Source organism: Hippopotamus amphibius, chromosome 6 (assembly GCF_030028045.1).
Source record: "Hippopotamus amphibius kiboko isolate mHipAmp2 chromosome 6, mHipAmp2.hap2, whole genome shotgun sequence".
NCBI lineage: Eukaryota > Metazoa > Chordata > Mammalia > Artiodactyla > Hippopotamidae > Hippopotamus > Hippopotamus amphibius.
This window is the reverse complement of record NC_080191.1, coordinates 74,306,865-74,371,733: the sequence shown is the minus strand read 5'-3', so window position 1 is coordinate 74,371,733 and position 64,869 is coordinate 74,306,865. Positions and strand designations below refer to the sequence as shown.

The 64,869-nt window shown below is 41.0% G+C and overlaps 2 protein-coding genes across 3 annotated transcripts; both read right to left on the bottom strand.

Moving 5' to 3' along the window:
- Positions 1-26,320: 26,320 nt before the first annotated feature.
- Positions 26,321-45,690, bottom strand: C6H6orf163 (chromosome 6 C6orf163 homolog). Its single transcript, XM_057739104.1, has 5 exons — positions 44,029-45,690; positions 39,618-39,712; positions 38,108-38,215; positions 33,811-34,013; positions 26,321-28,259 (listed from the first exon to the last, which is right to left on the bottom strand). Exons 1-5 carry the CDS (start codon positions 44,174-44,176, stop codon positions 27,824-27,826), a joined length of 990 nt encoding a protein of 329 aa, XP_057595087.1. The 5' UTR covers positions 44,177-45,690; the 3' UTR covers positions 26,321-27,823.
- Positions 45,691-48,247: 2,557 nt separating this feature from the next.
- On the bottom strand, positions 48,248-57,991 carry SMIM8 (small integral membrane protein 8). 2 transcript variants are annotated; one of them, XM_057739103.1, is made up of 3 exons: positions 57,969-57,991; positions 50,248-50,405; positions 48,248-48,704 (listed from the first exon to the last, which is right to left on the bottom strand). In XM_057739103.1, exons 2-3 carry the CDS (start codon positions 50,380-50,382, stop codon positions 48,546-48,548), a joined length of 294 nt encoding a protein of 97 aa, XP_057595086.1. In that variant the 5' UTR covers positions 50,383-50,405; positions 57,969-57,991; the 3' UTR covers positions 48,248-48,545. The 2 variants fall into 2 exon arrangements, with proteins under 2 accessions (XP_057595086.1, XP_057595085.1); XM_057739102.1 differs by lacking the exon at positions 57,969-57,991 and adding an exon at positions 53,867-53,912.
- Between the last annotated feature and the right edge of the window lie 6,878 nt (positions 57,992-64,869).

Below are 64,869 nucleotides of genomic sequence, written 5' to 3'. Positions count from 1 at the left end.
ATTCTCGAATGCACCTGGACAGTGGTTATGTGGATGTTCGCTTTATACTTATTTATTCAATGGTGCGTATGTTACATTAACCTTTCCTGTATATGTTTTATTTCATAATAAAAAGTAAAGAAAAGGCACAATAATGTAGAACTATACTTTGGGTTATGCTTTTTGGCTATAGATCATTAAAACTGAGCTGCATCCTGGTTTCCAAAAAAATCTCAAAAGTTAAAAAAAATCGAGATCTTGTTCTTTTCACCCATCTCACTCTTCTTCTCTGTTATTATCCAAAAGCTATGCAACAGTTGGCTATTTTTTTTAAAAAACACAGCTATCGTATGTAGCTGTGTAATATATGTGGTTTACCAGTTTTGAAATGGAGGAAGTCATAGTCTTAGAATTAGCTGATAATTTCCTCTTCCAGTTTAACCTTCCTTCTCCACAAAAATGTTTGCTAATGAATTTTCAGGGTAATGATGAAAAAGAAACTGTGGCACAAGCAAGACAATGTAAGTCACTCTTATTGCAGTTTTCCTTAGGAAAAACGTGAATTATTTTCAGTCTACTTTCCCGCATCAGTCAAGAAGATCACAAGATCATTTCTTAATCCTCTTCCTTAGAGAGATTCCTCTTTAGAGATTAGTTACACGGGCACAGATATGAAGAGGCAGAATGAAAGCAAATTTTGAGGGACTTCCCTGGTGGCGCAGTGGTAACAGGTTTGAGCCCTGATCTGGGAGGATCTCACATGCCTCGGAGCAACTAAGCCTGTGCACCACAACTACTGAACCTGTGCTCTAGAGTCCGTGAGCCACAACTACTGAAGCCCATGTGCCTAGAGCCCATGCCCCGCAATAAGAGAAGCCACCGCAATGAGAAGCCCGTGCACCACAATGAAGAGTAGCCCCGCCCCCCCGCTCTCTGCAACTACAGAAAGCCCGTGCACAGCAACAAAGACCTAACACAGCCAAAATAAATAAATAAATAAATTTAAAAAAGAAAAAGCAAATTTTGAGTTTCCTGACACAAAAATAGCAAGCTTCATTAGGCTGACCCTTAAAAATTGACTTTTCTTTGTGATTGTCAATTACCTTTAAAGGTAAGATGAATGGTGAGCAAAAGCATTAATTATTTGTTTCCCATCTTTTTCTCCATCACATGAATCAGCCAGTGAGGAAACAACAAGCCTTCAGATCAGACTTTCACAACCCAGATGGTGTTGGAGCGAGGAACCTGAAACACTTACTACAGATGCCCAAGCATGGGGTCCTGTTCTTTCACATGTTGCAAGAGAATTGAAATTACAAGGATACAAAATAAAAAATTAAATCAGTGAATTATATTACAATCAAAATCAAGACTCTAAGAAAATAGTGGCGGTCATAGTGGTTCTTTCTTAAAAGTATTTTCTGCTCAAACCAGATGAATTTCATACACACAGTCCTAACAAGGAAAAGAGGATCTAAACCCTCTGCATTACAGCCTCTGTGGCACTGATTCTCAATGGTGCCTGGGCTTTAGAAAGTGGCCGCTGAGCTACCAGACCCCCAGGCTAACTGGGAGAGCAGGTGTTGGAGGTGGGTGTGGGGGCTGGGGATTGGGCTTCAGACTGAATTTCATCTTTGTGCTTCCCTCTCACTCTGAAGGGCACTATAGCATGGCTCCCAAGGACAAACTTTAATTTGGTACAGTCTAAACCCTTAGTAAAGAAATAATATTTTCAGCCTCACAGACATAGAAAACAAACGTATGGTTACCAAATGGGGAAGAGGAGGGAGGCATAAATATGGGATTAACAAACACATACTACTGTATATAAAAGAGAGAAACAACAAGGACCTACTGTATAGCACAGGCAACTATATTCAATATCTTATAATAACCTATAATGGAAAAGAATCTGATATATATATATATATATATATATATATGACTGCTGTATACCTGAAACACAACATTGTAAATCAATTATACTTCAACTTTTAAAAAAGAAATATTTTTTTTCTTAATTATCAAGGAACTCAGCTTGCTCTGTGGTCCGTAAGTCCTCATTTTTTTGAGGAAGAATTTTTGTGACCCTCTTCCAGCTTTGCTGAAATTATAAAAGAGCTGCATTCCATTTTCAGCTGCTATTTTCTAGTGGCCAGATAACGGCCAAAGATTCCATCAGATTATTTAATACAGCCATCCCTCCAATGGGAAGGCCTGGACTGCCAATTCCTCCTGGCACATTGCAAGTAGGAAGATAGTAACAGGTCACCTGAATTTCTCACCTGCACTCCAAGTTCATTATCTCTAACACTAATCTCTCCAAACCCATCCCACTCTTGGCATTCTTTGTTGAGATGAGTTGTCACTGGTGTATTAGCAGATCCAATGACTGAAGAAGCCCCAAACCCGCTTTGGGTGATCCTCCTCTCTCCCTCTGTCACCCTTCACACGCAAACATCACTAAGCCAGCCCCTTCTACCTTCTTAACCTGTCTAATGTCCATTCCCTCCCCTAATTGCGTCCCTAGTTACTGTGTTCAGAGGTCTCTTAAATGTTTCATCTGCTTCTAGTCTGCCCCCCTCCCAAACTCAAGGCTGATCAAATAATTCCCCATTTACAGGTCTTTGAAGACTTCCCGCTACCTACAAGAGACAATTCAGTCCTCCTAGAATGGGATGCAAGTTCCTCCTTGATCTGGCCTCTTATCTCTAGACCTGCACTGTCCAATATGGCAGCCACCAACTATATGAGTCTATTTAAATTTAAGTTAGTTAAAATTACATGAAATTTAAAATTTAATTCTTCAGTTGCACTAGCCACATGTGGTTACTGGCTACCATATTTGACAGTGAAGATATAGAGCCTTCTCCATCATTGCAGAAAGTTCTATTGGGTACTTATCTCATGCCTGCTGCACCTGAACTCAAGCTTCCAAATGACTCTCACCCTTGAGCATCCTGTGCTTTGGCTAAAGCAACTTTCTTTAATTGGATTACTTGCTCTACCCAACTGTGTCGTTCAAGATATGGTTCAAATGTCACCCTATTCAGTAGAGTCATTCCCAACCAAATCTCCCATCCTCACATGCTTGGTCACTTCTGCCTCTGGGCCTCCATTGTATTCTATGCAGACCTCTACCCTAGTGCTCCAACACTCCTTGTCACCTGTGAGTGTTCATGTCTCTTTCCCTTTACTAAGGTGTGAGTTTGTGGGTTGGGACAGGGGCACAATCTTACTCATCTTTGTATTCCCAGCTCCTTGACCAATGCCCAACATAAAATACACACTCAATAACAATTTCTGTGAATGACTACATATTACAAATAAATATTCATAAGGTCAAAAGTCTATCAGTCTTCATAAACAGCTAACACTCCAATTTCAATCTTTCACTGACAGGTAAAAATCTTGAAGAAGAAATATATTGTCAATCAGGTCATCAAAATACTGTATATCCTCTCTTAAATCACAGTCTCATGCTAGAGCTGCATTCCATTTAAAATTAATCCATGAGCAGTGTGACAGTTTGAGCAGGTAACTGAGGTGGTTTGACAGGTGTAGCAAGATAAGCCTGAGTACACAAGGAAGCAGTTCTGGCTTCGACAATTATTAGATACACACCTACAATATTAAAAGCATGAAAATTTGGCTGGCATTTAAATACTTATTAAATGCCTAGTATACAAATAATTTATTGGGACAAAAACAAACAAACAAACACAACCCAATTGAAAAAGGGGCAGAAGACCTAAGAGACGTTTCTCCAAAGAAGACGTACAGGTGGCCATTAGGCACATGAAGATGCTCAACATTGCTAATTATTAGAGAAATGCAAATCAAAACTATGAGGTACCACCTCACACCAGTCAGAATGGCCATCATTAAAAAGTCTACAAATAATAAATGCTGGAGAGCGTGTGGAGAAAAGGGAACCCTCCTGCACTGTTGGTGGGAAGGTAAATTGGTACAGCCACTATAGAGAACAGTATGGAGGTTCCTCAAAAACCTAAAAATAGAGTTGCCATATGATCCCGCAATCCCACTCCTGGGCATATATCCAGACGAAACTATAATTCGAAAATGTACATGCACCCCAATGTTCACAGCAGCACTATTTACAATTGCCAACACATGGAAATAACCTAAATGTTTATTGACAGATGAATGGATAAAAATGTGCTACACACACACACACACACACACACAATGAAATATTACTCAGCCATAAAGAAGAATGAAATAATGCCATTTGCAGTAACATAGACAGACCTACAGATTATCACACTAAGCAAAGCAAGTCAGAAAGAGAAAGGCAAATCCCATATGATATCGCTCATATGTGATACGACACAAATGAACATATCTACAAAACAGAAATAGACTCACAGACATAGAGAACAGACTTGTGGTTGCCAAGGGGTGGGGTAGGGAAGGAGTGCGAGTTTGGGATTAGTAGATGCAGACTATTACACATAGAATGGATAAACAACAAGGTCCTACTGTAGAGCACAGGGAACTATATTCAGTATCCTGCAATAAACCATAATGGAAAAGAACATGAAAAAGTATATATGTATAACCAAATCACTTTGCTATACAGCAGAAATTAATACAACATTGTAAATCAACTATACACTTCAATAAAATTATTTTAAAAAATAGTTTATTGGGACATCTTCCATTATAAAAGTAACATTCTCTTTATGGAAATTTGGGGAGGGATAAAACTCCATCACCTACAGTTTCATTAACAGATTCATATTGTTAACATGTTTGTGTAATTATTTATTGTGTATTTATCCATGTATGTATGTTTTACATTCTTATCATACCCTATATTATTCTTTTACACTTAACATTACAACACACGTATTCCCACATCTTATTATAGGCTCTGTACCCACTATTTTTAATAGCTGCATAATACACAATTGAGTGGATATGTCATAATTTACTGAAGTGTTCTTGTTATTATTTAGCATCTTTTCAAGTTTTCACCGTTATAAATAACACTGGAACAAATATCTCAATATAAAAATTGTTTGTACTAACTGCATGTGATTACTTCAGGAAAGACTTCCAGATGTGAAATTTCTGAGTCTTTTTTTTGTGTGTGTGAATTATCAATTACCCCAGCATCATTAGGGAATACCCACATTTTCCCACTGTTCTGCAATTGCCAGATGTGATATTAATCAAACGTTCTTAAATAAATGGGCCTTATGCTCTGGTTTCTCTTCAGGTCGTATAAGTCTTTCACCTTTTTAAAATAAATGGGCCAATGTTTAGGTTCTCTATTCTATTCCATTGGTCTATTGGGTGATCCTTAAACCAATACCACACTGCTTTAGTTGAAATATTTGTATAATGAGGCCATGTGTCTGCTGGGCTTCATCCCCTTGCCTGATTCTTCTTCAGGGGAATCTTAGGTTATATGATGAGGTAACGATAGCCCCTATTTATTGGCCCCTATGTGGTTTACTTCTTCACAGTATGCTTGGCTCTTAGCTCAAAGCCTGTCAGTGTCAAACTCAAATCCTTACACATCCAGTTGCATTAAATAGAGCCCAAATAAGCATATTTTTTAGCCATTTAGAGCCTGCCTGCCTTGCATATCCCACAAAACTGCATCCAATATCTACTAGCCATAGATAAGACAAACCTTGTAGCTGTAAAAGACCCCAAACTATTGCTGCCTGTCTTAGCCTAGGCAGCTATAACAAAACACCACAGGCTGGGTGGCTGAAACAAAAGGCATTTATTTCTCACAGTTCTAGAGGCTGAGAAATCCAAGATCAAGATGCCAGCATGGTCAGGTTCTGGCGAGCGCTCTTCCTGGTTTGCACACATTCCTGGTGTCCATACATTGAGGGTGGTAGGACAACAAGCCCTGTGATGTCTCTTCTTATAAGGGTACTAATTCCATTACAGGAACTCCACCCTCATGACCTTATCTAAACCTATACCTCCCAAAGGCTTTACCTCCCAATACCTTCCTATTGGGTGTTAGAGCTTCAACATAAGAATTTGGGGAGGATAAAACATTCAGGTCATAAACACTGCCGTTCAGAACTCTCTGACCAGAGATGTCCCTCGTTGCTGCTGAAAGACATCCCCTAGATCTGTAAGTCCCGCTCTGATTCTCCTCGGTCCTCGACTTCCTTGGCCTCCCTCCTCCTTCTATTCTTGGACTTTGCTCTTCCCTAGGAATTTTAGGATCATCTTCTCATGTCCCAGAAAATGACTTGTTGGGATAGTTACTGGAATTATTTTGAATCAATTTGGGGGCGCACTGGCATGCTTAAATCTTTTTATCCTTTAAATTTTTCTATTACTGAACATAAAATGCCTCATACATTTTGGCCTTCTTCATTCTCTTTCAATAAAGTTTTAAATTTTTATTCTTAGAAGGCTTGAACATCTTTTGCTTTATCCTGATTGTGGCCAGTATGTAAAATGACATTGGTTTAAAAAAGATTACATCGGTTTTTGTGTGTTGATTTTTTGCATCCAGCAAGCTTGCTAAACTCTTGTATTAATTCTACTAATAATTTATTTGTGGACTCTTGGCTTTTCTAAGTACATGATGATATCATATGCCAAGAATGACTTTTATTTCTTCCTTTCTTATACATTTACTTATTTTTAAGTTAATACACTTTATTTCCTTGTTTTTAAAAAGTCTTTTTTAAAGCAGCTTTAGGTTGATAGCAAAATTGAGAGGAAGATACAGAGATTTCCCAAGTACTTTTTTTTTTAAGAGCAGTATTAGGTTTACAAAAAATTGGAGCACAAAGTTTAGAGTTCTCATATATACCGCCCCCCCCCACTTCCCCTACATCTTGCCTTAGTGTGGTGCATTTGTTACAATAGATGAGCCCATACTGATACAATATTATTAACTAAAGTCCATGTTAGCATTAGAGTTCACTGTTTGTGTTGTGTAGTCTATAGGTTTTGACAGATGTTTAATGACCTGTATCTACCATTACACTATCAACCAGAATAGTTTCACTGCCCTAAACTCCCATGGGCTCCATCTAGTACACCTCCCTCTCCCCTCCTCCAGCTCCTTCCTCTTATCCCTTCCTCCCCCAGTCCCTGACAACAGCTGATTTCTTTCTGTCTCTCTAGGTTTACCTTTTCCTAGTTGGAATCATATAGCATGTAGGCTTTTCAGACTGGCTTCTTTCACCTAACAATATGCATATAAGTTTCTTCCATGTCTTTTCCTGGCTTGATAGCTTGATTTCTTTTTACCATGGAATAATGATGAAAGAAATTTTCACATATTGAGGAACAGGGAAAGTCATCCTTGCTTATACATAATTTAACTTGAATTTTATGCTAACGAAAACACCCTGTTTGAGGTCTATCAAACAGACATTGTACATCTTGCTTGCTTTATTTATTTAAGATTTTTTGATGTGGACCATTTTTAAAGTCTTTATTGAATTTGTTACAATATTGTTTCTGTTTTATGTTTTGGTTTTTTGGCCCCAAGTCATGTGGGATCTTAGCTCCCAGACCTGCACCCCCTGCACTGGAAGATGAAGTCTCAACCACTGGACCACCAGGGAAGTCCCTCAAATAAAACTCTTTTCTATTCCTATTATAGATTATTTACTGATTATTTTTCTTGACAATTATATTCATTGCCTAGATGTACCACAGTTTGTTTACCCATTCACCCACTTGTTTGCTTCCAAGTTTTGGCGGTTATGAATAAAGCTGCTATGAACATTTGTCTGAAGATTTTTGTGCAGATACGTTTTCAACTCCTTACACTGAAAGAAACTTCACAATGATTGTGTTGGTCAGGAGGCTCAAAGAGCACAGCGTAGTAGTGGAACCAGGGGTGGTATAGGGGCAAGTGCTTTAGGGGCATCCTCCTTCCCCAATAAATACATCTAAATAGAAAAAGCAGCAGGCTATGCAAATGCAGCTTCTAGAGAAGTCCTCAGCTCCTTCCAGGATGTTGCTGCCCCAGCCTATCCTATATAGAACATTCTGGGTGTAGCCAGTGGAATAAGTCAGATAGTCCATGAGGTGTGCTGGGAAGGGAGAGTTAAGACTGGTCCACAACAGAGAAAGACAAATTTCATATGACATCACTTATATGTGGAATCTAAAAAAAAAAAATGATACAAAGAAACTTATTTACAAAACAGAAATAGACTCACAGACATAGGAAACAAATTTATGGTTACCAAGGGGAAGGGGGGGAGGGATAAATTAGCAGTATGGGATTAACAGATACATACCACTATATAGGTAGACAACAAGGACCTGCTGTATAGCACAGGAAACAATTCTCAATATCTTGTAATAACCTGCAATGGGAAAGAATCTGAAAAAGAACATATTATATATAAATATATATATACACATATATATAACTGAATCACTTTGCTGTATGCTTGAAACTAACACATTGTAAATTAACTATACTTCAATAAAAAAATGTTAAACCCTAAAAAAAAAAAAAAAAGGACTGATCTACAGAGGCAAAAGTGGAATTGATAGATGAAATAACGTCTCTGGTTTCCTCATTTTTAGAAAACCATAAAAGGAGGTATATGCACCAGAGGAGCCCTAAGTAATCTCTCAGCCCTGTAATTCTGTTATTTTAAATGTACAGCGGCCTAGATTTGCTCCAGTTGTGGACTTTCTCCAGCACCGTGGAACAGAAAGCTGCAGCTAAACTCAAGCTGAGGTGGAGAAATGATATGGGACAGTGGGCGGAGCTGACCAGGGCGAAATTGAGCTTATACTGGTGGGTGTCAGGAGGCTCACCTGGCAGAAAGACTGTTCCTGCTGATACCCAGTGCGATGGAGCTGAGGCCTGTGGAGTCCAAATACTGTCGCAGTGCAAATAGAAGGGATTGTTCTTTTTTCTCTTGAGAGCAAGGAGAACAAAGAGAAAGGCAAATAGGCTAGAGGAGAAACATAACCTGGCCTGAAAGAGTTAATCACTCCTTGTTTTACCTCACCTGTCACGGATCTGTAGTAACCAGATTTGTGCTTCACAAAGCTAACCTCACTCCCTGAGACTATGTAAATTTTCCCCTTTAACTCTGTGCCAGTTAAGTTCTGCCTCACTCCCTAACCTTATGACCTCCCGGCACCTGTGTTCCATACAAATCACCCCTGTAGTTTTTGTTACGTTTTGTTTTTTTGCATTTCAGAAAGGTGGTCTCCAGCTGATAAACCCAGAGGCAAACGGACGCAATTAACAGACTGCGGGACCCCAATTACCGGGTGGCCTGCAGCCAGCTATGACTAAGGAAAAAGAATGCAAGATCTTCACCCACTTGACCCTTATCATAGACTCCGACTGCGAGCCCTATGGATAAAATCTTCCCCGACTCCCGAGGGTGGGGGGACACAGTTCTTGAGGTGCTAGCCTGCTGCCTCTCCCCTTCGGCCTGGCAGAAAAATAAAGCCATCTGTCTCTTCCTCCAAAATCTCTGCCTCCGTATTTCTATTCGGCCTTGGTGCACAGAGTAGCCATTATTACAGCAGCAACATCAAGAAGTGATGGGTGAGGGGAGGGATGAATTGGGAGACTGGGACTGACATATACACACGACGGTATATAAAATAGATAACTAACAAGTGCCTACTGTACAGCACAGGGAACTCTGCTCAGTACTCTGTAATGACCTATATAGGAAAATAATTTAAAAAAAAAGAGTAGATATATGTACATGTATAACTGATTCACTTTGCTGTACCCCTGAAACTAACACAACAGTGTAAATCAACTATACTCTAATAAAAATTAATTAAAAAAAAATAAGTGATAAAAGGAAAGGGGACTGGTGGGTTACCAGTGCTGTTACAAAAGTTGTACTCTAATACTGGAAGGTGGGACGTCCAAATCTGTGATGCCCCCAGCATGTATAAGTGAGGTGCTATTAAAGTCCTTCAATTCGGGAACAGAGGGAACACGCGCTGCCAAGTATCAAGACTTTCATTCCCAGAAAGAACAGTAATCAGACTGTGATCTTCAGAGGTAAGCACAGCTCCCAAGAAGGAAGAAATTCCCTCCTGCTGCATGAATGTCATCTTTCATATAAAAATCAATGCAAAAAATTTCTTCCAAATTCAGCTTCAATGATATACAATATGTGACAACTACTCAAAGGACTTAAGTGAGCCCTGTGTAGACCACAGGGCCACTTTTCTTACCTATATGCTAGGGAGCCACCTGCTGTCGAAATAGGATCCTATGGCTACAATTCCACTTTTTTTGCAACTGTGTAAGCTTAGCTCCAATCTAGACCAAGAATTTTATAGAATTTAAGAAGCTGACATAATTTTTTGGGGAGAAGTAACCCACAGTACCCTCCCTGTCTCTTTTGTAAGTCAGAAAATATTTGTTAAGCATTTATATCCATTTATTACAGATTGCAATTCTCAAAGAAATTTCTGGCATACAGGAATTAATGAGGCGGTCTGTAATAACAAATGTCCCTGCCAATTTCCTTCTTAGTGTTTTTGGGAATGCTATTCCTTCCTGAACTTGTCTCTGCCTGTCCCAATGCTACCCATCCTGCAACCTCAGCTCGAGTCTTATCTCCTCTATGAAGCTCCAGCTCACAGTGGCCACTGCTGCGTGGACCTCTGCTCTATCTCCGAGACACCCCTCGTATTGGTACTTCATCACACATGTACTGCTTCATGGTGATATATACTAGGAAACTAGCATTTACCATATGCCAGCGCTGTTGTAAGCACTTTACCTTTATGAACTTATTTACTTCTCATATTAACCCTATGAGGTAGTCACTACCATAATCTGCATTTTGCAAAAGAGGAAACTGAGTTCTAAAGAGGTTAAAAAAAAACCCTTGTTCAACATCATGAAGGTTATTAAGCAGTGGAGTCACAATGAAACCCTTGCATCTGTCTTTCTAACTTGTCTGTAAGCACCCAGAAGACAAGAGCTATGTTGCAAAACTCTTTTGAGTTCTTACATTGCCTAGTCTGGTCCTAGAATCTTAGGAGCTGATGTTTATAGGTTTACTATGGTTTACTAATTTCCCAGGCAGTGAGAAGACCCAGAGAAGAGGATTGTTTGGTCCCATTAATCAGCCGGATATAAAACAATCTGGCAAGAGACTATAGTAACAACAGAGAACCTACACTGAGGATGTACTATGAGTCTGACACTGTGCTAAGTATTTTTGTATACTAAGGCATTTAATCCTTTTAATAAGTTATTTCAGAGAGGTACTTTTATACATATTTGATCTATGATAACTGAAGCACAGAGAGATGAAGTAGCTTACTTGAGATCACACAGACTCCAGCCTAAGCCTAACCTATATGCTATCATCTTACACTTACTGTAAAAGGATGCTTATCTGCAACGGGATTTAGAAATTGTGGAGAACACACAGTGATGAAGATGGCCTTCCCCATAGAACACCCAATCCTAACCTCCCAGTAGGATTGCATAGGCCCTTGGGGATCCCTCTGGTTACTGCTGTCAGCACTGAGCTGGCTTCGGGGGGGCACTGCTCCCCTTTTAACACCTCAGCTTTTACATGCTTGCTTTTTAAAACTGCAGCAAGGCTGGAACATTGAAACCAAAATTTACTAAAGTCCAGCGTAATAACACAAATAAAGAAAGCATAGCAAAAATACCGTAATCTGCTTACAAGGTGTGGCCCATTCTCCAAGGCTTGAACAAAGTGGAGACTCTTGACTTTCCTTCCTGCTGAGGCTCCATCCTTGTGTCTACCACTCAAAAGCACTCACCTGGCACCCTTCCTCTTCAAAATCAGGCCCTTAGAGGGCTGGGTCCGGGAGAAGGTGGGATTTTCCCACGGGGTGAGACAGAATTCAGAATTCCTGCTTCCTGTAAGAGGGCCTGTCTTTTCCACAGATGATGGACATTGGAGATGAAGGGGCGATGCCTCCCCTTCAGCCACTCCTCCAGGAGTGATACCTGTCCTTAAGCCTCAACAGGACAACATCACAAGTCAAACGTCTGTATAAGATATTTACTCGTACGGTAGTAGATGGTCACACATCAACTCCTTTGGTCAGGGTATCAAGAGATGAAAGGAATCCTCACATCGGGATGCCTGAGAGATGAGAGAAGCTAGCGAAGATGAATGGAGTCCAGCGGGAGCACAGCCGGAAGAGCCGGTCCGCGAGCACGGACTAGGGGGTGGGGATGCGCATTTTGTTTCCAGATACTGTAATTGGAGGTGCTAATGACGGAGAGACCGCCAAGAAGACTGCGTGTGGCCACAAAGTCGAGGACAGTACACTCGTGATCACTCCTGCTGATGCTGCCTCCAAACCTGCCAGGAGCCTGACTGCCTTGAGGAGAGCCAGACCCATAACTGTGGATGCTCAGAAAGCTGTTCGTTAATTTCACCGAATGCTTATGTAATGCTTTTATTTAAAAAAAAACAAACAAACAACTATTTCTGAATCTGGCAACAATCTTTTACCTAGAAGTTTTTTCTCCGGAGCCTGCCCCAGGGATCAATTTGGTTTTTGCCTCTACAATCCACGCCATCTAAATCAGGTTGGATAGACAGACATTCATGTGGTCCAGCAATTCCTTCTAAAATGGCACACACCAAAAAAAAGGTACCAGGCACTGCAGAGTCAGTGATTACTCATGAGAATCGCTGGGGAAATTTCTTTCACTTGAAAAACATTTCCTTTCTCATCATTCAGAAATAATGTGATCAGTCATGTCTAGTTTTTAGATGTTTTCTAAGAAAAGCTTCTGTAGACACAGAGATCTGTGATATCTTCACATAAAGTAAAGGTCTGCAAATGATAGCCCGCAGGCCAATTCCATCCCCCAGGCCAACTCCATCCCCCTGCCTGTTTATGTATCGATGGCAAGCTAAGAAGGATTTTTATACTTTCTTAAACCACTGAAAAAAACAAAGAACAATAATATTTTGTGACGTGTGAAATTCTGTGAAATTCAAATGTCAGGGTCCCTAGTAAAGTTTGATTGAGACACAGCCACGCTCATTCTGAGCACTGTCTAAGGAGGCTTTTGCTCTACAGCAGTGGAGTTGAGTAGTTGCAACAGAGATGATGGGGCCTGCAAAGCCTAAATATTTCATATTTGATCCTTAACAGAAAAAGTTTAGCAACTCCTGACATAGTGTAACAGACACTCTTACTTTGGTGCATAAATGACATCATTTTTTTTCAAACCATCTCGGTGGCCTTATTTTACAGATGAAGAAATGAGAGGCCCTAAAATGTTATAAACAGAATGATCCAGAGCCTGAACTAAGACATTTGGCCAAATCACTTAAGCTCTCTAAACCTTAGTTGCATCACTTATCAAAAAATAGCACTGACTTCATACAGTGGTGGTGGAGGTGCAAGGAAATAATGTATATATGGGGTTTAGCACAGTGTCTGGCATAAGTGCTTACTAAACAGAGCTATTTAATTAGCTAATAATATCATTATCACTATTAAAACTCAGATCTTCTGATTCAGCCTAGTACCTTTTTCACTACCATAAACTGTACTCCCCTCAAAAAAAAAACAAAAAAAACCAGGAATAGGTTATATAATCATCGGTTTTAAAATGTTACAATCATTTGTTTTAAAACCAAATCATTGGTTTAAAATGTTTTATCAAGACTTGAGATAGTTTCCCCTCACTCCCCAGACATCTGATCCACTCATATCCTCAAGTTTCTACCAAGGTGACATCATAACAGCCACAGATGGTCTCTGGGGAGATGAATACCACTTATGAAGATCCTACAACCATTTTACCTCTTCTGATCTGTAAAAGGAGAATGTTTGTTCTTTATAACTGAAAGCTCAAAGGAGATAGGAGATATGAAGGAACTTTGAAAAGTGAAATGTCTTTGCAGTAAAATTATACATCTACGAAGTCTTCTGCAAAAATAGGCAATTCCTAAGCTTGCTATCCCTTCATGGACCATCAGGAGGCTTGTCATCATGTGAACTATGACCTAAATATAACCCTTAGGTTCTCTTTATTCCTTGATTCGGAGAGGAGCAAGCAGTACCCAGCTCAGGACTTTGGAGAGGGTGCCAGTGATGGAAGAAGAGAGGAAGAAGGAAGTGAATAGATCAGGGATCTTCTGAAGCTTCCTGCCATCTGAGTACCTAAGCATTACTCACCTACTCACCGTGTGTCTCTCTCCTAAGGATGCTCTTTACCTCTATCAATCTGCCTCCCTTTCTTCCTCATCTGTCTTTCTCCTCCTGTCTTTCCTGTTTCTTTCTTCCATCTCCCCTCCCCCACTCCATCCTACCTCTCTTTCTCTCTCATTTTGTCTGAAGAATGTTATTTATCATTAGTCTTTATAGGATAAAACACTTCTATTCCATGTCCTTAATGTTGTATTACTCTTCCACTGGTGTAAATTGTTGTTTTTGCTACTTAAGAACTAAAAATTAAATAAAAGAATTAAAAATTAAATTTTATTGTTTGCAAATGTGTTATTTTGTTAATCTGTAGGTCCTCTCAAAACGCCACTGGAAAACCATGGGTGAATAATGGAAAACAAAAGTGAATAATGACAGCAAAAGCTATCACTCTATTTTTTTTTTTTCTAAATAGGAAAGTATCTCTTGACCGAACAAAAGAGCTTCCTGCATTGTGAACTTGGAGTATCACTTGGTTGACTTAGCTCTTTATTTTCTGATTTCACGGTGGACATCTTTCTCTCTCTGATCCATTTTAAAGGTATTCATAATCATGCTATTGCCTAGCAAATAATTTCTGAATTCTCTCGCACGGTGTTAGAGAGGGTCCGTGGTTAACCCTGACTTCTCTTTCCAGCCTTATTTCTCACAATCCCCACTTTCTGTACCATATTCAATGACACCTTCTTGACTCTGCCTTTCCTCCTAAACTTCTCTCTGATTGGATTCCCCAGCTCCTCACCAAATCTGCCAACTGAAATTGGACTGGTCCTTCAAGGCCCAGATCAAAACTAGCCATCACATTTCTCTGAACTCCTGCACCCTTTTGTTAATGCTTCCATTGGGGCACTCCCCAGATTTGGAACTGTGTTGTTCTTATTGTTTATTAACCCATCTTCTCCCGCTACTGTCTGATATTTCTCTGTGGTCCCTATGAATTTACACAACGACTGCACAAAATTGGTTTTCCACAAATGCTTCACGAATGACCAAACCTACCACCTCCAGCCTAGATTCCCTATTTAAGATCTGAAAAAATTTTGATTAAAATTTTTTTTCATTTATACTTTCATTCCATTAGGAGTCAAATCCTTATTTAATACCAGATTTTACCTTAGCGTTTATGACATGATGTTTGATATGCCACTGCTAGGTGTTTCTCTACCCAAAAAAATAAAAACATCTGCTACAGGCACTTAGTCAAGTGCCCACCATCATAGAAGGACTGGGCAAACATGACTACGAATCTGATGCTGACCTTTAGGATGGCTTTAGGTTTGGCAAAACTATTACATGACCTCAAAGCTGGCTTTACTTTTAAATTCCAGTAATCCAGAAAACACTCTGAATTATTTATTTCTCTGTAATGAGTCTTCAAATATGACGTTAACATCCTGGAAAAAATTACATTTGAATCCATTTATAATTGAAAGAGAATATGGTTGATGCTATTTTTTGGAAGTGCCCCTCTCTACAAAGAAAGTAAGAATAGGTTATATCATCGTTTATTTTTAAATGTTATCAGTGTTTTATTAAGACTTAAGATGTCTGATCCACTAATGTTCTCAAGTTTCTGCCAAGGTGACATCATAATGACCACAGACGGTCTTTTGGGAGACAGATATCATTTACTCAGGAAGAGAAGGCAGTATATTTTTGGCTCAGATTTCTTAGCAACATAAGAAATTAATTTTGTTAAAATCTACTATTTTTTTCTCTTCTCAAGTTCAGCAATTTCCTCCCAAACCCAACCTTTTTTCTAATTCCTTCTAAAGATTGTTATAATTTATCCTTATGACCTTTTATAAATAGACAATTCTTTTTTTCTCTTACAAGGCTCTTTATATTTAAATAGAAGGTGGAAGAAATACTACACTGAGTTTATGTAAAATAGGGACCAGTGAAGCAAGGCAGGTGGACTCAGCCCTAGGATTACAGAGGATGCGATGTGTCCACGGTGGAGGAGAAGGACATCATCACCTTTACTGTCTTCTCATTCACCTCCCTCTGCAGAAAACTGGAGTGTCCCTGGTAGTGCCCCTAGTGGTACTAAGCAGGAATGCAAGCATTCCTAAATCAGGGTCCCTGATGCCATCCTTTGTGATGAAATGGGGTTTATGTATTCAATAATTTTCCTCAAGCTGAGTTCCTGGTCTCTCGGAAGGAATGACTCATAGGTTAAATCGTCAGAAACAGGCTTATAAGTAAAATCTGGCTGATTTGTTTTTCTTTAAAAACCAGGCCCAGGACTTCCCTGGTGGAGCAGTGGTTAAGAATCCACCTGCCAATGCAGGGGACACGGGTTTGAGCCCTGATCCAGGAAGATCCCACATGCCACGGAGCAACTAGGCTGTGCACCACAACTACTGAGCCTGAGCCCTAGAGCCCACGAGCCACAACTACTGAGCCCATGTGCCACAACTACTGAAGCCCGCATGCCTAGAGCCTGTGCTCTGCAACAAGAGAAGCCACCGCACTGAGAAGCCTAAATACCTCAACGAAGAGTAGCCCCTGCTCGCCACAACTAGAGAAAGCCCGCATGCAGCAACGGAGACCAAAATAAATAAATAAAATAATAAATCTTCCAAAAAAACCAAACCAAAACAAAACAAAAACCATGCCCAAAGTCTCCCCCTCTTCAACACCCATACCCCTCCCTGACCCTCTCTCAGTGCTTGCCCCATTCCTGGCACAAGTAAATAACTAAATGCACATTTAAGGTTTATCATAGTGGGGGGGGGGATTTTTGGTGAAAAACCATATATTTGAAGCAATTTAGGTACTCATCTTAGGCAGTTTGCCAGAGTTTTAAAACATTATTCCTTTTAGGTGCACCATATCATCACTTACTGTTTTTATTAATGAAGTAGATTGAGGTTTGCAAGGCTGGGCTGGTCAGTTTCTCAGAGGCACCCTGCCTGTAATTGCTATAGTTGTACACCAGGTAGGGAAGCCAGAGACAGAACACGTATTCATGGATCTCTTATTCTTAATGTAGAGATTCTCAAACTATCTCAGTTCCTGGTGACTTTCACGTCTCAATAATTTTTCATGGTATCCCTAGGCCAAAAGAAGTGCCTTACTATTTGGACCTAGGCTAAAACAAGTATCTAATAGGTCTAAACAACTAATAGTAGTAGTCTGTGTGGTATCTGACAAATGCTGCTGTGTTTTCCTTGAAATTTGAAAATATTCTACTTCACTCCAGTGAGTTTGCTACAGTGCCCTGGGGCAATGTGACACACATTTTGGGAGTAGAGTTTTAATGTTTCAGGGCATTAAGCAAATAATTCAATTCCAATTCATGTATGGTGTCCTGATGAAACATAACCAAATAAAAATTGCTATGATTTCACATCTCTTTAAATAAGACAGCGGCATGTATCAACATGGATAGATCTCAAAAACATAATGTTAGGTGAAAACAGGCAAGTTGCAGAGTAATGTATACAAAGTATGGGACTTCCCTGGTGGTCCAGTGGCTAAGACTCTGCATTCCCAATTGAGGGGACCTTGGGTTCCATCCCTACCCCATATGCCGCGACTAAGACCAGAGGTAGCCAAATAAATAAATGTTTAAAACATTTCAGTATCATATATGACATATTCAATAAATGTCTTTGGAATCAGTAAAACTAATCTACCCTTTTCTCAGCATTAAAAAATTTTTTTAACAATGGGGAAAAACACAGTCACCATTATGTAGGAGTTTTATAATGTGGTTTGTAATTTTTATCTTTTAAACATTATGTTAATTTATACTGTAATATATTCATATGGGTCAAAATGAAAAGGTTTAAATGGTATACAATGAAAGCTAAGGCTCCTTTCAACACCTGATCCCCAGCCACTCAATTCTCTCCTAAAGAAGCAAGCAAGCAGCATGACCAGGTTTTTGTATATGTCTAGAAAAGAGATATTTTACACTCACACAAGCAAACATGTGGTAACATATTTGTACTCATGGCTCTGTGTACCATCTAGAGATGACACTGATTAAACAGTCACTTCGATCTCTAATAGATGTTTCAAATTTAACATGTTAAAATTGAATTCCTGCTCTTTCGGCCCAAAAAGCTCCCCCTGCAGCTCTCCCACCCTGCCCGTCATGACCCCAAGCCTTCAGGCTGCTCAGTCACCCCTGACTCCTCTCTCGTTCACACACCCCATCCAGTCTGTCAGGAAAGCCTGCTCACGGCTTTGAAAACACTTCCAGCATCTGGTCTCCGCTCGCCACCGCCTCTGCCATCTCCCAGGTGGCGGCCACCAGCTCCTCTCGGCAGGATCACTCTCCTCCAACTGCCCCAGTGCTCCTGCTGCTGCCACCCGGCTCTCCCACACCTGGTCTCCCCAGAGCACCAGAGGAATCCTGCTACCCTGGAAGCCACAACGTGCCACGCCGGGCCTCCGAACCCTGCATGGTTCCTTGTTCACGCAGAATAAAAGTCAGCCTCCTCACAAGGCCGTGCGTGGGCCAGTCTCCCATCACCTTCCGAACCTTCTTCCTATCTTCTTTCCAGCTCACTCTGCCCAGCTTCTCAGCTGCTCCCAGCGCCCAGCACACACAGTCCTGCCCGAGGACCTTTTACTCACTCTCTTCTCACAGACACCTTCCACAGAGGCCCTCGCCTCCTCCAAGGCTGTTCAGATTTTGCTAAGGCCCAACCTGACCGCGCTGTTTGTAACAACGCACGTTACCTCTTCCTCTCCCAGCCCCCTGGATCTCCCACACCGTGCTCTACTTTTAGCCATGGAACTCACCAGTTTCCAATATACCATATGATGTTCACATTTGTTGTCTATTGATGGTCCCTTTAACAGAATGTAAGCACTGTGACTGAGATCTTTGCTTTGCTATGGACACATCCCAAGTATAGAGTGTGATACCTGACACAGAGAAGATGCTCAAAGGTATTTGTTGAATAGGAGAATGCATATAATTCGAACCTTGACTTTTCACTTAATAACATATTCATTCATTCAACAAATATGTATATCTTGAAAATCTTAGAAGTTTTTTTATCAGCACATACATTTTTTCCCTCCTTTTTTTATAGAAGCTTATTATTTCTTTGGAATTACATCATGGGAAAGATGTTCCATAATTTACATAACCAGCTCTATTTAAATTGTTTCTAGTCTTTTGTTTTTACAAATAATACTGTGGTGACAATTTGGTCCATATGTTATTTTACATGTGTAAGAGTATCTGAAGAATCAACTCCAAGAAGTGGAATTGCTGGGTCAAGGGTAAGTGGTTTTTCATTTTAATAGATATTGCCAAATTGAATTCCATAGAAATTGTACTGATCTATGTTCTCTCCAGCAATGCATAGCAAAGTATGTTTTCTCATACTTTCACCACCACAGTTTTATAATTTCTTATCTTTGCTAGTCTGATAGGTAGAAAATGAATGTTTAATGTAGTTTTAATTTGCAGTCTCATTTTGAGTGATTGGAGCATTTTTTCATAAGTTTAAACGATGTTTGATTCTTTTTCTATTTTCTATCTTTATTTTTGATCTATTTTTCTGTTGAATTGTTGATCCATTCCTTATTGATTCCTAGAAGTTCTTTATATAGCAGAGAAATTAGCCCTTTGCCTGAATAGGAAATGCAGATAGTTTTGTCTACGGTTTGTCTTTTGATCTTACTTATGATTTTGGCCTAGCATATTTTAAAAATTTTTTATTCAGTTGAATTTATCATTTTTATTAATACTTTCTTCTGGGTTTGTATCAAACATGAAAGGCTATCCTCAATCTGATTTATTTAGACTTTCTCAAACGGCTTCTTCTAATATTTTTACAGTTTTGTTTTTAGTTTTAAACCTTTGATCCACCTGAAATATATTTTGATGAACTGTAAGACAGAATTTAATCATTTCTGCCCTCACTGACTATCTAGTTACCTCCAAACCATTAATTAAATAAGGCATCTTTTTTTCACTACTTCAAAATGCCATTTTTGTCATGTGTTAAATTAATAAATAACATCAAGGAGATTGAAGATCAACTACTCCATAATCTGGGACAGCATCCCTAAGCTTTCCCTACACCTTTACATTTTATTCTTAGATTCTGTTCTGTGCCACTGATTCTCATGTCTACTCATGCCCCCGGACTACCGTCTCCGCTTCTAATGGCACAGAGTGAAAAGCCAGAAAAGCTAGTGCCCTGTCATTGCATTTTATTGTCAGAATTTCCCTTCCAATTCTCGCTCCCTGTTTTTCCATCTGAAATTGAGAGTCAGCTTGTCTACGACCTCTCAAACAATGCTGAGACCGAAACCAATAACAACAGTAACAGCAGCCACGGGTTCCGATTTCATTCACACTCTCCAGCTCCAGTCTTAGCTATTGCCTTTAGGGCACTGAAATCACTGAAAAACAAAGCCTCTTCCTGCTGTGTCTCTGAGCTAACTCTTGCTGGACTTCTGGTTGCAGGGGCACGCATGGTCTCCTCTCTATGACTGCCTTGGTCTGCTGTTCTGGGCTCCGAGCCCCAGCGATCCTTATATCCCTTGATTCGTTTTGTTTTTATTTGTTCATGCTATAGCGTAATTTAAAGCAGTTTGTTCAAAATCATAATTATAAGGGACTTACCTTAATACGCCTTTTATTAACTTCTTTTACGTAGAAGTCTTATAATCCTGAAACAATCCTGCAGTCATTCTAATTCAATCTGTGTGTTGTGATTCTGCCCTTTAAACTTGTAAGCATACTTTCCACTTGAGTTCTTAAAGATTCAGACACATGGCCAGTTTCTATGCAACCACTCAGGTGAAGTACATATTTTATCTTGCAGCTTTCTGTTCCTTAGCAAAGTGCTTAATATCTGTAGTCCATAAACATTCTCCACAGGGTGCAAGAGAAAAAAGGAACTGAATAAAACAATTTTAAAATAAATGTCAGCAGGCATCTCATAAGGTTAAATTTTTAAAACCAAAATAAAGTTCTACTCACCATTGACTAAATATACTTTAAAATCTGCAAGCAGTAGATAGACTGTCATATCTATCTATCATCTGTCTATCTATCATCTATCTATATCCATAAAAGACTGAAGAAATAAAAGCTAACAGAATTGGTACATTCTAAAAATTAGAATCAATGGCTATAGGATCTGCATGAGATGCAGAACCATATATGACTTGTGATCTCATTCTTGTAGGGATGAAAAATAATAATTATGAACAGTTACCAAATACTACTTGTTTTGTCAAGAAGTCTTTTCAGGGAATCAGTCTCCTTATGTTGAGGACTGGAAGAGGCAGAGGCCTGGAGATGAGACCAAAGAGTGACTTTGTCCCACCCTTCCAGTGGCATCTCCCTGAGCAGTGTGCCTGAATTCCTCAGCAATAGAACAGTGGGGGTTATCTCTGCAATGCTCCCATTACTTGGGGGAGGGGGGTGCTCCCTGGCCAAAGTCCACTGAGTGTATCTGTGAGACCAGAGAGTAGGACGCCAGACCATGACCCCGGACTCCCTGGCATGGGTGACGGCAGTTGCAGCATTGTCTTTTGTGTCTCCCTGAGGCCTCTCCCAAAGACACTGGAATTTCCTTGTATTCCAAAGAACCCAGAGATGGTATTCTGTCAAGCAGGAATCTGTTGGTCTGAGCCAACGGGGAAAACAACCATCTACTCTTGGCCACCTGACAACCTCGAGAAGAACAAAACCGTGTGAGAACTAGGAACATTTATCTTTGAGACTGCAGCATCCACTTTGCTGAAAACAAAATTTAATCAAGCCATTCCTTCACTGTGGACAGGACTTAGCAAGAAGCAAGAATACCAGTTTGGCTAGGAGGCTACTGATGGTAGATAGTAACCCCTTGGCAGTACAACAGGACATGAGTTAGGAAATGAGCTGTGAGCCCATTATTGCTACTTCTCCAGCCCTCAACAGTGTTATAATGCATGTACTCACTGTCTTTCTACTCACTTAGTTGACTTCTCTAAGAGTAAGGACCACCACCTATGTCATGTACCAAGAATCTGAGCATCTAACACAGCACCTGATATACAGTAGATTGCTTCCTACTGCATGTTGAATACACAAAATCAATAATATCCCATACATCTCTATGATTTCTAAAGATGTAGATTCTTTACAACAGACTGTAGGGTTCCTAGAGATATGTAGAAATCTAGTTGAAATGCACAACTCTATTGGATACATTCTATCATGTAATTAAATGATAATCCTTCCAAAGGATCAGTAATAGAAATAGCCCTCCTTGGGAGCACTGAGTGGGGGGTGAGGGGAGGAGAAATACTGGTATCTAGAGTGATATGTCAACGATACTACCTGGGCCAGGAGTTTGGTTATGGGTCCTCAGCAGAGAGAGGCCAGTGGATCTTAAATTCCAGTGGTAGGAAATAAACACCCAAAGCAGGTAAGATGGAAAGAGTGCTATGAGAAATAGGAAATACCACATATGGTTAAAAGTAAGGAAAGGCAGACCAATAAGCTTGGATCCTCGCTGAATTTAAGATCTAACATGCAGTTGCTATGTATAAAAGGATAAATTGAACTTCATTCAATTTGATGTTAAAGTGTTTCTGTTTAGAACTACCTAGAGTAAAACCATTTGTTTTCAAGCCTACTATTTGGAATCAGATGACAATGGGTTGAATGTGTCTGCACTTTTCAAATGGAGTGACTAGATATGAAATACCTAACCTCGAAGTGCTTGAATTTCCTTACCTGGCTGCGGTGAGGTAGGTGAAGCATGGCCTGGTTTCCGATAACTAGGCAGCAAATAGCGATGGTTTCTTCTTTCCTCTTTTGAGTGACCGCAGCCAAGCAGAAAGGAGAGCTTATTAGAGGCAGCAGAATGTCAAAACCCTCTGTTCTGTAAACAAACCCAAGTTTTGGCAAATTGTGTCTATATGATGTCAGTGAAAAAAAGGCCCCCAAAGCTAGAATATGCAGGCTTTAAATAGGTCAAATGGAATCAAAGTTAAAGAAAGACAATACCAGAGTGACTTCTTTGTCACATAAATGTCCAGTGATTACTAAATAGCCCAACCCCTGTGCTTTGTGACTGCTATTGGGGTGGGGGGGGCGGGTATCTTCTCCATCTCTCCTAGGGATGCTAGGTACCTGCTTCTCAGCCCACAGGTCTACGGTCTCCAAAAATAAGGTGTTTTTTTTCTTGGTGGAATGACTTCCGGAAAATTTAACTACAGTAATTTCTTAGAGTCCTCCAATTAAGTTCCCAGATAGTCTCCAGGGGTTAACATAGCCTCCGAAATATCAGAAACCATGGGAGCTTCTAAGACAACTAAGCAAAATGCACTCATTAAGCTCTTTTAAAAGTAACTCTCCAAAATGTTTACAATTTTAATAACTTACATGGGGCTTAGTATCTAAGGTCTGGAGTGGCCTCTCTAGGTTATTGCACTCAAAATAATTGGCACCAGGAGAGTTACTAAGTGTTCTCAAGACAAATTATACCAAAAATTGGTTCACTCTGGGAATTTTCTTTTTGAAAATAGCCTGCTTTACTCTAAATCTGGTTTCCCAGAAAACCTGAATAAGGGCCCCACTGAGGTTTCAAAGACATACCTCACTTTCAATTTTCACTTGATCTCTCCAGAACCCTGAGGAGGGTTCTGCCCTTCTTGACACTGGCGTGGTAAGGGGGAGCTCCGGGCTGTGCCCCTCCATAAATTCACCCCTGGGCTCCACATCGGGGGGACTCCTCGAACACATTCAGGGAAGGCTGATCAAGTCTTGGCTCCCAGCCCGTGTCCACCGGAGGAGCAAGGGTTCTGCATCGTAATTCAGGCTTGCCCACTAAGATTCCAATGTGTTTTGAAAGCAGTGCACCCCTGACACTTACTCAGGGTTTACACAGGCAATAAATTAGACTGATGTGCTGTCGTTGTGGGAAACACATGGGCTTTGCAGGCAAACAATTTTGCGATTTTTCAGCAAGTGGTTTTACTTCTCTGAGTCTCAGTTTCCTAACTTTTAAAACGGGGATAATAGGAGGCATCTTACAGGGCTGCTGTGAGATGTCAGCGAGACCAGGTTTAGTGAGGAGCTTAGTGCAGTAGCTGACACACAGCAGACGTGGCATTGCTATATCAGTGGTCATTGCTATATTTTCCATTGTTTCTTTTTTTATCCACTGAGGGAAGCAGGAGACTGCTGAGAGGCTCTTTAGATGGGATACTGGAGACATGAATGAGGTCTCATTTTCAGTTTCCTATCAGCTTTTTCTGATCTTTAGGACACATTATCCATTCATTTTGAAATTTAATCCTCAGGGGTATATCATCTTGGAGACATTCAAGCTAGAAAGAACTGTTGGTTTGAAATGATCAAATCAAAGTGAAGGATTTGGGTAAAAATAAGGATGCTGTTTCTTCAATTTGGCCTTGGGACAGGCAGAGCAGAGTGAGAACGGAGCACTGAAGAGGTCCCCTCCCCTCTGTGGTTAGCGCTGACTCCAGGCTATAAGGTGAAAAGCAAGTGGGGGTCTGGGATCAGGTCAGTCTGTCCTGATAGGACCTGCTGTGATCACGCCTATGACATGAGGGCTGATGAGCACTTTGGGGGAGTGGGTGAAGGAGTCCTCTGGCGGGCAGGTCAAGCTGAGATCAGGACAGTAACAAGATCTCTAACTTCCTTTCTCAGAAGCATCCAAATTACTTTAAAAAGCCTAAGGGAAAAAAAAAAAGCCTAAGGAAGCTACTGGTTGGGATTAAAGTAGGAGCTGAGGGTGGAGTCTAAACAAGGAAAATCCTAAAGACATGCATCATCTATTCCAATCTGGTTGAAGCCTAAGAGGCTAGGTTTCTTTTTCCAAACCAAAAATAAGCCACCCGCTTTCTTTTTACGTTACTGACTGTATCACTGATGCCCAAAGAGACACCTTCACGTGGCCATGAAGTGAATCTCTTCAGAAGACATTTTCCTTCTGCTCCCCTATGGTGTGTGCTCAGCTGCAAAGCTGGTGAATGATTCCAGTAACTCAGACACCACAAGTACAACCTCCTCGCACTTCTAGAAGAGGCAGAAACGATGCGTGACATAGAGCAGCAGTCCCCAGCGTTTTCGGCACCAGGGCCTGGTTTCGTGGGATGATCAAACTCATTACATTTATTTTGCACTTTACGTCTATTATTATTACATCAGTTCCCCCTCAGATCATCAGGCATTAGATCCCGGGGGTTGGGGACCCCTGACGTAGAAGACAGAACACGTCCTTCCAGTCCTCATCATAGAAGCCATGAGGGCACACACCTGCAGAGTCAACCAACCAGGCACCAAGGCCTTTACATCGGAACAAAAATAATGACCAAAGGCATGGGCTGAAGACTGACTCCCTGCATTTGAAACTGGTTCTGACCCTTCTTCGCTGCATGACCTGGAGAAAGTCACTTGACCTGTCTGTGCCTGTGCTGATGGTTCCCACCTTTCACAGCCTGCTGTGGACATGAGTGAGTCCACTTGTGTACGCATGCCCAGCACACGCTCGCACTCCCCGGTGTCAGCGGCTCTTCTGACCTATTCAGGTCTGAAAACCCCAGGTCTCTCTCATGTAACCATCTGCCTGTGCCTTGTGATATTCTGAATTCCTACTCTGTCACTAGCTATGTACCCTCGGGAAAGTTACTGAATCTCCCCGAGCCTTGGTTTCCCTCCCTATAAGTTGGGAGGAATTATAATTACTTTCAAAAGTCATTGTGAGGATTAAATATTAAGGTTTTTAAAGTGCTTCACGTGTGAAAGTGAACCCTCCTGCACTGTTGGTGGGAATGTAAATTGGTGCAACCACTATGGAACAGTATGGAGGTTCCCTAAAAAACTAAAAATAGAGCTACCATATGATCCAGCAATCCCACTCCTGGGCATATACTTGGAAAAGATGAAAACCCTAATTTGAAAAGATACATGCATCCCAATGTTCACTGCAGCACAAGACATGGAAACAACCCAAGTGCCCATCAATAGAAAATTGTTTAAGAAGATGTGGTATACATATATATATATATATATGTATACACACACAAGGGAATATTACTCAGCTATAAAAAGAGTGAAATATTGCCATTTGCAGCAACATGGATGGACCTAGAGATTATCATACTGAGTGAAGTCAGACAGAGAAAGACAAATATTACATGTTATCACTTATATGTTGAATCTAAAAAATAATACAAATGAATCTATATACAAAACAGAAACAGACTCACATAGAAAACAAACTTATGGTTACCAAAGGGGAAAGGGGTGAGGGGAGGGATACATTAGGAGTTTGGGATTAACATAGACACGCTACTATATATAAAATAGATACACAATAAGGATTTATTGTATAGCACAGGGAACTGTATTAAATATCTTGTAATAACCCATAATGGAAAATAATCTGAAAAAATATATATATTTATAACTGAATCACTTTGCTGTACACCTGAAACTAACAGAATATTGTAAATCAACTGTACTTCAGCTTAAGAAAAGTGCTTCACATATGTAAATACTTTTGTACATAGTAGTTTCCACTTTATCACTTGTCAAAATGGGATAGCAACCACCCCGTCCTGCCTCATCCCACTGATTGCTATGAGAAGAACACACTAGAAAAAGCCGTGTAAACTACTGCACAAACGTTCTGACTTCCAGCCCCTAGGCAATCGATTAGTATGGACTGCAATAGCCCTGCAGAACCAGGAAGCTCAACACTAGGAGAGTGTAGTCCATTATGCAGTTGTAAACAGATCACTGCTTTTATCATTAGGAAACCCCAGACCAGTCAATGTAAACAAATCCACCTAAGGCTTGCTCGACAACAGCACTTTTTCATTTACTGAAAAATGCTTTCCAGGTATTTAATTTTAAAGCCACCAGTATAGGCTGGTGATTAATAATTTAAGGATACTACATTAAAGTGGATAGATTTTTTGGAGCAGTCTTTACAGCTTGGGTTTTCTTCCATTTCAGTTCAGTAGATGTTGATATTTGTCAGTCTTGAGCGTTGTGGTACACAATGATTTTCTGCATTTTGACCCAAAGAAGATGAGTTCCATGCACTCCTGGGCTTGGGTATAAACATAAGGGGACTCCCCATCCCTGAGACAGGGAATCTGACCTCTAAAGACAGATTTTTCTGTCACAAATGGCAAGTATAAGGGAGTCCTTTCTGAATTATTGTATATAGGCTTCCTGGAATTTAAGTTTTATCCTACTGAATTTGACAAACATTGCTTTTTTCATACAAAGCTATTGCAGCTCACCAAATAATCTCTAGACTAGATTACTAGACATATTAGAAGGCAGCACACCTCCCCACAACGGAAACCATCTAAGAACATGTCCCTTTACTGTTTTTTAACTGCAGCAAATACTAAAATAGTTAAATATCTGATGTAAATGTGAGTAAAGCCAGATACAGAAGTCTGTTTAGACTTCTTCCAAGAAATCTTTTCCCCTCCTAGTCAGTTTTGACCCCTTTCACCATTCTCTCTCCTCTATTAGACTTGGAACCTCATGGTAGCCTGGAGGGTGCTTTTGAATATTATGGTTTTCCATCAAAACGCTCACAGCTCAATAGTACCCTGAACATAACCGGGATCAATAAATCGTTTTTGAGTGAATTTATTTAGTCTTTTATAGTGAAATCTCAGATGAAGACGTCTAATCAAGAGTTGTTTGCTTCTCCTGAATAATAAGATTGGAAGGTGTTTTCTTTCTTTCTGGCAGAATAAAATCTGCGTGTCCCGGCGAGAGCTCTGGAAACGTGTAATTGATGTATTTTTGAAACGCTGCCCTGGTTTCCTGTAACTCCTCCTCCAGGAAGTCCTTCCAGTTTGTCATCATTCCCAGTTGCTTCGCAATGGACAGCAGCTCGCCCTGTGTGTTAACCAGTTTGTCCATCACATTTCCAAGCGTGGCCTGATGGGTTTTCTCTGCTTCTTGAAGCACTTCCTGAACCTCTTCTTGCTTCTGCCTCTGAGCCATGCAATAGTAGATGTTCATTTCATGTTCTTTTTCCTTTATCATTTGGTTCACACTCTTCTTCTGATCCTTCATAACTGTGACACCAGCATTCACAAGTTCCTCCATGGCCTTTCTAAAAAAGGAATAAGGGTTGACTACTAATCGTTGGATGAATTAGCCACAAAAAAAAAAAAAAAAAAAAGATTTAGTCTTTCACCACAGATGTAGGAGAATTTATGACATTATTTACATGAGTCACCAGTCTGGTAGAGACGAGCTTTCTTAACAACCAAAAAACATTTTTTCAGAGCAGAAAAGGAGCACGTGGACTTCCCCACTGAGGACTAGGGCGAGGCCACTAGTCTAGTGTCTAAGTCTAACTTTAGGGACCCGAGTCCACCGTGCTCAGAAAAATATGAATGCAGAGTTCTAAAAAATGAAGAAATAGGGTCAGAATTCCAAACCCCTAGAGAAAATGTTTCTGTATATCAACTCAGTTACTCACCTGTAGCCAGAAGGGACAAAACTTGTCTCACAGGGTGAGTTGAGCCCTAATCTTGACTCTATCTGAGCAACACTCCATGAGAGCAGTCTCAAACTTTTTGGTTTCAAGACCACTTGCCACTCTCAAATGACCAAGAAACCCAAAGAACTTGTGTTCATAAAGGTTACATCCAGGGACCCTAGCAGCTTTAGAAATGAAATGTCAGACAGTTAAGAAACATTTATAAATTCATGTGAAGTTTCAATAAATCCATTAAATGTTAACATAAAAACCTAACCTTGTATGAAAAATATATGTTTTAAATCAAAAAACTTTTGGTGAGAAAAGTGGCATCATTTTACATTTTTAGCCAAACTCTTTACTGTCTGACTTAATAGAAAAAAAATCTAGATTTTCGTTTTGTTTCAGTCTGTTGAGATATCAGACATCATAAAACCCTGGAAAATGCCACAGTATACTCACGAGATAATCAAAGTGAAATGGCTTTAGTGTTATTAAGAAAATAGCTTTGACCTCAGGGACCCCCTGAAAGGGTCTCAGGAACTCTGAGGGGTCCCAGGACCATACTTTGAGAACCATTGCTAAATGAATTCATAGGCCTCTGGTTATAATTATATATAATTTACAGCAGCCAACCGTAGTAAATTCTCACCATGCACCCTCCTGGTTGATGAGTATTCCGTGCATATATTAACTCAATGACTCATTCCTCAAACAAGTCTATGAGGCAGTTCTGTTATTAGGCCTATATTATAGATGAGAAAACTGAGGCTCAGAGAGATCAAGTAACTTGCTTAATTTCACTTAATTAGAAAAAGCAGCAAAACAAGTACCACAACCCAGGTAGTCTGTGTCCAGGGCAAAAGCTCTTAAGCACTTGGATACACTTCCGGTGGGTGTTTCCTGATACCTAGTTTGAATAGAACTCTAAAGATTTGAGAATTTACAAACCAACAAATGTTGAATTCAAGTATTTATAGCTGTTAATAAACACCCTCCCCTCTCTACCTCCTAGTCTAATACAGTCTTTCCAAGACTTACCACCTGCCCCAGCTTCTACTCGCCAAGATGCAATTCTCTCATTGTCTCTGATTCTTTCAACTTGCCTCTCAAACCTGACAGACTTCCCCAACCTGGAGATAAACATCATTTGTCCTGAGCCTCTCCAGCTGTTATGCTATTTTTCTCATTCCCTCTCCCACCAAGTAGGCTATAGCCATCATCAATAACAAGAGTTATCATTTATTGAGTATTTACTATGTCCCAGGGACTGTGCTAAGCATTTTACATGCACTCTATCTCATTTAATTTTCACCCACTGAAGACGGTACTATTTGCATTTATTACCTCTTATTATTCCCATGTAACAGGTGAGGAAACTGGGGCTTAGGGAGACTTAGTCATTGTTCAATGTCACACAATGGAGCAAGTGGGAGAGTTCCTGCCTTTCAACAGAAAACACAGCCTTCCCATTAGCATAAGAGATCACTATATATTTCTTATCAGGAGGGCAACCCAATTAAAGAACATTTGAGAACTGTCATTCTGATAATATCAGGTAAAGCTGAATCTGAATTGGGTGAAGGAGAGAGACCAATTTGTACTATTTTGTAATATTCTGAATGTACGATGATCTAAAGTAATGATGAAAGAGAAAGGGATAAGAAGAGGGAGAGAAAGGGGGAAGTCCAAGAAATATTACAAAGTCACAAATGCCAGAATTTGTTATTGCTAGGATTTTGAGGCTTCAGAAAGAAGGGGAATGAAAACCAGATTCCCGCTTCTCAGCCCAGCTCACAGGAGAACAGAGGCATGGATAGGGTTCAGAAGGTGCATCTACATATCCTTAGGATTCAGGCTGAGGATTCATAAAATCTTTACGATGCGGGTGAGACTGTGGAGATGATGGTCAGACCCCATGGGGCTCAGGTCAGAAGGAACTGGAAGGCATTTCCTTGAGCCAGCCCCAAATTCCCAAGGAGGAAGTTACACCCCTCCTCCATCACAAGCAGGTGTGAGTGTCCTACCAGGTCAGCCTGGCTTTCTCTGGACCCACACAGAGGAAGTGTCCATCTAAGGGGCTGACTAGAAAGCTCCACCAGAGCTGATCTCAGATACATCGGCTCAAAGTGTATCCTGGATGACACAAACTCCCACCCTCCATGAGAGCCCCCTTTAAACTCCTTACTACCAAAATCTGTTCTCGCTAAAAGGACCTGGTATTTTCTTCAAATGTCTTTTCCAACTTTCCCCAGTTATTTTCCCAGCATTGGTACAGTAAAAACCAACACTTCATTTCTCCATAGGCAATTCCTAAATTATGCAGGGATCTGTCCCCAAAATTTATTTGCACATCAAATGTTTTCAGCAATGTTGACCATAGATCGTTTGCCAGGTGAGCCCACAACGAGCTATTAATCTGTTTTCCACTTGAACTACAGGACTCTCAGCACTATTTTAATTAGTTATAACCACTGTGTTTATAAGGAAAATATATTATGATGTTCTGTCATCATACTGGGAACCTACTGCACCTGGTCGGCGGGAGGATTAGTGATACCCAAGCTGGGGCGGTAGGCATTATACGGGGCCAGGAGGGCAGGCGGCGTCTCCAGGGGCCAACCTTCAGCAGCACGTTTCTATCTCCAGGGTAGTCATACTCCCAACTTCCCTGGGCTCTGCCTCATTAAACCCCCACCTTCCCCTCCATGCGTTTCCTCCTGCTGTCCCCACTCTCTTCAGTCCTTCACAAATGGGACCTCCTCCCTTCTCTCTAAGGCCCAACCCAAGACTAACCTCCTCCAAGAAACCCACCTCACCACACAGCCCACACACTCTTTGCTTGATCTTTCCAGGACCGAGAACTCCTCCAGCACCCATGTGTTTTTTGTACAATATGAGTCCCTCTAGCCTTGCTTACATGGGACGACCATGCTTTAGTTACGTTACTTAAAGTTGAGGAAAGGGCCTTACTCCCCTGTGTCCGAGCTCAGGACCACATCCCCAGAAGACACCTGATGAGGCCTGGTGGAGCACGCAGGGGGCGTAATGGAACACCACAAGCTCTGGCGTCATACACACCAGGGTTCGCATCTTCTCCACGTGACCATGGGCGGTTGCTTAGGCTCTAAGACACAGCGTGTTCATCCGAAGATACGGAGGATGACTGCATCCCCCAGGAAGGGATGTGAGGATTCAATGAGAAGCATACAAAGGGCCTCGCATGTGCTGGTGCGGAGTAAAGGGCAGCTGCCATCAGGAATTACAGCCATGACCACACACATTCCTCAACAGTCACTGCAGCCTTGCCTTGCCTTGGGCTGGAAAACACTGAGAACCTTTCCAAGCAAAGATGTTTACTTCTTTTTTCTAACTTTAAGAGAAAGAGTACAGTGTCTGCTAGATTATGTTTAGAACTCAATTACTTCAACCCACAAAGAAAGTTTTCTGAGCACTTAATAAATTTGTCGTAATATGTAACTACTCTGAATCCTGAAGTCTTGAGTGAAAGTTTATAGCCAAATAAGAAATCCCCAGTGGAATTCTAAACAACGGCTCTTCTCCATATATTAGTTTCTGCAAATGCTCTAAAGAATGCTGGAATCTAGCAATGTCTCAAAATAAGATCTGGTGCGCTGCAGAGTGGGTTCAGCTGACTGGAACAGATTTGAACCTTTGATGACTATTTGAAGAAAGCTTACCATGCACCAGGTTCTCGTCCAGGCACTTGGGACACATCAATGAACAAAAATGGATAATCTAGATGGATGTACTTAAATAACAGGCATGGCAGTTCCCTAATCTTAGTCAACTGGCTTAATGAAAGGTGGCCACTGAAAATCTTCCCTCTGAACCTCGCAGAGGAAAGGGCCAAAGGGGGAAAAAAGCGAAAGAGTGAAGGAGGGGGCAGGAGGCTGCAGGTGTGTGTGAGAGGACCCAGAGGCTCCTTCAGGACGGACAGAGTTCCTGCAGATGGAGGGTGGGACGCAGAGGGAGAGGAGAACCACCTGCCACTGCTTTGGACCACAATTCCCTTAGGAGTTACCACCGTCTCTAACTCTCCCCCGAAATCCTCTCTCCCCTTCCTGCTCTACCTCACAACGACTCACAGCCTAAGCAAGAAAGGAAGTGGGGGGGGTGGGGAACCACCCAAAGAGCCACGGCTGCAGCCCGCATTCCTACTTATCTGCACCCCCTACAGGATTTTACTTTTGGCCCTATTCTAAACAGCTCTAATGGGGATGATTCGACCCATTAATTACATACAAATAGATTTGTTAACTCAAGCAGCAAAGCAAGAGACAACTCCTAGACCAGGAGGCGGAACACAAAGGTTTCGGTTTTGGTCCTGCTGCTTCAGCTACGTGAGCTTGGGCAGGTTGCTGAACACCCGGAAACCGAGGTTCTCTCTTTGCCCTGATAATCACTAGGGCTCCTGACTGCTGTCCTGTGACAACTGGCCAATTCCATCAAATGTTCATTACATATATAAAATGGTTACTTTAGTATTTTTCATATATATATGATCCAATTTATGCAAAAACTGTTTGAGATTATGCACATATATAAGGCTGTAAATACACCAAAAGGGCACGGAAGGACACAGACCCCGTTCTTTAAAATGATTGTCTCTGGGAGACAGGGATGGGGTAGGAAGCAGTGAGTTGGGACTTAGCAATTTTTGCTCTGTTTCCATAAGGTCAACTTCCTTTACAGCATTACGACTTGTGTAATAAGGAAAAGACTGAAAGCAACACATCCACAGTAGCATAGGGTAAGGGCTAGAGACTGTGAAGACTGACATTTATGTGTTTGTGGAAAAATACTTCTTGACTCCTCTCCTCCCCTAAAACTGGAGACACAGAATGAAAAACACGGTTTTTAGGACAGTAGTTATCGCGGGAGGGGGGGAGAGGAAGGAAATGTGGTTGAGGAAGAACATGGGACTCCTGAGTCCCTTCAGATGGCTGGTAGCCCCTTGAGTAACCATGCTGTTATTTTTCTTTAAACCACACACACACACACTCTACAATTTATTACATATTGTTCTCTATGTTTGATATACTCCATAATAAGAATATAAAACACAAAAACTGGGAAATATCCACCCATGTGCCCCTTCTCCAAGTTCACTCTGACAGAGTAAGACACTGATTTGCAGGGGTGCTCCCTGGGGTACCTTCGCTGGGCCTGGATCGCCTCCTGGGCCAGGCGCCTCTCCTGCACCCGGGCTTCCTCCACGGCCTGCACCTTCTCCTGGTGACACTCCATCATGACCCTCTGGATCCTGTGGACCATGCGCTGCTCGGCCGCCAGGTGCTCTCGCTGCCGTTCTTCCTCCATGTTTTGATGCAACTTGATCTTGGTTTTAGCTGCCATTTCCTTAAGCGACAGGAAAACCAGGTTTAGATGTTGCAGCTTTGATGTTTACAAAAGACTGCAAAGAGGTTATTCAAATCATAATTCACCTGCCCCATGGAATGTACACGGTTAAGCCTGAAGATTTAAAAGAAGAGTGTACACAAAAGAAGCAGACACACAGGTAGAGAGATCAAAGTAATGGTTACGGGGGGAGGAGGGGCAATACAGGGGTAGGGGAAAAACGGGGATTATTATGGGATTGTGTGAAATCACATGTGTGAAACTTTTGAAAACCGTAAAGCACCACAGAATTTAAAGAATCTTTCATTCAGTAAAAGAAATTTTTCTTTTTAAGTAAAGGAATATAGAACAAATTTTTTAAAAAATTGGAATGGTATACCCATACCATGGAATATTATACAGCTATTGAAAACGAAAACGAAAAGGAGAGTATATACTATATGGAGAACTTTCCTTTAGAATGATGCTAGGGAAAACCAGAAATGCACAAACGATATAGCAGAAGGATGTGTATAGATAATATTGGAAAGGAATATGCAAAAAGAAAAGTAATTCTTTCTTGATTGTCCAAATAGTCTATACATTCCTATTATCTTTATCCATGATTAGAAATACAGAACACAGTATGGCTTTAGGAAGAGTCCTGGCAAATGGCAGAGGTGATGACTGTGAGAGTCTCGGGGTAGGAGGGGACCGGAGGCCCGGGAGCAAGGAGCACACAGGACCACAGTCACGGGAAGCTGCCTGCTGTCCCCCCTCTCGCGCTGGAGTGTTCCAGCTCATTCGTGGGGAGGGGACAGGAACAAGGGCTCCACCGCTCCCGGGTAGAAGGACCTGTGAGGCCTTCAGCTGAGTAAAGAGAGGAAGCATTTGTCAAACCGGGCCTTGCGGGAAACAGGCTCACAAGGAAAACCCTGTATCCCTGGAAATGTCCACTGACAGCCTGGGGGGCCAGGCACAGTGCTTGGCCCGACACTACAGACAGGAGGGGGCTGGGATTCCTGGCCTTGGGACTCTCTGCCTAGTGGAGGAGACCCAAACCCCATCCTGCAACCAGCGTTTTACCAGAAACGAGGGGCAATTAATTCCATCTAGGTGTTTCAAAACTTTCATGTAAAGGTCAATTTGTATCTCTATGTTAGGGATAAGAGAGAAGATAAAGAAACTAAGCTGCTCACTATTCTGTAATAACTTAAATGGGTAAAGAATTTGAACAAGAATAGATACATGTATATGTATAACTGAATCACTTTGCTGTACACCTGAAACTAACACAACATTGTAAATCAACTCTGTTCCAATATAAAATAAAAATTAAAAAAAAAGAATAAAAACAAAACAAAACAAAAGAAACTAAGTTATTTCACAGAGCGAGTCAGCAGAAGAACTAGGAACAAAAAGCAGGATGCTTGCCCACCAGCGTCTCGCTTCATTGCTGGCTGTGATGCTGGGGTCTTTCCAGAGATTCATCAGCTTGTTGTCCTTCCAGAAACCCCGTCCAGGCTTATAAGACAGTACAGTGAAGTTCCTCCCTCCCTCCCCGTCCCTGTCTCCCGGAGACAATCACTGAACAGGGAATGGAAGGTTCTGCTACGGGTAATAAGCCTGAGTCTCTATCTTGTAGTCAGAGGCCGTTGTTTAACGTCTTAGGGATATTTTAATTTCTTAGGGATTATTTCTGGGTTTTCAAGTACATTTTCAGTAACTGAGATTGCTGAATCTTTAGATAGGTGCGTATTATCATAATACATTTCTATTTGAATCACAGAATTTAAAAACGACACCCCGGCCCTTTATTTTGACTGGGTTCTGAACTAGGATTCAGAGAATTAAACTCCATCCCTCTTTTATGTAAGTTTAGTAAAAACGAAATCATTATACCACCTCACAGAGCATGTCCGATACCTATTTAAAGCTATCAAAAAAATAATAATCCAATGACCTACTCTTCGGCAGTGTTCTTATTCAATGGAAAGCCTTCCAGTTAAATTACTTTTACTGAAATGCATTTTGAGTGAATCAGCCTCTATTTTGAGATAAGAGACAGCCTCATGAAATCCATCATCTTTACTGTGCAGACGTTTGACAGACCTTTCTTTATCACACAATGCCTTCCTCAGGAGAAGTTTCTCTCAGGCGTCGCACGTAGGAAGATCTGGGCCACCTGAGTACCTGATTTGTTTCCACCTCACGGATGTGGTGATTCATGGCACTTCATTACATCTCCTCCTCTCATCTTCCTTTAGCTTCCATGTTATTATTTACTCTTTAATATTATTGTATTCAAATAAGATAATATTAGCACCTTTTCAAACTATCTGTCCATTGGACAGGACCTGGAAGTTTTATTTAACGGCAAGCACCTGAGACTTGTCCCAAATTCTTAACATCCCCAAAGAGCAATACCTGCTGATCTCCACCTCTCAGAATGTGATGCTTTTTGGTTCTAGAAGAACTTGGTTTTCTGCTCTCTATAATGATGATCTCAAACTTTAATATGAGAGAACGTGTGACTTTATATGTGCTTATATTAAACTTTAATATGTGTGAGAATCACATGGGCTGCTGGTTAAATACACTGGCAGTGACTCTGTAGGTAGGGGGTGCCCAGGAATCTGGAGGTAAGTACACACTCTAAGGAAGTGGTTCAGAGATACCCCCTAGGGAGCAATACTGATGTCTATGTCTGGGGACCCTACAACTGAAACAACCCTATGCCTCCCTCTTAGACAAATCACTCTTCATTACATTAAAAAAAAAAAAAGTCCCTGAGACTTTTATAGAATAATTTAGAAAGGTCAACCTCCCTCTAACTTTCCCCCTTTAAATTTTCTTAGGACTTCTTCTATTTCAACACCAAGTGCATCAACTCTACCCAAAGACTATATGGGGTACCATCAAATTACCTAGAGCAAGACTAGGATGCGAGCTCCTTGAAACAGGCATCACATCGAAGTTACCCTTGCATCGTCACCCTAATGCCAGGAGTGATGTTTAAAATGTGTATCCTCTGGCTACGACACGGGGCAGGGTCCTAGAGCCCCACACCCACGGAAACGGCTGCCCCTTTCAATGGCCAGGTTGTGGGAGGTCCAGGGTGGTGAAGGTGCTGGGGCTTGGGGAGTGGCTATTTATTTATCAACTGATAGAGAAGTATTTCACTATTCAAGAACCAGTGTGGCCGTTCTGATTCCTGCTAGCTGAGTGGCAGGCCTGTCGGAACATGTTATAAACGCTCCGCATGTTTTGAACTGAAATCAGGGATGGGCAGTGGACGACTGCAGCCAGCCCCTCTGGGACCACGGTCCCTGGAGGCAAGCAGAGAGGGCCCAGCACCCTTTAGGAGCCCTGGGGTGGAGCTCCGTTTCCTGCCAGCAAGGTTTCTGAGGATAAGGACAGTCCATTTCACCTCACCTAGTACAGAGCTCACACATGGCAGGTGCCCACAGCGGAAACAATGGCACCGGGAAAAGGGTGGTAGCGACACAGACACGCCCTTACGGGGGCTGCAGGCCTGTGATGATCAGACATTCAACAAGTACTCAATCCTCCAATCTAAGTACTTACACCAGTGCTGGGTGGTGATGCTATGAAGGGGGGGGGGTGACAAGGACAGCGTATGGGTGGCAGGGCAGAGCTGATCGGGTAAGGCCTCCCTTGACTAGTGATGTTTGATGTCTCATGAAGTAAAGGAAGAACATTCTGGCAAAGACTCTGAGGTGGGAAAGAGTGTGGTGCATGCAGGTTTGAGGATCCAGAGAAAGGGCAGTGAGAGGAGGAAAAAGAGCCAGTGGTAAGAGATGTGGGGTCCGGGAGGTAGGGTGCCTCCTCATATTTTAACCCTATAAAGGCTTGGGTTCATTGTATCAAAGGCTATTCATTATGGTTCATTATGTCAAAGGGATTTTCCTGCACCCATGCATCACTGTTGCCATGGAGCCTAGCATCTCTTCTGTGAAAATCCTGGGCGTCCCAACCAACCTCCATAGAACACTCATCTAGATTTTACACGATTGTTTTCTCTCCCATTCCCCCGCCAGAGCTTTTTAATTTAAGTACTTCTAAAAAGACAACAAACAAGCCACTATAAAAACCTGTAAATCTTTTTGATGTTCCTCTTTCAGAATCTGGATTTTCATTTTGTGCATGTCATCTGCTTCTTCGAGGGCTTTCTTCACTGCTTCTCTTTGGCGTTTATCAGCCTTTGAAAGAAAGAGTTCATTTATTTATTAATACATATCTGGTTTTCATGTTTAATGAAAGCTAGCAACCACCATGGGGCCCCTGAATACTGTCTCTGTTCCCATCTCAAACCTCGCATAGCAAATGGCCTCAGCCAGAGATGCCCTAACACAGCCCAACCGGTGGCTAAAATCACTGTTTCAGGAATTGCTAAGGAGAGCTGTCCTGCAGACTGCTGGGTTGTCTTTTTTCTTTGGCACTTTATTTCTTGCTTGATTGACTATCAAAGTAATGTATGCTCATTGCAGAAAACCTGGAAAATACAGAGAAATGGAAAAATGCACAAAGCTTGAAGCTGCTGAGAAGGCAGGCTGAGTACCATCCCTGATCCCCTGCATCAAGGTCTTCAGAAAGAAGTGGCATTATTTTATTTCAAGAAAATGCCCAGAATATTAGTTATATTTATATTTAAATTGTAGATTATTCGCAAAAGCATTCCCTTGTGTTAGGGTATAGAATTAATGTTCACAATTAGTTTAGATTTTATTATTATTGATAAGGATACGTGTCTAGTAAGAGTTTTATATCTATTACCCTTTGCACTGGAGCTTTTTGTACTTTTGAAGTACTTTCATACCAAGGTTTTGCTGGGACTAATGCTGGACAATTCCAACACTCTTCGCTATGATGTTCATTTTACAGAGAAACCGAGAAATAATGTTCCAAGCACTGTGGCTTGTCCTGCCCTCAAGGAGTGTTAATCGTCTTTAGGGAAGTCACGTGTGGCCTTCTCTCTCTGACTGGAAAAAGTAGGGGCTGAAGGATGCAGATTTTGCTTCACTGCAGTGTCTGGGATCTGACCATGAGCCCCAAGACACTCAAATTGCCCCCCTGGCCCTCAGCAGTCGTATGCACAAGGTGTCTCAGACTTTGGAGCAAAGGGGAGCCGGGAGAAGGGGTGAAAAGGAAAGTCAGCATTTGGAAAAAACAGGCACTTAGGGGTATTACACACTGCACGAACAGATGGTCTACATATTAAATATTAAGCAATAATAAACAATTATCAACAAAAATGTCTTTTGTTTTTTTTTAAGTTTTAATCCTATGAGGATAGAGAGAGCAGGAGTCACATACGTACAGGGGCAATTTAGCAGGAAGGAAGCGCCTGATCTTCTTACTTAGCACCTACTGTGTGCCAGGCACGGTATTTCAATGAACTCTCTCAACAATCCTACAGAGGGAGTATTATTGTTCCTTTTCCACATTTGAAGATGCCAAGGCTACAGGGTTGAAGAACTTGCCCCAGGTCCCATAGAGAGCCAGCATTCAAAGTCAGTCCTGCCTGACTCTACTGTTTCAGACAAATCCGAAAAGTGAAAGAACTGCAAAGATGCACTTAGGTTAATTTCCAACTTCTTTTACCTTAGCCCATATGTCAGCTTCTGCTTTTGCAATACGTTCTTTGAGTGCAGCCTCTTGAAACTTCTCTTCCTTATTCAGAATATCTGTCCCAATATCTGCATATTTGAAGAGAAAAAAAAATCACAAACATCCACAGACTCCAAGCTTAACCACTCCAGAGGTGCGGGTTCAATCCCTGGTAGGGGAACTAAGATCCCACAAGCCAGGTGGGGCAGCCAAAAAAATTTAAAAATAAAAAAAGTAAAAAAAAAAAAAAAAAAGATACTCATGAAAGGGGTAAGTTCTTCCCTAACTGATAAGGAGGGAACTCATAGCACTGTGAGGCCTGCATGGCATCTGCTCCCTTCATCACACCCAGACCCCACGGAGGCAACTGGGGAAGTAAAATGGCAGGAGCACGTCCTGCACCCCCAGAGTCAAACGGTGAGTGAAGACTCAATAGATGTTAGCACACTGCCCAGCTCCTCCCTCCCTGCTCCTCTCTGGGTGCTGGTGTTAGTTACCTCCACCGGGAGGGGAAGGAAAGTGGTAGCAGAATGCTTTAGCACGCTACGTGGCTTTCCAGTGTGTAGGTCCTCATGGGTTTAGCTGTTTCAGTTGTGGGTAGGAGTTTAGCACTTCTCTGTCAACGACCTTAATTTCCAAATAACAATATTCCCATAATATTCCCTTCTCCACCCAGACAAGAAAATAAAAACCTCAAGAGGTTTGAGGACCACACAATACCAGAGAGCTGGGACAGAGCTCTGAGCGCACTGAGCTGGCCCAGGGTTTTCTCCATCTTCTCCTGCCAGAGCGGGTTGTCAGAGGTGGCTCATGGCCTGTATGAGGATGCTGAAATCACATACACACACACACACACACACACACACACACACACACGGATCTTCCTCTCCAATTCAAACTATTACAGCACTTATTCTTTATTCCATTCACTGCTTATGTCTTAGACGTGTCAAATTATTAACTGTTCTGGTGATTAGGTCTTGATGATCAGCCTCCTAAAATTACAAAGCACATCTCAAAATGCAGTGTATCTCTTGTGGTGCCTTGCTGGCTGTAAACACAGATGAGACATTGGTGACATATGTGACCAACACCTCTTTTCTCCCTCTGGTAACAGGACCCATTTTCCTCAAGAACATTCCCCTCACCTGTCTAGGGACTGCCAATCGCAGCAGCCAACCTGACTGGCCCATCACAGGATCCCCACTCTCCAGGCCCCATTAACTGGCCCGGGATTGGGCACATGTTCAAGCCTGGCCAACCATGCTCTCCTCTAGGATTTTATATAAGGATTTTCTGTAAGGAGAACAGAGCTCTTTTTCCGCTAAGTTTTCTAAGCTGGAGGTGTTCAATGATGAGAGCTGTTTGGGACCACTTCTGCTCCTTTCTCAGCTGCTGGAGTAAGGCTGGCTGCAGTAGTAAACAACTCGGCCAACTCACGAAGATACAAGTGTGGACAGATTGAAAGCCTGGTGCCAGATCCTCCTTGGGTTTCTCTGTTAAGAGGGTCAAGAAATTCCCTTTTATAAATAGTGCAGTCTGAGTTGTGCTTCTGTCACCTGCCAATGAAAATACATGTTTGGTGGCATGGATCAAGAGTCTCTGCTAGTAGATTATCAGTGAGTCTAAAAATAAAAAGCAGTAAATACTATGATGAGGATGGACATATACTGCACAGGCCCAACACTGTGTAGAGATAATTATGAGAGCTCTAGAAAGAAATGTGACTAAGCATGGACAGTCAATGTGGTGAGCGTCATAAAAACGTGATACAAGTGTGGGCTGCCATTACCTTTTTATATACTTAAGTTCCCGTGCTTTATATTAGCTGTTTTCCTGTTTACATGTAAGGATTGACTGTACAACAGGATCTCTGCTAGCTTTTTTAAAATGCTGAAAAAGGAACAAACTGTTAATACAAAGAACAACTTGGATGGATCTCGAGGGCATTGTGCTGAGTGAAAAAAGTTAATTTCAATGAGTTACATAATGTATGAGTTTATTTACATAACATTCTCAAAGGGCTACAATTACAGTGATGGAGAACAGATTAGTGGTTGTCAGGGGTTTAAATTAGGAGGCATTAAGAGGTAACAGGAGGGAGGGACTTCCCTGGTGGTCCAGTGGTTAAGAATCTGCCTTTCAATACAGGGGATGCAAGTTCAATCCCTGGTCAGGAACTAAGATCCCACAGTCCACGGGGCAATTAACCCCACATGCCACAACTACCAAGCCCACACACCTCAACTAGGGAGTCCGCGTGCTGCAACTACAGAGCCCATGCGCTCTGGAGCCTGCACACCACAACTACAGAGAAACCTGCCGCAACGAAGATCCCACATGCCACAACTAAGACCCAACGCAGCAAAAAATAAAAAAAGTTCTGTAGGACACTGCCAGGGTTGAGAACTACCCTGTGCAATACTCATTAGCATTTATACGATATTTCAACATGCTTTAATTTATCCACTTAATGTTTGGATTCAGATATCCTATTAGGAGGCATAAGGAATCAGCCAATAAAAGCATATGTAAGGGACTTCCTAGGTGGTGCAGTGGTTAAGAATCCGCCTGCCAATGCAGGGGACATGGGTTCAAGCACTGCCCCTGGAAGATACTACATGTTGTGGAGCAACTAAGCCCGTGCGCCACAACTATTGAGGCTGTGCTCTAGAGCCTGTGAGCCACAACTATTGAGCCCATGTGCTGCAACTACTGAAGCCCATGCACCTAGAGGCCATGCTCCGCAACAAGAGAAGCCACCACAATGAGGAGCCCACAAACCACAATAAAGAGCCCACACACCACAATGAAGAGTAGCCACCACTCGCAGCAACGAAGACCCAGCACAGCCAATAAAAAATAAATAAATCCAATAAATAAATTAAAAAAATTAAAAAAAAGGCATATGTAAGACTGGATATCCACTGTTCTGGGTGTAAAAGTCAAATCATTAGAGATTATAAGTCATACTAAAGTTACTAAAAGTTAAAATCGGTAATCAGTTTTTTTTAAATTTATTTATTTATTCATTTATTGGCTGCATTGGGTCTTCATTGCTGCACACAGGCTTTCTGTAGTTGTAGTGAGTGGGGGCCACGCTTCACTGTGGTGTGTGGGCTTCTCATTGTGGTGTGTGGGCTTCTCATTGTGGTGTGTGGGCTTCTCATTGTGGTGGCTTCTCCTGTTGTGGAGCACGGGCTCTAGGCACTCAGGCTTCAGTAGTTGTGGCACACTGGCTCAATAGTTGTGGCTCATGGGCTTAGCTGCTCCGTGGCATGTGGGATCCTCCTGGAGCAGGGATCGAACCCACGTCCCCTGCATTGGCAGGCAGATTCTTAACGACTGGGCCACCTAGGAAGTCCAGTAATCAGTTTTGATACTGGTATTGTTAGAGGATGATCCCAATTTGATCTCCTGCTATATTTTAGTTTTTTCAAAACACCTTCCATTCTGTAACATTTTCAAAGATCAGGAATGAAATGTAATCACCACTAATTTTACATTGTTAAAGGAAGAGAGGATATGCGAAGTATTTTAAGACTCCTTAGGAAAACACTTCTAAGGCTTAAAGTCAGACTGAAAAATCTGATGGGTATGAGGAGAGAAGGAAACCTGTAATTACAATTTCATTTGCTTATTAGAAGTGTATATATAGTTAGGAGGGATAAATTGGGAATTTGGGATTAACAGATACAGACTACTATATATAAAATAAACAGCAAGGGCCTACTATACAGCACAGGCAACTCTACTCAATATCTTGTAATAACCTATAATGGAAAATAATCTGAAAAAGAATATATATATATGCTTATATATATATAATATACAAATTGAATCACTTTGCTGTATACCTGAAACATGGTAACTCAACTATACTTCAATAAAAATTTTTTTAAACACAAAAGGATTTAAAAGAGAAAAAAAAGATGTGTGTATATATAGTACATATTCTCATGTTATCCATATCTATCTACTTTTATGTCACCAGCTGCTAATATAGTTTCTTTCAACCATGTTTGAAGGTGTTACTTAGAGATATTTCCTCTCCTATGTGTATGGAAGGTACCCAAGGGCAAAAAGAACTCCCAGTTACTGTTAAGTGCCAGGCTTCAGAATCGCTACTAATATTTCATTAAAGCCTCAAAACAAACCTGCAAGATAAGGATTAACATTCCTGTTTACATATGAGGAGACAGACTGAGAGGCTAAGTATCCTGTCACGGCACACAACTGAGAAGTGGAAAAGCTGGACTTCAACCCTCATATCTCTCATGCCACACAGACACCCCTGCAGGACAAGCAGCTTTGATCAGGGAGCTGATCAAAGTCTCCACAACAGGAAAAATGACATATAATGCTATGAAACATCAGAACAAAGGAAAACAGCAAAGACACTTACCCAGTATATCTCTGTGAGTGTAAAAGCGTGTCTTAAATGGCTTGTACTCACGGATCCGTTTGAAGGTTTCCCCAAAAGGGGCTGGTGGAATTATTTTATTACAAACAGCACAGCAAACAAAATTTGTGTAATTCGGATTTCTGATCATAATTAAATTTAAGATGTCTTTTACTATGTACAGCTAAAACACTCTTAGGACCGGAAAAAGTAGTTTTAAGGAAAGCTAGACGTTTAAGGAAGCTGGAAGAGGTTCAAGGTTTGAAGACAACGCTAGAGGCTTGTAAGGATTAAATGATTCGCCATGATTTGGTAGTGGTTACGTGCCTAATGGTGAAGAACGGTACTGAAAGCCTCTGCCATATAAGGGCTGGGCACTGGATTTGGGAAGATTTCAGCAGCTGCTCCCTCCTAGACTCTAGATTAAATTGTTAACTTACTTAGCAACTGTTGCTAGGTAAGACAAGCTTTGCTCATAAAAGCAACTAGAAATAATGACAAAAGGGAGCATGGTACAGCTGTTCATTTCCCAGATATTTTCTGTATTAGTTTCCTTCTGCTGCCAGTGTAATAAATTACCACATATTTAGTAGCTTAAAACAAGATTCATTCTCTTGTAGTTCTGGAAGTCAGAAGTCCAAAATGAGTCTTATGGAACTAATATTAAGGTGTTAGCAGCACTGGTTCCTTCTGGAGGCTTTAGGCCAGAATCTGTTTCCTTGCCTTTTCCGGCTTCCAGGGGCCACCCACATTCCTCGGACCATGGGCGCGCATCAATATAGCCTTTTCTCCTGTTTGCAGGGTGACATCAATTCTTCCTCTCATCATCTGCCTCCCTCTTATAAGGACTTCTGTGATTATATCAAACCCACTCAGATAATAAAGGATAATTTCCCCACCTCAAAATCCTGAACTTAATCACATCTGTCAAGGCCCTTCTGCCATATAATGGAACATACAGGTTCTAGGGGTTAGGATCCAGACATCTCTGGGATGGTGTGGGGGAAAGGGAGTATTATTCAGCCTGCCATACTTTCTGTTAAGTGGTTTATCTAAAGAATGGATTTTTTAGGCCAGAAAAGGAGGGAGTTTAATGTTTTTCAGGTTATCTACAAGTATGATGCCTTTGTGCCACGGCAGTAAAACTGGGAGATATCACAGTATCTTAAAGGAAAATGTACTTTCATTAAGCAAGCACTCAAAATTACTAAGCTTGGTTTTAAGAATCGCAGTTAATTAATTTGTTGTCCCTGTTTTAAAATGGCAAGTCCTGCATCTCAAGAACCCCCTCGGTACCTGGCAAACTTGGACAGATTGGTCACCCTGTGGAAGATAAGGCTATAAAATAATAAATAACTTCACTGCTTACATCAGGAAATCCTTACCAACTTATCAACTGAACTGCTTGCTTCTTAGGGCAAATAACTCTTCTGTCAGAAAAGATTACTTCCCTGGTTCTTTCGGGATGGTATCTGGAGGCATTCAGGATGGTTCAGCATTTGGCACAACCGTTATAGGCTGTCCTACGATGCAGCCTCTAACACCACCAGGCTGTCTTGGACCCCTGATAAGAGAATTGTTTACCTTTATACCAAGAAAGCACCAAAATCTGCACGTGGCGTGTGCCCAGGCCAACTTCGAGGAGTTCGTGCTGCGAGACCTGAAGTTCTTATGAGGTTGTCTAAAATGAAAAAACATGTCAGCCGGGCCTATGGTGGCTCCACATGTGCTAAACGTGTCCGTGACAGGATCAAGCACACGTTCCTTACTGAGGAGCAGAAAATCGTTGTGAAACTGTTGAAAGCACAAGCACAGAATCAGAAAGGCAAATTAAAAAATGAAGCTTTTCTCAGTAATAAAAACATCAACCTCCAGGTGTGCATCTCTGCCTTGCTTCTATCTTAACTAAAAAACTGTTTCTCTGTGTGCTCTCCCACTTGTTGTGCTATATCTCTAATAATAAACTTTGTGTCTGTTCTTACAAAAAAAGAAAGAAAGAAAGAAAGAGAGAGAGAGAGAAAGAAAAGAAAGAAAGAAAAGAAAGGGAGGATGGGAGGGAGGGAGGGAGAGAGAGAGAGAAAGAGAAAGGAGAGAGAGAGAGAGAAAGAAAGAAAGAAAGAAAGAAAGAAGGAAGGAAGGAAGGAAGGAAGGAAGGAAGGAAGGAAGGAAGGAAGGAAGGAAAGAAAGAAAGAAAGAAAGAAAGAAAGAAAGAAAGAAAGAAAGAAAGAAAGAAAGAAAGAAAGAAAGAAAGAAAGAAAGAAAGAAAGAAAGAAAGAAAGAAAGAAAGGAGATTACTTCCCTGGGCAAAGAGGTTGCTTTCTGCTTGTCAACAGTTCACTTATCAAGACTTGCTTCAACACCTAATCTATTATGTTACTGAGTTTGCCCAATCGCAACCAGATTCCTGCACTGGAAAACATTCCTCCTATCACTTGAAACCAGACTACAAAAGGCTGTAAATATCTTGCTCTGAGCATCCACTCCTTAGACAACTGACTTTGTCAAAGTGGCATTTTCCTTTAGAGAAGAAATGAAAACATCAATACATAGCCAGGCAGCCTTCAACACTGCACACAGGAAGACTGTGCTACAGAACTTGTAACCGCCATGTAAACAGTATCACAGTTAGGTTACTTGCTCCTAAAATTCAGTGGGACTCTTCCCTTGCACTATTTTCTCACAGCTGTGCGCCTCCCGGAACCTACGGCTACCCTGGGTCATTAACACATGTCACGCGGCTTAAGGCTGCCCTCTGTCCAGTTCCTGCTGCCCTTCTTCACTGCAATAACCTCCTGATAGCTTACCTAACTAATACCTCCCCCACCAAACAGCAACTTATTTTGTTGAATACTAGAAAAACTCTAAAGACAATGCGACATTAATGTATAAGTTGAAAACAGAACTCTAGTTCTTTAACAACCAACAGCAAAAGATGATACTTTAAATTAAAAGACGTTTTATACCTCCTAAGTGCATTTTAAACTATATGACGTGTACTATATAGAGAGACCTAGCAAAGAAACATTTAGGGCTCAGTAGCAAAGATTTAATTTAGTTGCATGTAGATAATTAGCTAAGCTCTTTAATATCTACAAATCAGACAATTACATTTTCATGTTATCTTGCAAAACCACAATAAAGCACTGGAAATTAAATCTTACATTATCATAAATTTTGCCTGTGCAGTTATTTTACCTGTTAATAATAAATGAAACAAAATTTCAGAGACAAGATTTATTGCTGAGCTCCAATTTCAATGATTTGGTGAATGGGGTAAATATCTAGAAATGAAATAGGTCTAGAACTCTCATCAGAAAGGTGTGTGTGTGTGTGTGTGTGTGTGTGTATGGTAACCCATGTTCTTATGGTTATTTTAAAACTAGACCTTCTTTTCTTATCTACTGAGTAGTTCTTGTTTTTAAATAACTATAAGAACATTTGGTCTATGTTTATAATATCTGTAACATTAATTTACAAAAACCAAAATAGATATTTATATCAAATAAAAACATCATACTCAAACCCAGTGACAGGGCAAGAATAAAGATGCAGAGAATGGACTGGAGGACAAGGGGTTTGGGGTGGGGGGCAAAGGGGAAGCTGGGACGAAGTGAGAGAGTAGCATAGACATATATACACTACCAACTGTAAAAGAGATAGCTAGTGGGAAGTTCCTGTATAACAAAGGGAGATCACTTCAATGATGGGTGATGCCTTAGAGGGCCAGGACAGGGAGGGTGGGAGGGAGTCGCGGGAGGGAGGGGATATGGGGATATATGTATAAATACAGCTGATTCACTTTGGTGTACCTCAAAAACTGGTACAAGAGTGTAAAGCAATTATATTCCAATAAAGAGCTTAAAAAGCAAAAACATCATACTCAGTATAACATACTTTAAAAAAAAAAGAAAAACTCCAATTACTTAGGGTTATTCTCTCATTTAACTTTTATTTTAGTAGTTGAATGGGAGTATGTTCTCAATTGAAACAAAATTAGCTGAAATAGAAAATCAAAATATATGACCCATCTGTGACTCTATAAAAACTGTTTCTAACTGCAGGCTTTACAATGATTTACAATTATTTTTTTCTTCACAAATATAGGTTCTATGCCAGGTAGAAAATGAACACTGTCTTTGCAAACAGCAAAATAAACTAAACCCTCACAACAGCTGTAAATGCACAATTCCCCTTAAAATATTAAAAATATCATGCAAATTTAAGAGCATTGGTACTTTTTATTATATAGAACTTAAAAATTCACAAAAATGACTTCCATTCTCATGGCACTTTTATAAGAGGATTTAGTCAAAGAAACATATTGAGCATCTCTTTCTGTGGAAGAGGAACATGGTGCTACAATTTTGAAAGGACAACATTCACTACAGTGGCCTGGCTGCAACTGCCATCCTTCTTCAGTAGCATCTTCTGGAACAAGAAACAAGATACTGTGCAGTGCTAATCTTCAGCTGAAGATTTCAGAGCCCCTAGAAAAGCTCCATCTGCAGTAACCAGCACTGTTAATCCCACTTAGATGTTTTCCTCCTCATATAACTGTGTCCCTCACTATCAATAGCTTCATAGAGGTCCTTCTTATTCTCCTGTGTCGCATGTAGATAACCGATGTAAGCCACACAAAGTGAAAGGGTTATCAATCCGAAAGCCATTACAGGTTTGTTCTGTCAAAGAAAAAAAATTATAAGGCCTCATTAAGACTAATCATTTGAGGAGACTCAAGTATCTTTTGCACTTTCCTCTTGACATGCCAAGGCTTTAGTACCACACCAGCATTCCTATGGCAATAATTTCATTTATAATAATTTACCCAATTCTTTATTCAATTAACTCCACTCCTGATAACTTAGAGACTACAGAAGACTTGCTTCTTCTCTCCACAGCTGGGACATCTCTGACCTTCACCTTTAGGAAGGTGAGGTTGGGAGAGGCATGGGGGAAATGAGAGGCATGGAAACTGGTCCGGTGCTCAGAGTTTTCTGTGTTATCTGTGTGATGTGGAAAAGTTGCTTAACTTCTCTGGGTCCAAGCTTTCCACCTGCAAACCTTAAATTAGTTTAATTTTATTAGGAAGTGAGGAATGAAGTATACATGCCATTCTTCTCAGCTAAGTTCATGGCTAACTGGCAGAAATGCTTTCATGTCATATACCAGGTACAGTAAAATATACACACTCCTTTCTGGGAACTTGTTCCATTACCTCAAGAAATTTAGTGATTGGAACAGAAATGCTATTATAATAACCTTGATTTCCTGCTATAAAATCCGATACCCTAAGAGGCAAAGTGACACAGCTCTGAATATTTTTTTTTAAAGTTTTTAAATTTGTATTTTCTGCTTCTGTCACCATTTGTGTTGTATTACTATTATATCAAATCTTAATCATCAAAAAAATAAAGGTCAAATCTTTTCACTTGAATGGACATCTGAGAAAGGCCACAAGCTCAGAGCAGCTTAAATTTACAATTCTTGAAATGTATTTGGCAATTAAAAGAACACATTAGTTCAACGTCTTTAAAAAATTCTACCTTGATTTAATGACGATTGTTAAATTGACCTAACTTTCAAACAGCTTATACTGGCAACTATGTTATTAAAATTCTAATCACATTCAATATATTTAAGTACATTTTATGATTTGATTTGTATTTAAAAAGTAAAATTTATCAAATCAAACATATTCAATAACTTGCAACAAAAATATAAATGATTAGCTAACTCCCTAACAGTGTACAAATGCATGTTTTGAAATTTCTCAAATTATGTTTGCAATATCCCCCTAGGTTAAAATATTAATAAAGCCTGGAACTGTACACTATAAGAATGATATAAGAATGAAGGTCTGAACTAAATAAGACCTTCCATTGAAACAATGGTACCTTCACAGTACCTGATCAAACAATAAAAACTTCCTTAAAATTAATGCAGCTATTAAAATCTTAAGCAGGAATTTGAGAAATTGATTCATTAAAATTCACTTTCCATTAAAATTCTCCAAATTCCCTCAAAATAATTACTTTAATACGTGTATTAAGTGAAACAGCATTTAAGAGTTTCCTTCCATCTGCTTTTTATTCACAGAGAGGTCTTATTAGCCAACACAAAATTTTCATGATAAAATCAAATGTTTCAGGAAAATAAGAACTTTCTATTTCTCAGAGCCTAGTTAAATTGAACATGAAGCCTTATCCTGGATGTATTTCTTACAGGTTTAATGAACAGCTCTGGATTCACAGCTCGAAATAAGGTTGTGGTGCGGACACCTCTGAGGCCTGGGTTCCCCACGTCTTTCTCCTTGGGCGGCTCCTTTTTAAAGGCTGGAGGCTCAGGTGCTGAAGACATCTTGACTAATGATGATTTAGTACCTAAAAATAAAATGAGAAACTTTTTCTCTTCAAGACTGTGTTTTTTTGATAATGCTCTTTAAGAAACTCATTCCATATTCATTCTTTTTTTGAATTTCAGTCCACTTTTCCACCAAAAATGACGGTGAATTATTTTCTTACTTTGTATGACATATACTTTGTAAAAGGCACTTTAGGTTTTGTTTGGCAAAATGGTTATTTTATTTTTCATCTCTTAGACCAAACTAGTGAGATACGCAAACACTGTTTTCCTACTTTTTCTGACAGCTAGAGAATTTGTTTGTTGGCCTGAGTCACATTGTATCTTGTTATAAGAAGGGGGTACTAGGGGTGGGAGTGGCCAGTGGGTTATCCACACCTTCTTAATTTCCTCCCATTTTCGCTCTTCCTCACCTTCCAATAGCCCTTTCAGGACACGAGCATTCCTCTGCTCCATTTCTCCTACAGATACACCCCTGTCCAACCTCCCCCTCCTGCCCCCTCTGCCTTCCTCCACTGGCCACCCCAGCCACCAGCACCAGGCAGCAAGGGCGAGCAGCTGTCAGTCCTCACTCCCTCTCTGCTTATCAGCCACTCTCTGGGAACAATTACAATGCGACCTCCTTAACCTCAGTATCTTTTTTTTAATTAATCAAAATTTATCCTATTAGATCCAAGTATGTCTTTTGGTTTCTAATTCTTCCAGCTGGAATGTCATCATTTTGGGAATATTTTTCTCTTCTGGACACTATTAGGCAAAAGCTTATTCTTACTATTCCTGCCACTGAATGCTGGGGGATGGAAGGGGGGTGTGGAGGAAGGGTTGGAAGGGAGAAGGTAGGCAAAGAAACCTTCCAAAGAAAGGCTGAAATTGATGACAATATAATAAAATTCTTTGGGGGAAATGTGGAACCCTATCACACAGTGAATGTTATGAAATGACAGTCAAACACATTTACACACTCATTGGGGCTTTGTTTATTCAAGTATTAAGTCTTCCATTTTATAGTCTTTATAAAAGCAATATTTTTGCAACTTTACTACTTATGGAGAAAATCAGGAGTTTAGTTTTTTCAAAACACACTAAATGTTCAATGGGAAAACTCAACACACGTGTGATTCAAACACAGGCGTGTGTTGTGGGCAGAGCAGGTGTCCATCAGTAAGAGGATCTTGCACCTCACTCCTTCCATCCTCTTGCTAACCATTCTCAGCCACTCATTAAACACACCTCCCATCCTTTGGGCACATGTATTGGCTGAATAATCACTGGGGAGCAAATGAACATTTCTGAAGCCCTGGGGGTTAGCTGACTTGCCAATGACAAGGTATCAACCCTTCCGACCATGATGCATTACAGCAGAATAGAGCAGTTCACCTCTTCTGCGAAGTCTACCTTTGACACGAAGTATATGAGGTAACAACTTAGTAAACACTTATTTCATCAGCATTTAAAACATCATTCAAGCTATAACTAGCAATTTTTAAAAAAATTTCACCTGCATTCAAGTTACTAACTTTCTCTACTGAATAGTGTTGTTTTCACCTCGGACAACTTCTGAAACAATTCCCTAACATGCCTGAAATGTGTTCAGCCAGCACAGGCTTGCTTGAAACTCATCATGCCCAAAGCTGGCCAAAAAAATCCAATGTTTTCTGCTGAAGCAGGGGTCCACTCATACGCCCATTTCTTATGTGAACTTCTTGAAACTGCTGACTGAAGAAAAATGCACAAACTAAAAGCTGCGAGTGAAGTTTTATTTGGGGACCTTACTGAAGACTATAGCCTGGGAGACAGCCTCTCAGATACTGGATTGGCCAACAAGTTTGTTTGGGTTTTCCCGTAATACTGTATGGAAAAACCCGAATCAACTTTTTGGCCAACCCAATATATTAATATTTATATATATATATATATATATATACACATATGCAAGATTCCTCAGTCTCCTGTTTCCTTAGCTGAACCTACATTTGCTTTGTGATGAATCAAGCAAATAAGCAATCAAGGTAGTATTTATTATATTGCAACCTCTAGACATCCACATTCTGTTCTTATTAAACTGTTTATGTTAAACTCTGCCAGAAATGACAATTAAAGAACACCTGGGCTGGAAACCACTGCAAATGTTTCTTGAAAGAACCTTTTACAAATTGAAGAATTACCTACTACACTACATTTTAAAAGATTTAATATGTCACAATTTCCATTGTTTGTGATACTTGGGGAATGTATGAAAGCAATATTTTCCATTACATATTCTTCTTCTAAGAGGCCTGGAATAAGACCGCTCAGTCCTATTGCTGCTTCTCCTTTAATGAGCCAAGTCACTGAAGAGGTTACAATAGTTCTCCCCAAGCTGCAGGAACTTATTTAAGCCACTGATCAAACTGATAAAGAAATTTTAACAACCTTCTATACTTAAAAAACAAAACAAAACAAAACAGATTACTGAGGCCAAAAAGGGCCTTAGTAGCTAAGAATTTGTAATATATAAGAACAGAACAAAACAAAACAGTCTTTTCACGTAAGAGAAGGCTCTTCTGCGTCTCCTCATACACCTGCCCACAGAGCTGTAGGAGTATGACGGGGCAGAGATTCAGGATGTGGTGGTTGAACAAGTATGTAAGATGCAAAACCTTAGTTGTTTCTTCACAGATGTGTTAACTGTTAGTGCTTTTTGTGAAAATAAATCTCTATTTCAAAAACAAACTTCATCTAGCAGTAAAAGCTGACTAGCTACTTTCAAGTGCAGAGCTAATACAATTCCAGAGGGGACATGGGGATATACGTATAAATACAGCTGATTCACTTTGTTGTACAGCAAAAACTGGCACAATAGTGTAAAGCTATTATGTTCCAACAAAGAGCTTAAAAAAATAAAATAAAATAAAATAAAAGCTGCGACACCATAAGCTCAAAGCACAGCAACAACCTATTACAACATTACCACTGAAATGAACAGTATCTAAGACAAAAAAGGTTAACATCTAGCATGCAGCCAGCAGAACTTCCTGTCTCCCCATCACTTTCTCCCACTTCTTCCCTTTTTTTCCCACTGCAGGTAACTCACACTTACTTATTTGCATATGACACTGACCAATCTCTAGACATACCTGCTTTCAAGATATATTTACTTTTAAGCTAGGACCCTCATGTATTGTGTTAAAAGGGGAATCTCCCTCTCGCTCTCTCTCTCTCTCTCTCTCTCTCTCTCACACACTAGCAGGGATGATGGGAACTTGGCAGTGGCACTGCTCCTGGCTAAGTAATTTGGTAATTAGCTTCTGTGCAGGCCCACCTGTAAAACACTCAGTATCAGGTATCCTAGGGGCCACCCCCTGGCTGTGCAATCTGTCCAGGTGCCCCCATTCTTATTTCTTCATTTTTCCATCACCCATTTGTTATTCCCTTATCAACTCATGAAAAGAAACTGTTGTATATAATTTTATTTTTAAATAGAAAGTAGAATTTTTCATACCTGACTGTAAAAAAGATCTAAACTAAGCTGTATATACTTCATTTGTGCCTCCTGGAGAAAAGACACTCTCTTCAATAAGTGGTGCTGGGAAAACTGGACAGCTAGATGTAAAAGAATGAAATTAGAACATTCTCAAACATCATACACAAAAAAAACCTCAAAGTGGATTAGAGACCTAAACGTACGGCCATTTACTATAAAACTCTTAGAGGAAAACATAGGCAAAACACCCTTTGACATAGCAATATCTTTTTGGATCCAAAAGGATCCACCTCCTAGAGTAATGAAAATAAAAACAAAAATAAACAAATGGGACCTAATCAAGCTTAAAAGCTTTTGTACAGCAAAGGAAACCATAAGCAAAATGAAAAGACAACCTACAGAATGGGAGAAAATATTTGCAAATGATGCAGTCAACAAGGGATTAACCTCCAAAACACACAAACAACTAAGGCATCTCAACATCAAAAAAACAAACAGCCTGGGACTCCCCTGGTGTCACAGTGGTTAAGAATCCACCTGCCAACGCAGGGGACATGGGTTTGATCCCTGGTCTGGGAAGATTCCACATGCCATGGAGCAACTAAGGCCATGTGCCACAACTACTGAGCTTGCACTCTAGAGCAGTGAGCCACAACTACTGAGCCCATATGACACAACTACTGAAGCCCATGCACCTAGAGCCCGTGCTCCACATGAGAGGCCACCGCAAAGAGAAGCCTGCAAACTGCAATGAAGAGTAGCCCCTGCTCGCCGCAATGAGAGAACACCTGGGTGTAGCAATGAAGACACAATGTAGCCAATTAATTCATTAATTAAAACATAAGCAAACAACCCAATCAAAATAAAATGGGCAGAAGATCTAAACAGACACTTCTCCAAAGAAGACATACTGATGGCCAACGGGCACATGAAAAGATGCTCAACATCGCTAATCTTCAGAGAAATGCAAATCAAAACTACAATGAGGTATCACCTCACACCGGTCAGAATGGCCATCATCAAAAAGTCTGCAAACAACAAATGTTGGAGAAGGTGTGGAGAAAAGGGAACCTTCCTACATTGCTGGTGGGAATGTAAACTGGTACAGCCATTACGGACAACAGTATGGAGATTCCTTTAAAAATTAAAAATAGAGATACCATATGATCCAGCAATCCCACTCCTGGGCATACACCTGGAGAAAACCATAATTCGAAAAGATACCCCAATGGTCACTGCAGTACTATGTACAATAGCCAAGACATGGAAGCAACCTAAATCTACATCAACAGGTGAATGGATAAAGAAGGTGTGGTACATATGTAATACAATGGAGTATTAGCCATAAAAAAGAATGAAATAATGCCATTTGCAGCAACATGGATGGACCTAGAGCTTATCATACTAAGTGAAGTAAGTCAGACAGAGAAAGACAAATACCATATGATACCACTTATTTGTAGAATCTAAAAAAATGATACAAATGAACTTAATTACAAAACAGAAACAGACTCACAGACTTAGAAAACAAATTTACAGTTACCAAAGGGGAAAGGTGGGGGCGCGTGAGGGATAAATTAGGAATTTGGGATTAACATGTACACACTACCACATATAAAACAGATAATCAACAAGCACCTACTGTATAGCACAAGGAACTCTACTCAACAGTTTGTAATAATGCATATGGGAAAAAAAAATGAAAAAGAATGGATACATGTATGTGTATAACCAAATCACTATGCTGTACACCTGAAACTAACATAATATTGTATATCAACTCTACTCCAATATAAAAAAAAATTTTTTTTTAAAAGATCTAAACTAAGCTGCATTTACTTCATATGTCCCTCCTGGGAAAAGTTCTTCACCTTTTCCTTCTGCCCATCCTCTTGTGAAGGCAATATGAGATGGGAAAAGAAAGCAGCAGAGGTAAAGGACTGGCCCTTGCACGAGTGCCATGAGGGTCATTCACACCCTAAAGTGTGAGTGAGAATGGTGCCCCACTGGAATGAATAATGCACACTGTTCAAGGCTGTATACAAAGATGGTCCTAAGCAGAGTCAGGAACCGACATTTTCGAGTGATTTTTCTCTCCTGTAGTAAAATTCTTGCACTGCAGGATGATCCTGAATGTATTTGGCAACTGACATTAGACAATTCACTGGCATAAAATTGGCATGATGTGAAAATTAGACCAAGATATAAAGAATGTGAGTTACTTTGGGGAAAAACTTAATCTTCAGATATCCATTTTTAAATAAGCATCTCAATAGCTAAGTCAAACAAATTATCAGAATCATAGAATGTTATTGAGACAGCATGTCAGCAATAATTAAAGCCTTGTTTTTAAAAGACTTAGGGAATAATATAAAACGGACAAAATAATGAGATAAAAATGTACTTCTTATTTTAGTTCCACATACCACACTATTTTAATATTTAAGACAACAACTTTAAGTTTGGAGCAGGACGCCTTAAAAATAATTTGAATTAGAATAAATAAGTTTGGGACAGAATCAGAGGACTTCTGTCTTGAGGGAATGTAGCATGGCCTCAAATTCCAACTTTTCTCCTGATTGGGTGTATGTTTTTGAGTGACAACCTCTGAGCCTCAGTTTGCATCTTTATAAGGGGGATAATATTATCTATTGCACAGAATTACTGTGTGAATTAAATGAGGTAACATTTTTTTAAAGGACAAAATAGATGTTCAATAAACGGTAGCCACTGTCATCTTCACCATGGAATCCAATTCCCTTTTTTTTTTAATTTATTATTTTTGGGGGGGTACACCAAGTTCAATCAACTGTTTTCATACACATATCCCCGTATTCCCTCCCTTCCTTGACTCCCCCACCTCGAGTCCCTCCCACCCTCCCCATCCCACTCCTCTAAGGCATCTTCCATCCTCGAGTTGAACTCCCTTTGTTATACAACAACTTCCCACTGACTAGCTATTTTACAGTTGGTAGTATATATATGTCTGTGCTACTCTCTCGCTTCGTCTCAGCTTCCCCTTCACCCCCCGCCCCCTCCCAAAACCCAAAGAAAACCATAATCCCAAAAGAAACCTGTACCATAATGTTTATTGCAGCACTATTTACAATAGCCAGGACATGGAAGCAACCTAAATGCCCATCAACAAATGAATGGATACAGAAGATGTGGCATATATATACAATTGAATATTACTCAACCAATTCCCTTTTTTAACCAAAAAAATCTAAACCCACAGAGACTGCCTTTGCCCAATGAAGACTGAGATAATCCAGGTCCCTCAACTTCCAGCCCACTCCTAGTCAACCACTTCACCCCACCTTACTCCTAAATTGCTAAGGCTCTGCATTTGTAAGTTATTACAAGATTTAAGCAGCATAAAATTATAATCACTTAAATGTTAAAGATGAATTCTATATGTCATTAAAAAAAAAAAAAAAACACGCTATTAAAGAATCTCTTTCCATCTCCTGAAATTTACTGCACCTAAAAAAGCAGAAAGATTTTTGACAACAGATGTTGCCGACAATCTCAGGGCTGTAAAGAATTATCTGGATCCGCTGCCCTCCCCGTATTGTGGCACCCACACTACATCTGGCTATTACTCAAAGACAGATTCTGCCTTTGAAGCCTCCAGAAAACAAACAAAAAAACAACATCGCAAAACAAAACCAAAACACAAACACAAACTGCATTCGGTTAAGTTCCAGACACTGTGTTATAGGGGGAGCACATGACTGTTAACACAGTTAAAAAGCAAAGAGGCACCTCACGTGAAAACAATTACAAAACCACTTTCCCCTAATTCGGAAGTCTGGTGAGCTGGGAACCGTCCAGGAATGGGAGGGTTCTTGGGGTGGAGGTGTCCACGGATGGGGCGCGACAGGCGACCGGTGGGGTCTGAGGTCTGCAAGACCCGGCTCAGGGCGCCCCCCGCGAACGGCGAGGATTCGGGGGGCTCGAGAGAACGCCGCCCAGTCCGCGCAGGTGGGAGAGAGAGCCGCGGGGCGGCCGGGCCCTCCACGGCCAGGGTCGAGTGTGCTGCAGGGCGGCCCCCTGTCCCCGCCCGCCGGCCCGCCGGCCCGCCGGCCCGCCACCCCCGGCCCCCAGCGCCGCTCACCGGCCTCTCCAGCGTCACCTCGCCTCCGCCTCGTCTCCGTCTGCAGGAGAGAGCGGCCCGGCGCGCTCGGCAAGCTCGGCGCCGCAGCGACCCCTACAGCCCGGAGGCTGCGGCGCGGGGGCTGCGGGGACCCGTCTTAGCGGCGCTGCTTCGCTTCCCAACCCTCCAGCCCGCTCGCTGGATGGAGTCTGCAAAGCGCGTTTTTGGTTTCTTCCTTTTTTACTTTAAGTTTTCAGCCTCCTAGGTTCAAATGACTTTCCAGTTTCGTGTCTGCGTTTTGTATAAATAATAGGAGACCACCTAGAATTACATAAATTTATTAATGGAAGGGCAAAGCTTTCTCATTTGGGAGAGAAGGCTCAGATCTGGTCTCCTCCTAGCCCCATTTTAGGGGCACAGTCATTCAAATGTGCAGTTAATCCTCTGACATTCTGTTATTGCCTTGAGATTCTAAGATGGAAGATACGTGTGGCTAAGGTTGTGATAAGAATATATATGGATGCCGGTCTGCACCATGCCTTGCTGATGTTAAAGTTTGTTGGGATACAAGTTGTATTAAAACAAGCAAAACAGAATATCAGGTGCCCAGATTTTGGCATGGATTTATGCAAAGTTTTGGCAAATGGATTTTGAATTTAAAACATTTTCTCAAGCCAAATTGACTTTAATTTGAGATTTAATTTTTAAAAGTTCGTTGATATCTGGTATTAGTAGGCAATCTTCTGAAAAATAAGTTAAATTGTAATTAAAAAGCTGTTTGTAACATGAAAAAGTGCTCAACATCACTAATCATTAGGGAAATGCAAAACCACAGTGAGATAGGGCCTCACACCTGTTGGAATGGCTATCTTCAAGAAGACAAGACGTAACAATCGTTGGCAAGGATGTGGAGAAATGGGAACCCTCATGTACTGGTGGTGGGAATGTATAATAAATCGCTGCAGACACTATGGAAAACGGTGTGGAGGTTCCTCAAAAAATTGAAAATAGAACTGCCATATGACCCAGCAATCCCACTTTTCCATATATAGCGAAAGGAAGTAAAATCACTAACTCAAAAAGATATCTGCACCCCATAATGTTCATTGCAGCATTTTTATAACAGTCAAACTATGGAAACATCCTAAGTGTTTGTCAATGGATGAATGGATAAAGAAGACGTGAGATTTTGTATATATAATATATATCATATATATACACAATATTCAGCTGTGAGGACGGAGGAGGTCCTACTATTTTCATGTCATGGATAGACCTTGAAGGCATTATGTTAAGTGAAGTAAGTCAGACCAAGAAAGACAAATACTGTATGATCCCACTTATATGCAGAATCTAAAAAAGCCAAACACATGGAAACAGAGACTAGAATGGTGATTACCAGGGGCTGAGGTGTGGGTTGGGGCGAGTAGCGGAAATGAGGAGATGTTGGGCAAAGAGTGCAAACTACCAGTTATATTATGAGTATGTTCTGAAGATGTAAGGTAAAGCATAGTAATTATAGTTAATAATACTGTATTATAGACTTGAAAGTTGCTAAGAAAGTAGATCTTAAATGTTCTTACCACAAAAAAGAAATAGTAATCGTGTGACCTGATGCAGGTATTAGCTAATGCTATAATATAATCATTTTGCAACATATAAATCTATCAAATCAACACTTCAGCACCTTAAACTTGCACTGCGGTTATATGTCAATTACGTCAATAAGGCTGGGTTGCCCACAAAATCAGCCAAAAGGCCTACATACCAGACGCAATACCAAACTTCCAGACCACGTGCAGAAGTTTCCCTGAGGGGGGAAAAAGGCTGTGCAGTAGCCACAGAACAACTGAGGGCTGCAAAACACTGTTGTGTTGCATTACCAATATACCCATATTTTTTTCTTATCCCTTAGGGTTCTCTTCCCTGGGTTAAATGCCAAGTATCACTATGTAAACAAAAGCACTTTTACTATTGTGATCAATCCAAAGTGATCAAGTAAAAGAATAAGTAAAACCTAAGAACCTGTTTAAAAAAAAAAAAAAGAGCATAAACTGTAGGTAAAGATAAGGGAGAAAAGCCTAAAGGCCTTGTCAATTTCATAGACATGCCTACAGGGCAAATGATATGAATAGACAATGGTTCTATTTTATGATGCTTTTAAGAAATTACTTTGAAGAATGACGCCAGTTTGAATTCAGCTTTTATAATCCTCATTTAAAATAGCACCATCAATATTTAATATATTTAACAGGAGATCTGGTATTTTCTAGGATTAGGAGATTTTCTATTTGGTGGGATTAGCTGCATAGAACAAAGGTTCATTAGTGTGAAAATGCATTCAAATTTACAAAAGATATCCATTTTAATCAGAAGTTCCCAAACTGTGCTCTAGCGACAATGCTGGTGGTCTGTGAACCTTCTCAAGGGAATCTCAGATGTGCTGGTACCTTTTTTTTTTCAGGCAAGAATTAATAGTTGACTTATAAGATGTAATAAATATCATATTAATTTGTTGGTTCTTTGTCAAAGGCAGCATTTGTTTTCTTGCTGTTGCTATAATTTTTTATAATATCAATGCTGGCTTCTTTTCCCTAGCATCAAGCCAAGTCAAGGTAGGTGATATAATTAATGTGGGCTCAGCATACAACTGTTATTTCAGCTGCAAATAACTGAAAGTGATTCAAGTGTAAAAGCACCTGTACTACCTCATGTAATTAAGTACAGGGAGGGGACTGGTTTTGGTAACACTGAGCTATGGGTCATCCATATATGACAACAGGGCTCCCTTGTCTCATTTCTCTATGTGCTTTTCAGGTACACTTATGCCATGTCTTGGGTACATCCCTGTTGGCGGTTCCAGCCTCCTGACGTGTTTAAGGTACATCCAAGTGGACAGGGAACTTTTCTAATCACCCATATATCAAATCTCATAAAAGAACTCTGATTGGCTTTCATCAAAGAACTATGATTGGCTTTCATAAACTTTGGGTCATGTACCCTTTTTCAGGACAAATTGCTGTGGCCAGGAGGAAGGGATACCATAGCTGGCCCAGCCTGGGCCAAGGTCATACTATCATATTTATGGAGGAGACATTCTCCGGGGGTTGGAATGGGGTAGAGTTGCCAGGAAGGCAAAACCGGCAGATGTCCACCTCACAGGTAGACCTGCTTTCTAGTCCAGGTTACACAGACCTCCTGAAAAGCAGCAGCCAGCAGGAACCACAGAAGAGAGCTTTTCCACTGAGGCGTACTGCTGCCACGTGCTCACATGGTGGTGAAGGGATGCCTTCTCGTGGTGTGTAACTAAATGAGGCGGCCAGAGTGGAAGAAATGGGCGGGCCTGGTGCTGAAAGCCCATGAGAGACTCCCAAGGGACTTGAAAAAATAGTCATTACCTGCCAACATATAATTTATTTCTTGTCTCACTTCTCCCATTAGCATGTAAGTTCCATGAAGGCATGAATAACCCGTGAAAGCTCCATGGATCTTCATGTAAACTATATGAAGGCTCTATGTTTTGCTCATAGCCATATTTCTAGGCACGTGAAGAGCTCCAGAAATATTCATAGAAGGGATGTTAAGAGGACTAGGGAGAAGCTAAGGAGGAGGTACCATGATGAAGAGCAGCCAATCAGCGCATTGCAATGGGCCCCTGGACCAGGAGGGACACTGTCCCAGAATGGGGTGAAAGTGAGATATTGTGAAAGGGCGGGCCTCGTAGGAGGAGCGTAGAGCTGCCAAGATGGGCCTACAGGCCCTGGTTGTGAAAGGAAAATCAAAGTGGAGTTGGTAGGACTTCCCTGGTGGCGCAGTGGTTAAGAATCTGCCTGCCAATGCAGGGGACATGGATTCAAGCCCTGGCCCGGGAAGATCCCACATGCCACAGAGCAACTAAGCCCATGTGCTACAACTACTGAGCCTGTGCTCTAGAGGCCATGAGCCACAGCTACTGAAGCCCAAGCGCCTAGAGCCCGTGCTTGGCAACAAGAGAAGCCACTGCAATGAGAAGCCTGTGCACCGCAAGGAAGAGTAGCCCATGCTTGCCGCAACTAGAGAAAGCCCGCGGGCAGCAACAAAGACCCAAGACAGCCAATTAATTAATTAATTAATTTTAAAAAATGGAGTTGGTATTGCTAAGAGAGCTCTCTCAAATGGAGCCAGGAGGACATTGACAAAGTGTGACTTATGCATGTCTCAGCCTGGATGGAACTTGACATTTGATCACTTACCGTCTAAAGCAGGAGACTAGAACATCTGCCCAATGTTCCAGAAACTCAAGATACTTGTTGGACCCTTCCCCTGAAGTAGCCGGTGACAGCCTACCCCTTAAGGACAAATATTTCCTTTCCTGCATCAGAGTCCATCAGAATTCTTGAACAATCCTGTGGCTTTTGTTTTTATAAGCCCCTGACTCTTTCTCTTCCCCGGAAGTCTTTTAGTTTTACCTGAATCTGTGTCTCCCAAATTGCGATTTTTTTAAGACACCCCCCCACCCCCCCGCCAAAAGCTCTTTGTTCTTTGCAGCCTCGATACTGATTATTGTTGGACAACAATTCTGTAGCTTCCTCTGACAGCACTCAGGGCTGCAGAAGCAACTTCTCTCAACTGAGGCACAGATCTTTTACTCCTTTATCAACTGGCTCCCATCGCTGGGTAAATACACAAACGAATCCACAAACCCACCCTTCTTACTCTTCCACCCTCGCCCAAACCCAATTTCCAGAAAGGAGGGGAGCCCTCTGAGGTAGAGAGGGCCCACGTGAGGCTTTGTGGCCAGGCTATTGTAAATAGCCGCGCCCTTGGGTGTAGAGGGCGTAGGTTCTGAGATTTGTAGGTGGGTAAATAAGTCAGTGAATGCCAGTATCAATGGTCAAGTGACCTTGTTTTTATCCAGATGCTAGAGAAACTCAGGGATATTTGGGTTGTACTATTAAATAGAAACTGCTGTTTGCTGCACATACCTTTGAAATAAAACGATTTTAATGTAGATGTAAAATGCAGTGTATTACAAAATTCACAAACGTTTAGAGAGAAGTCCGAGAGCCTAACAGATGAACTCACAACATGGCTTAGTGCTTCTGAAGTCCAGCTGGTCTGACATTCACATACCCTCAGCATCATGCTACATCAAAGGTTCGCAAACTTGAGCATGCGTCAGACTCACCCTTGTTAAAACACGGGTCACAGGAACCCAACTCCAGTGTGTTTCAGAGAGTAGGTCTAGGGTGGGGCCTGAGAAATCCCATTGCAAGTTCCCAGGTGCTGCTGCAGCAGCTTCTCCCCGGACCTCACCTTGAGAACCACTGACATTCTTGATGGGTCACTTTCCTTCCTCATTTGCCAGATAAGACGTAACTGCTTTTTATTATATAGTTTCTACCCTGGGGAGAGGGATGTTTCATATTTTAACTCATCTTAAGAAATTCCTCTGAAAATTTGAATGTCTGACCCAGTGAAGCCTCCAGCAAATCAGACAAAACAATCATTTCAGATGGTGGAGGTTTAAATACAGTTAGTGTTGATCATGCATTGGGATCAGTGCAAATATAATTGAGTGAGTGGGACAATTTTATTTGGAGGCAAGTGAGATTTACCCTGAGAAGGTGCTTCCTAAGGTTCAAAAAATACACAGATATGGATCTACTGCATAGCACAGGAAACTATACTCAGTATTTTGTAATAACCTATAAGGGAAAAGAATCTGGAAAAAATATATATGTATGTATAACTGAATCCCTTTGCTGTGCACCTGAAACTAACAACATTGTAAATCAACTATACTTCAAAATAAATAAATACATAAATAAATAATAAAAAAATTTTAGGAAGATGATTAGAAACTCTATTCTAATTATTTTTTACACCATCGTTTTAGGACACTAAACAAATAATTGAGTTACTTAGATGCATGAAACATAATAAAGTCCTTTATTGTAATGGTCCTAAAAGGATGTCGTGTCATGGCTTGAACAAAAATGAAAAGCCTCTTTAAGTTCAAGTGAGAAAGATTCCCTTATCTTCTGTTTTCTTTGATTTTCTCTCTTTTTTCTTTTCCAGTTCTTTCTTTAATTTGAAGACACCTGGAGCTTTTCCTCAAGTCATGTGGAAACTGTTATACAGCAGATGACACGCAGGACAGGTAACTTGTGGATTACAGTAAGTGCTTTTATTCACAGGAAAGCTGTGAATGTGCTGAATTAAGGTAACCTGGTGACAAGCTAAGTGCTTTTCTGGATTAATAATAACAGTTGTAAAAAGCCACAGTGAAAAGGCAAGCCTCCAGAAGAGGACAGCCTCCATGTGAACAGGAGTCAGGGTTTTCTAATCTGAGCCAGAGGCTCACTCTGTTTCTGTTTTAGATCAGTCAGCCCCTACCACTCACTCCAAGCAACCAAGAATGTCTGTCTCTCTTCCAGCCATGCGTGCAGCCTATTACAAAACTTACAAACATTTAGAGAGCGGTCCCACAGTCTAACAGAACATCACGAACATCATATTGTAAAATGTTTGTCTGTTTGCAGAAAGGGTGTAGAGCTTTGATCAATACAATTGGATGGGCAGGCGGGGAAAGCATAGTCTGCCATTAGTCCCTGGATGCCTGATGGAGTAAAGCAAAGGGACGCAGGCACAGAGTAACGGAAAGCATGCGAATCAAGGCAAACGGGGTAACAGGACTGTGTAATGATGAGGAATTCTTTTCTTTTTTAAAAAATATTTATTTATTTATTTGGCTGCATCGGGTCTTAGTTGAAGCAAGTGGGATCTTTAGCTGTGGTGTGTAGGCTCTCGAGTTGTGGCACACAGGCTTACTTGCCCACTCCCCCAACCCCCTGCCCTGCCAGCATCTGGGATCTTAGTTCCCCGATTAGGGATTGAACCCGCATCCCCTGCATTGGAAGGTGGATTCCCAGCCATTGGA

What these genes read in the sequence shown, in the direction of transcription:
- SMIM8 (XM_057739103.1), bottom strand. Translation starts at nt 50,382, where the DNA reads ATGTCTTCAGCACCTGAGCCTCCAGCCTTTAAAAAGGAGCCGCCCAAG. An exon ending in CAGAGCTGTTCATTAAACCT is followed by an intron (nt 48,705 to 50,247) that starts GTAAGAAATACA and finishes TTTCTTTGACAG; the next exon opens with AACAAACCTGTAATGGCTTT.
- C6H6orf163 (XM_057739104.1), bottom strand. Translation starts at nt 44,176, where the DNA reads ATGATCAGAAATCCGAATTACACAAATTTTGTTTGCTGTGCTGTTTGT. An exon ending in AAGCTGACATATGGGCTAAG is followed by an intron (nt 38,216 to 39,617) that starts GTAAAAGAAGTT and finishes TTTCTTTCAAAG; the next exon opens with GCTGATAAACGCCAAAGAGA. An exon ending in GCGATCCAGGCCCAGCGAAG is followed by an intron (nt 28,260 to 33,810) that starts GTACCCCAGGGA and finishes TTCCTTTTTTAG; the next exon opens with AAAGGCCATGGAGGAACTTG.